Source organism: Macaca nemestrina, chromosome 8, assembly GCF_043159975.1.
Source record: "Macaca nemestrina isolate mMacNem1 chromosome 8, mMacNem.hap1, whole genome shotgun sequence".
Lineage (NCBI taxonomy): Eukaryota > Metazoa > Chordata > Mammalia > Primates > Cercopithecidae > Macaca > Macaca nemestrina.
Window position 1 is genome coordinate 134,400,313 of NC_092132.1, and position 71,755 is coordinate 134,472,067.

At 44.7% G+C, this 71,755-nt stretch overlaps 1 protein-coding gene across 2 annotated transcripts; it reads left to right on the forward strand.

The window, feature by feature from the left end:
- Window positions 1-876: 876 nt before the first annotated feature.
- LOC105482119 (solute carrier family 18 member A1) lies at window positions 877-40,688 on the forward strand. Of its 2 annotated transcripts, XM_011742063.2 has the most exons (17): window positions 877-927; window positions 5,536-5,769; window positions 7,726-7,973; window positions 9,667-10,030; window positions 10,663-10,721; window positions 13,982-14,065; window positions 15,309-15,401; window positions 16,917-17,006; window positions 17,269-17,312; window positions 23,504-23,564; window positions 23,647-23,742; window positions 35,144-35,222; window positions 36,143-36,194; window positions 37,763-37,826; window positions 38,111-38,230; window positions 38,429-38,562; window positions 39,669-40,688. In XM_011742063.2, exons 3-17 carry the CDS (start codon window positions 7,850-7,852, stop codon window positions 39,780-39,782), a joined length of 1,578 nt encoding a protein of 525 aa, XP_011740365.2. In that variant the 5' UTR covers window positions 877-927; window positions 5,536-5,769; window positions 7,726-7,849; the 3' UTR covers window positions 39,783-40,688. The 2 variants fall into 2 exon arrangements, with proteins under 2 accessions (XP_011740365.2, XP_070924637.1); XM_071068536.1 differs by lacking the exon at window positions 877-927 and having other exon boundaries at window positions 5,187-5,769.
- Window positions 40,689-71,755: the final 31,067 nt, after the last annotated feature.

A 71,755-nucleotide genomic window follows, 5' to 3' on the forward strand; every position in this document is an offset into this window, starting at 1 on the left:
GCTCCATTGAAATTATGGATATTTCCACAGACTCCCTGGTCACCCACAATGATTTTGGGGATGGTAGAATTTTCTATATCTTTCATATAAATTAAAGTTAACAAGGAGCCATTGCCAAGGCTAAGATCTCAAGAATCTATGGTGGGTTTTAAACCCATCAGCTCTGCCTGTGGAATTCTGCTCACACAATCAAGAATGGGTGGGTCTGAGAGCTGAATTCCAAGTAAAAGCTGGAATGTCCTTATTCCCATTCTGAAGCGCCGGGGGCTCTGGGAGGTGCATGTCTACTTCAAAGCTTCCAATACTTTGCCAGTCTTATGCGATACTCAGAGAGGTGAGAATGACTCCACCTCATCATTACCGACAAAAACCATTAATAGCTATTGATCACCTCTATTGGTCCAGATGCCTGGTGCTGGGTGGAATACCGAGACGGGTAGGATAAAACCCCTGCCCTTAAAGTTTAGGCTCCAGAGACAGATAACCGTAATCCAGGGCAACGTCTCCCACGTGTCATAGAACTTGGTATTTCTGATTCTGGATCTGGCCAGTCTGCTTCTTAACCATCTCCTGCATAGTTCTAAGATGAAACAAAGGGAAGGAGGCAGAAGTTCTGGCCAGTCGATGTAACTGTGGCTGCATTTTCCATGCAAAGCAGGTTTGAGTCAAACTAGGCAGAGTTAATCCACCCTGACAATCGGGGAAAATGGGCAGGCTGACACTGGATAGTTAGAGAGGGTTTTTGAAATGGTATATAATCATCTCTCCGTATCCATGGGGGATTGGTTCCAGGACCTCCTGCAGAAACCAAAGTCCGTGAAAGCTCAAGTCTCTGATATAAAATGGTGTGGTCTTTGCACATAACCTATGCACATCCTCCTGTATACTTTCAATCATCTCTGGATTACTGTTAATACCTGACACAAGGTAAATGCTATGGAAGTAGTTATTGTACTTTACTGGTTTTTTACTTGTGTTATTTTTTATGGTTGTATTGTTTTTTGTTTTATTTTGTTTTGTTTTGTTGGGTGGTTGATTGGATTTTGTTGTTGTTGTTGTTTTGAGACACAGGTCTCGCTCTGTCACCCAGGAGTGCAGTGGCGCAGTCGTGGCTCACTGCAGCCTCAACCTCCTGAGCTCAAGCAGTCCTGCTGCTTTGGCTTCCCAAAGCACTAGGATTACAGATGTCAGCCACCACACCCAGTCTGTATTGTTATTTTTTATTGTTTTATTTTCCAAATATTTTTGATGTTGTGAAGGGATGCCAGTTTTGGTGGTGGGTTGGGGGTAGGTCCTGAATTTTCCTAACTGAATTTCCCTATCACTTATTTATTACTGAGTTTGCTACCACTGTCCCTACAATAGAACTGTTCAATGGGGTTCCAGTTGTTGTTGATTTTACTTTTTTAGAACCTCCTTTTCCCTTGGATCTGAAACCAGCACTTCCCTTGCTTTACAGACATAGCAATTCCCGGTCTTTATGGACACATATCCACTCCTACAGGGTCCAGAGTGCCCTGTATATCATGGCGGTAAAGTATCCGCCCTGACTCCTCTTAGGCTTTGTTTTCAGAAGCCTGTGACTTCTGAACCAAAGTCAGCCTCCAATCCGAGGCTGGGGCTGGGACAATGACATGTGCTGAATGGAAGAAGTTGCAACTGATTGTTAAATATTTGAACAGCACAAGAAACAGGAAGCAATGAGAAACAAAAGCGCCCTCCAGCTCTGAGTCACAGGACCGTCTCCTCCGGCAGGCCATGTCAACCACAGCCCAGGGTACATGTAATTGGGTTATAGATATTATTTGGCCCAGAGAAAAAGCCGTCTGTCTGAGGATGTTGTATGCCAACCACTTTAGGAAGATAACAGAGCAGCTATCAAAGACCCTCGAACTTCAATTTCAGTCTCAGAGGGTTCTTAACAGGATGCTCTGGTTAGAAATTATTATTTATTTGCAAGGGCTCAGAGTCCACCAGTATAGACTGAAGTGTTACTTTTTACTGGCAATGCTTCATTTTTAAGTTTTGTTCACTATTATTTAAATAATAAATTAAAAATCTTCCATAATTTTGCCATTGGGCCTAACCACTTACATAATCATAATGTACATAAAGTATTGCTTTTACGTTTTTAATTGTGGCAAAATATACATGACATAAAATTTGCCGTTTTAACCATTTTTAAGTGTATGGTTCAGTAGTGTTGAGTATACCCGCATTATTGTGCAACTGACCAATCTCCCGAAGTTTTCGTCTTGCAAAACTGAAACTGTATACCCATTAAACAATCACTTCCCATTTTCCTCTTCCCTCAGACCCTGGAAACCACCATCGTATTTTTATTTCTTTGAAATTGACTATAACACTTACCTAATATAAATGAAATTACATAGTATTTGTCCTGTGGTGACTGACTTCTTTCACTTAGCATAATATCCTCAAGATTCATCCATGTTATAGCAAGGATCAGAATTTCCTTTATTCATCCATTGAGGGACATGTGGGTTGCTTTCATCTTTTAGCTGTTGTGCATCATGCTACTGTGAATTTACATAAAGTTTCCTTTTTTTTTTTGAGACAGAGTCTCACTCTATCGCCCAAGCTGGAGTGCAGTGGCGTGATCTTGGTTTACCGCAACCTCTGCCTCCCGGGTTCAAGTGATTCTTGTGCCTCAGCCCCTCAAGTAGTTGGGACTACAGGTGTGCGCCACCACGCCTGGCTAACTTTTGTATTTTTAGTAGAGACAAGGTTTTGTCATGTTGGCCAGGCTGGTCTTGAACTCCTTACCTCAAGTAATCCATCTGCCTCAGCCTCCCAAAGTGGTGGGATTACAGGCATGAGCCACCACACCCAGCTCCAATTTACATAAGGTTTTATATTCTACTTTTTTACTTTCTGTTGCAATATCTGTGTGTATATACATATAATATAAATGACATATATTATGTATAACATATTATAGAATATAAATTACATATTATATATGTAATCTATAAATATAAATTATGTATATATATATAATTTTTTCCAACTTGATATGTAGTCTTCATTATAACCTTTTTAAAATCTGTTTTAAGGGCAACATGACAGTCCTTCAAGCTCATGCACTGAAATAATTTCTACAGTTGGACATTTGAGATGTTTCTAGTTTTTCTCTAAATCCTATGATAAAAATTTTGTACCTATGATTTCCCTCCCTTCCCCCATATTTTAGCATGCCTTTTTAGATAGATTCCTAAGAAGTGAAATTACTGGGTCAAAAGCAACATACATTTTATAACTTCAAAGACAAAAGATAGAAAACCACACTGCTTTCTAAAAGAACGGTAGTTGCCTAGGTACTAACAGTGTATGTGAATTTCCACTCCACCGTACTCACAGCTTATTTATTTATTTTTTACGTTATATGATTAATGGGAGGAAGATGAGTGCTTATTCATTTTTAATAGACAACACATTGATTATTAATAGTGATGGGCATTTGTGAGGAGACCCCAGACTTGGCCAGCCTGTGAATACTAGCATGGTTACAATAAACTGAAAAAATATATCTATTTGAACTAATATGTATTATCCATATAATGTATGAGTATGTGTTAGAAACATGGCCAAGTGTAGGTAATCTATAAATGATAGCTACTGTTATTGTTGCTCTTATTCTTATGATTGCCCAACATATAATGATTGTTAGTCTATACCTGCTTTCCCAGGACCTCAGTTTGCCAAAACCTTGATTTCCCAATTTTTGGGAGGCATCCCCACTTAGGTGGCATCTCGGAACATCCCTGTGAGGCTGTTCTACCCAAGTCCTCTGCCTCTAGCGCCCTCTATTGGACACAGCTGTACTATGCTGGAGGCTGTCAACCCTCAGAGTTCCAACACCGTACTTAGGGTGGAGGGCATGGTGGCAGAATTGTCACCTGGACTCCATAAAGGATGCTGCCTTATGCCCAGAGTCTTGCAAATATCTTTATTAATACAGCTCCTCCATCTTTTGGCCCTAACCCCCTCATTCCCTAGAGGCTCAGGCCACAGGCCCTGCATGTAAGTAGGGGACTGTATGCCATGCTCCCTGTAGGGAGTGGGACAGTGGCACCCCAGAGATGACCATCTCCTAGTCCTGGAAGCTGTGAGTATGTTGCCTTACATGGTAAAAGGGACTTTGCAGACATGATTAAGGATCTTGAGATGGGGAGGTGATCTTGGAATATCTGTCTGGGTGGGCCCCTGGTCATCCCGTGAGTCCTCAGAATGAAAGAGGGAGGCAGAAGGTTCAGAGTCAGAGGCAGAGTTGAACATGCATTGCTACTAGCTTTGAAGGTAAACATGGCCAGGAGCCAAGAAATGCAGGAGGCCTCTGGAAGCTGGAAAAGGCAAGGAAACAACCCTCCCCCAGAATCTCCAGAAGGAATGCAGCCCTGCTGACACCTTCATTTTAACCCAGTGTGATGTATTTTGGACTTCTGACCTCCAGAACTGCAATATACTAAATACAGGCTGTTTAAAGCCACCAGTTTGTAGTAATTTGTTATAGCAGAAAACTATAGGAATGAATACTCTCTGCTGATGTCTTCGTTTCTGCTTCCTATTTCTCTCTCTAGGTTTATATTTTAAAACTCGTTCCATCTAGGCCGGGCACTGTGGCTCATGTCTGTAATCCTAGCACTTTGAGAGGCCAAGGCAGGAGGATCACTTGAGATCAGGAGTTCGAGACCACCCTGGCCAACATGATGAAACCCTGTCTGTACTAAAAATACAAAAATTTGCTGAGCGTGTTGGCACGCACTTGTAATCCCAGCTACTCAGGAGGCTGAGATTAGAGGCTTGCTTGAACCCAGGTGGTAGAGGTTGCAGTGAGCCAAGACCATGCCACTGCATTCCAGTCTGGGTGACAGAGCGAGACTCTGTCTCAAAAATATAAAATAAAATAAAATAAAATACCCTGTCCTTTTTTTTTTAGCATTAAATCGAAAGTTCCCTAGTTAATTAGGAGGGGCCCACCAGTTCCACAAATAGGAAACCTCTGCACTGCTCTTGCTCATAAATTGTATTTGCTTTTTCATAAATTTTTTATGTTCTTTGAGCCACCCATGGTTTAATGTCAGAATAAGATAGATCAATAGAGCCTCTCAAGATCCCACAATGAGCGGCACTTTCTCCTGTAGTTAGCTGTCTAGTCATTTATGCAAGAAATATTTATTGGATGCTACCATGTATCAGGCACTGAGGCAGTATTGCGATGTGAAGACACAGTGCGCAATCTAAGTCTTTACCGAGGCCATAGATGTTGGGTTTCTATGACTTGAGAACAACATGCATTGTTTCTTTTCAGGAAGCTAACTCTGGTACATGGAGCCTCTTTGACTAAGTAGCAAGGAATGGGAACTGCGCACTGGTTCCATCTTGGCTTCCAGTTTGTATTCAGACCCAGGCAAGAGTTAAAGAGTTCGATGATAGATAAGCACAGATGCAAAGCAGTGCAGTCCAGTGCCTCTTTGCTTAGGATAATATCTCCCCTCTCTTTATCCTCTCCAGCCCTGCCTTCCTGCCTTTGACGCAGGGAGCTAAGGGTCTGAATGAACCCTGTTGGAGGTTGCAATTAAATCTTTGTGGACAAAGGGCACACACACGCACACATACACAGCATCCTCAGATAACAGGAGGCAATAAATCCATCAGCACATCCACGTTCAGAGAACAGTGTCCCTGCTGTCTTGCTAACAGCTGCCAATACCTCACTGAGCGCCTCACACCAAGATGGGCTCCAAGGTAAGATTTTTCTCTCTCCAGACAAATTTAATCTTTCCTTGTGATTCATGTCTCTCTCAGAGGGTTTTGACTGTTAAGTAAAGTTTACTATTGACTTGTTGGCAAATTCCTGGTTTTGTTTGTTTTTGTTTTGGGATTTTGGTGTGTGTGTTTCTCTCTCTTTTTAGTACTCCTTCATTCGCTATGTCTTTTAGTTTTCTCTGGCTTGTCTTTTATTCTTATCCATACATATGGTAAGTCAATTTGTATTCAGAAATATCTCATTTATACAGAGAAATGAAGGATCTTAAGTAATTGCATGCATTTACTGGTTAAAACTTAACTGAGAGTTTGGTTCACTTAGAACCTTGGTCACATTAATCTGTAGTAGTGAGAGGGTTCTTCCAGCCCTGGGCTTAGAACAGAGTAGCTCAGTGCTTGGGATACTCCCAACATCTGAGGCTGACTATTGAACTCCAGTGATAATCATTTAAAATTATTTACTTCCTTAATTATGAAAGTAGCTCATTATTGAATATTTAGAAATACATAGAAGATGACTGAAGTCATTGATTATAAATAACTGGCATTTGAGTATCCTTCCACTCTCTCAAAAACGTGCCCATATATTTATTTTTAGACATTAGAGATCAAGCTGAAAATACTGTTTAATTTCCCTTTTTTACCTAACATTATAGTAATAGTATTTTCTACGTCACTAAAATTATTTGAAAATATAATTTTTAAGAGCTGCTTAATAATCCATCATTAACATGTTTGACTTTTCTTCAGTAATAAAAATCATTCTGCAATGGGTCATTTTGAGTATAAGTCTTTGGCTACATCTCTGATCTCTCTGATCTTTTTTTTAGGATGGCTTCCTTAGAGTTACTAAGTCAAAGAGTATACAACTTTTAGGGCCCGATAGATTTCATGATGGTAATCTATTTTAAAATTTCAATGACTGGTATTGTTGATACCACAACAGAAGCCACATCAAAGAAAACGAAATTCTTCCCAGAAATTCTTTTTACTTGAAGTTTGACAAGGTACTGTGACTTAATGCTGACTAATTGTATGAAATCCTAAATAGAAAACTAATCAGGAAAGTCAGTGTTTTACTTTCACAGATGAAGGCATCTTTCTGAGCAGGGGTTTCTGCTCAAACAAAAGCATGAGAGTGCTTCTAGAACCACAGAGCAAGGGAAAATGGGAGAGGATAAGCCTGCGAGTTGAAAAGCCTGGGGTTTCATCTCAGTTTGACACTAATTGTGCAACCCCAAACAAGTCTCCTAACCTCCAGAGGCTCAGGTTTCTTGTCTATGAGATGAAGGTTGGTCTACACCAGTGTTTCTCAGGGGGCAGCCCAAGTGACACTGTGCCGCGTGAAATATTTTAGGGTAGCACCTAGAACATAGACCATACTTTTTTTTTTTTTGCATGCCACATAAAATTACTTTTTGAAATATGATATCAATATCTATGTTGGTTTTAAAATTTTTTTGAGAGATAGGGGTCTTGCTATGTTGTCCAGGCTGGACTCAAACTCCTGGGCTCAAGATATCCTCCTACCTCAGCCTCCCAAGTAACAGAGACTTCAGGCACATGCCACCATACCTGGCAGTATCTCAGTATTTTAAAAGAGTGGATTTAGAGGAAAAGATGAAGTAAATGATAGTACAGGTAGTCCTCAGATATGACATAAACCATCAATGTGATAGGCAAATAAGTGTTGGATGTTTGAAAAACACAGGGTTAAGTGATCTGTAGAGCATCTATTTTTATCTGGATTTATATCTAGGCATTAATTTCCCTTGAATTTAGTAAGCAATTTAGTAAGCTATGCTTACTTGGAAGGCATTCTGGGAACCCGGTGAGTTATTGAGTTGTATGAGAAGTGAACAGTGATACAGACACGGAGATGTTTCCAAATATCATCCTACTACTTACAACCTTTTGCACTTTTCGTTTCAATAGTGAGTTTCATTCACCCGGGCAGACTCCCTCCCCTCTTCTGTAAAGGCTGCAGGAGACCTGTAGCTGTCACAGGACCTTCCCTAAGAGCCTGCAGGGGAAGACTGCCCCAGCCCTGGCCCTCGCCATGCTCCGGACTGTTCTGGTCGCTCCCCAGCGGTTGCTGAAGGAAGGGAGAGCGTCCCGGCAGCTGGTACTGGTGGTGGTATTCGTCGCTCTGCTCCTGGACAACATGCTGCTTACTGTGGTGGGTACGTTTGGGGGTCTTTGTGCTGAGGGTTAATTTGCTTTGGGCCCCAGCAGGCAGCATACACCCTGCTTGAGTTCAACAGCGAATCCATCTGAGAATTTTCCTTTTTATGCTCAAAAACACACAGAGGTTGTTGGGTATGAGGAAAAAAAAAACCTACAGAAAATGGAGTCTGAAACTTGTCAAACATAGCTAAAAGACTCAGGAGGTTCAAAAAGAAGGAGGTCCAGAGAGGGTCTGACTGGAGAAGAGGATGGCCTGGAGCCAGAACTGGCTGTGCTTTTCTTCCTCCCCAGACTGTCTCCCCAAGATGCTAATGACTCCAAGTGCCTCTGGGGCAGTGAGCATCTTCTCACAGCGGTGCCCTTCCGGCCTCTGCTCTATAAAAATAGCATATTTTATTTGGATATCCGATTTCTTATCAAGACCTTACCTTCCATGTGCTTCTTTCCTTTGGAATCCTGCTTTTTTTTAGTTGTTACTCTCCTAATCATTACATTAAGTTATACCCATATATAAATGGGTACTAAAAGGTTTCTCCTCTCGGGTAAAATATTTGGTTGGTTTTTTTTTTTTTTTTTTTTTGAGATGGTGTCTCGCTCTGTCACCCAGGCTGGAGTGCAATGGTGCGATCTTGGCTCTCTGCAAGCTCCGCCTCCTGGTTTCACGCCATTCTCCTGGCTCAGCCTCCCGAGTAGCTGGACTACCGGCGCCCGCCACCACGCCCAGTTCATTTTTTGTTTTGTATTTTTAGTAGAGACGGGGTTTCACCGTGTTAGCCAGGATGGTCTCGATCTCCTGACCTCGTGATCCGCCCTCCTCGGCCTCCTAAAGTGCTGGGATTACAGGCGTGAGCCACTGCGCCCGGCCAAAATATATGTTTTTAAATAAGGATCTTTCTGAGACAAGTTGTTAATCTAATACAATCACTTCTCATTATTCATAGTTCTGTAGTTATAGTTATGCTCTGTAAAGTCACTGCAAACACTGAATTAGTGAATACTGAATCATTGCTCCCAGGGGAAACACACACACACACACACACACACACACACACACACACACACACAATTATAATCTTAAATCTTAAACATCACGGTAAATCCTATTTTCTTTGTAAAAGAGAAAAAGAAGTTCAGAAGTGTTAAGTGACTTGCTCAAGGCCTCTCCACTAACAGGTGCCAGAGTTGGGATTCAAGCCCTGTCCAGGGGTCCCAGAGCTGAGGCTCCTCTGACCAGCCTGCCCTGCCTCCTACCATCCCCTCCTCTGGCCAGGTCTGTGTAAGAGCTGGACATGTCTGCGAAATGTTGTGGTAGCTCAGTGCGTGTTGGTTTGGAGGGTTCCATGTCAATCTAAGTGAGTAGGAGAGTTAGCCAATGTGGAAACCATGAAGAATGAGAACTAATTATATAAGGTCAGAATTTAGCTACTTTAGCTAACAGGATAACTTGGGTAGGCACAGTCTTTTAGTAGGTTTTAAACCATGCCACTCCAGACACCAGCCTTGGGCATAAGGCTGAACCTCATCATAGTGCCCCTGAACCTAGTAGTGGCAAGATGACATTTGCCGTTAGTTTCCATCACCTGTCTTCCTTGACTTTCAGTAGAATTGACATCTGTCCTTAGCCCCTTGGCTTTCAGTGGTAAGATGACATCTGTCCTTAGCTCCCATAACCTGTCCTCTGACTTTCAGTACCAATTGTGCCCACCTTCCTATATGACATGGAGTTCGAAGAAGTCAACTCTTCTCTGCACCTCGGCCCTGCCGGAAGTTCCTCACATGCCCTCGCCTCTCCTCCCTTTTCCACCATCTTCTCCTTCTTCGACAACAACACCATGGCTGTTGAAGAAAGCGTGCCCAGTGGCATAGCATGGATGAATGACACCGCCAGCACCATCCCACCTCCAGCCACTGAAGCCATCTCAGCTCCTAAAAACAACTGCTTGCAAGGCACAGAATTCTTGGAGGAAGAGAATACCCGGGTTGGGATTCTGTTTGCTTCAAAGGCTGTGATGCAACTTCTGGTCAACCCTTTCGTGGGCCCTCTCACCAACAGGTATCTCACTGGGTGTAGGGCCCTGCACGGTACACAGGAGTAGGAGGACTAGAAAAGTATACAAAGGGGGTTGGAAGGGAAAAAGAAGAAATACTCACTTGTCTGGTTCCCCAGGGGAGTCAGCTATTTGGAAAGCTCGTTATGCAAAGAATAACTTGTTACTGATGAAACGTCATGGGATCAGATTTTCTTAGCGATATATTGAGTATTGAGTACCGAGAAGAGAACCATGAACAGCAGTGTGCTGTGATGTTATATCAGTGACCTGGAGCGTGGCTTGAATGGGAAAAGGGTATGAACGGGACAGTCCTGTTGTAATCTAGAGCACTGGCTTCCTAGGAGTTGTATTTAGGATTATTCTGATATTTTCAAGAGATATACACTCTACCTATATACTCTACCTAGGCTATCCTTTCTGGAAATGAGAATTTTGGCCCTAACATATGGTCATATTTGCATGTTTGTTTATTTGCTCGTACTCATCCACTATTTCATCTCCACGCTACATTCAGAGGCATGTTTTACCATACTCCCAAATAGCTGCATTTCTGCTCCCACTTACATTTAAAAATGTAGTCCAAGTATATGAGTGCCTGTTGGAATTGTATCTTTTTTTTTCAATTCCCTTTTAGGATTGGATATCATATCCCCATGTTTGCTGGCTTTGTTATCATGTTTCTCTCCACAGTTAGTAAGTAATTTGCTTCCTCTTTTCTTCCCTTCAGTGATTACCTTTGATTTTATCAAGTGAATGTGATGTAGATAGCAGGGTAGCTTTGAAAGTAATTAGGCATCTGACTAAGCAGAGTGGGATACTGATTTAAATGCTCTGCTCTTTTTGGTATGCGGACTATAACAGTAGTGACAATTCAGTCTAGTTGGAATTGGTCTACTCTGCTATACAAGAACAGATATTTTATTCCCTTCAGCCGGACGTAATGAAAGCTGTTTGAATATGTATGCTATGGTGTGTGTGTGTGTGTGTGTGTGTGTGTGTGTGTGTGTGTGTGTATGTGTTATGTATGTATCAGTAATCTCTTGAGCAAGTTTAATACAAACTTTCCATCTACAAGAAGCAATGATATTATTTCGATATGCCATGGTAAAGGGCAACTAACAAAAAAAGTGGAAATTGGACAATAACATCTGGAAAATTCCAAAAAGCCTACTCCTTTTCAGTTAAGGACTTTAAAGGTTAAGCTTAGAAAAGTAAATTTTCTAAAGAAATAAGAAAGAGAAAGACAAATTGTCTATCCAGGATCAGCTAAATGTTTCTAATAAAATGGAGATGGAATAAACACAGTACATGAGAAAAGCAAGTCTGGAAATTGATGCTGAGAGGTAAAGGAAGAAGGAATGAAAAGGGGTTAGCGTTTGCAGGTTAAGGCAGCCTGTGGATCCAGCCTTGGTTCCCGATGGCCCTGCTGATCCTCTGCTCTCCAACAACATACCTCCTTCTCCCTCGAGTTTTTCTTATTACCTTTCCGTTTCTTATCTACTTTCTCTCTTCCTCTTCCTCAGCTTCTCTTCTTTCCCAGCACAGGACTTGATTCCTATCAACCCAATTTTAACAAGAATTTGTTGCATTCTGGGCTGGAAGGCTGCAAAGTGCAAGAACTTGAGGTGTGAGGTTCTCTCTGAGAACTGCATCTTGTTGGTGAAATTTTAGCGGACTTGAAGAAAATGCAGAAATTCAAGTTAGCACTGTTCATGGAACTTCTAGAAGCTCAGCCTATGCTAGGCAGCAAATTTAAAAATAAGATGCCCTATTTCATCAAATGAGGCTTAAGATTTATTCCATACAATTTCATGCAGTGCATGTATAATGCCCAGAGGGCCATAGTCACATAAAGAATGAAAAGACATGATTCCAGGTATCAGAAGTGTATGATGGTTGCCTGGGGAGACATGAGACACACACTGAGAAGTAAGACAATGCGGTGTGCTAGTGGATCTGGGACGTTTTAGCAGGATATCTTTGCCTGATTCTCTGCCAAGAACTCATGTTTTAAAAGCTTTACTTTTAAAGTAAACTATATATGTTAAATAATTATTATTTAACTTATACCAAACTGTATATGTTAAATAATTATTATTTCCATAGGATAGCTGTGTGACTACATGGAGTTGGCCTAATTCTAACCAATTCTAACCAAAAGAAAATACTTTTGATGTTTAGGGTATCCTTGTAGCATTATCCAATGTTTCAAAAAAATACTTAAAAGAGAATGTTGATGCCCATTACTACCCTTAACCTCTCCATCCGCCATGCCTAATGTAATCAAGAGTGAAATGGTGGCCCATGTAAAGGGTCCAAAGTGAAGAAAAAAACTGCTTTGGTTTTCCTAAATAGAATGACCGACTGTCCTGGTTTGCCTGGAATTGAGGGGTGTCTTAGTCCATTTAGCATTGCTGTAAAGGAATACCTGAGGCTGGGTCATTTATATTAGAAAGAGGTCTGTGGGCTCATGGTTCTGCAGGCTCTACAAGAAGCATGGCGCCAGCATCTGCTTCTGGTGTGGGCCTCAGGAAGCTTCCACTCATGGTGGAAGGTGAAGGGGAGCTGGCTGTGCAGAGATGAGAGAGGAAGCAAAAGAGAGGAGAGGGAGGTGCCTGCCTTTTTTAAACCACAAGCTCTTGAGAGAACTGTAGAGTGAGAACTCACTCACCACCCAATGAAGGACATTAAACTATTCATGAGGGATCTGCCCCCATGACCCAAACACCTTCCACTGGGCCCCATCTCCAACACTGGGGATCAAATTTCAGCATGAGATTTGGTGAGGACAAACAACCCATATCCACACTATAGCGAGGGGCTTCCCAGGATGTCAAACTTTCTGTTTTTGTGGCGGTATTTTGAGTTTCAGTTTTAAAAACAAGGAAGTTCTGGGCAGACCAAGATGAGTGGGCCACTCTGTTCTCAAAGGACATTGGAAGAGTAGACAGAAAAGATTGGAGATAACAAAGCCCGAGAAAAGATGCTGGTGGCCAGGAAAGGAGAGACCAAGAATGTACATCTTTGGGACACAAGGAGAAGTTCAGTGTGATCATGTCTGTCGGGAAGTAATGGGAGAAGATTAAAAACACAACCAAAGACATCTGTAATGAATGGGCAAAGGGATTACAATTTTTCTGATTCAGACACTTTGAGGAGATTATTCTTACTCTAGGAGACATTATTCTGGAATTGGAGGTGAGACATGTCTGGACTTAACTACCCTGACCAGCAGCACCCTCTGATTTAGTTTTGGTAACATATTCCTGTTGGTTCTCAGTTTCATGGGTGTTCATCCTCAACAGACTGACCCTCTGCAAGGGCAATAACTAGATGCTATTTTTATTTTGCATTTGCTACAGAGTCTAGGAGAGCTGCGTATTCAGTATAATTCAATAAATGCTGATTTTGTCTGGTTAAAAGATCATTCAATATAAGATATAAAGAAGGATCTGATTGTATCACAATATATTATTTTCTACCCAATTCCCATAATCCTCGAAGCACCCCGTTACTGTCACTGTACTCCAGATGACCCTATAGGACCCAGCAATGGTAAAGACTGGATCTGGGTGTCGCACATGGAGAATCCAGGAGTATGGTCTAAGAACCAGTTTCCAGCCCAGGACACTGAGCTTCATGGACATCCCTCATTTCAGTGGACAGAATGTTGGGTTCTTGGCAAGAGATGTAGAGACTCAGCCTTCCATCTGCTGTGTGGTGACTTGGTTTATACTTCTGTGGTTTCTCAGTTTTCTTGCATTTAAAAAGTGGTTCTGATGGAGGAGTAGGAGATTGAAAAGACAACTCAAAAAACAGGGAACAGTCATCATGCTTTATTAAAAACATATGCGTCATGACTCATATCTGCAGTATCATGGGCATGTTCTCTGGCAGCCAGGGAAGCAAAGGCAATTTGCTAATGCAGTTATCTTGCTATTCTCTTTGCCCAGTGTTTGCTTTCTCTGGGACCTATACTCTACTCTTTGTGGCCCGAACCCTTCAAGGCATTGGATCTTCATTTTCATCTGTTGCAGGTAACCCTGGCAACGTCATCAGGCACACACACATGCACGCATGCACACACACACACACACACACATCTCTTACTACCTCAGATCCTATATTTATATGGAGAAATTAAGGAAAATATCATCTGGATAGGTAGAAATTGTGATTCAGAAATAAGGGAATTGGGCTGGGCACAGTGGCTCACACCTGTAACCCCTGCACTTTGGGAGGCCAAGGCAGGAGGATAGCTTGATTCTAGGAGTTTGAGACCAACCTGGGCAACCTGGGCAACATAGTAAGAGCCCTATCTCTATTAAAAAAAGAGAATAAGTTAGCCAGGCATGGTGGAATGCACCTGTGGTCCCAGCTACTTGGGAGGCTAAAGTGGGAGGATGGCTTGAGCCTGGGTGGTCAAGGCTGTGGTGAGCCGTGATTGTGCCTTTGCACTTCAGCCTGGGTGACAGAGCTAGACCCTTACTCAAAAATAAAAATAAAAATAAAAATAAAGGAATTATAGAATTTCTGACAGGGTCCATAGATCCCTGAGCCTGACCTAACTTCCTCTGTTAATATTCAGGTGCAGCTAGCTCAGGTCAGAACAAGCCTCCAGTAAAACCATGAAGAAGGGCAGGCTTTTATTTAGTGCCACTCAATGGTCCTTTGTCTGTACCCCTCTTAGTACTTTATAGGAATAATCATGTTAATACTATCAGTAATACCAGTACAGTTTTCACAGTACTGGTGAATACAATATCTAATGCAATCCTATGAAGTTGGTATTTTATGCCATTTTACCCATGACTATGAAAGCCTGAGAGTCCAGCTGCCGTACAGCACTAGCCCACACTCTCTTCCAGGTCCCCAGTGCTTTTCTGTTCTTCCCTGGGCATCCCTGTTAAATAGAATGGTCTCTGTGTGCCTAGGTTTTCCTTTCCCTGACCTGCTCTGTAACCCCTCGTTTAGGGAAACATGCTCAGAAACAAGAAAATGCTATGAAATATGGTATAATCAGACAATGGATTTTCTGTGTTATCCTTCCCAGAGGCCTTGTACTTTCAACAATATTCTGAACAGGAGTGGACAATGTGGGGGTTTGTGGGACTAGGGAGGGCAGTACTTGAAAAATACTATGGGTTAAGTTTTATAAAACCCCTCAAACTGAAACTCTAGCTAAGATTGTCACTGAAGAGATAACAGGGTGGGACCAAGGGCTCTGAGAGGTGGATAGAAGCCCCTGGGGGCCAGTTGCATCTGTCACTCTCTGCACAGGTCTTGGGATGCTGGCCAGTGTCTACACCGATGACCATGAGAGAGGACGAGCCATGGGAATTGCTCTGGGGGGCCTGGCCCTGGGGCTGCTGGGTAAGTGGCACCAGCTGGAGCTCTGGGTTCGGGAGGGTGGGATTCCAGGAAGCAGGTGTTCCTGAGGTGTGGAAGATGAGTATTTTCCTTCCCTCGTTGGCCTCATCCTATTTCAACTCCTTCAGAAATATCACTGAGAAAATGTAAAAGTTCCTTCTCCTTAAGAAGCTGGGAAACACATAAGGGTCAGGGAAAGGTCTGGAAGCCCAGCCTGTTGGAGGAAGTGAGCCTCCCCGCATTACAGGCCACTGCCTCGTCTCAGTTCCCATGCACACACCACCAGAGCATGGCTGTTGCCAGATGCTCTGCTAAATCCGTTACAGGCATAATCTCTTTTATTCCTCACCACCAGGAATGAAAGGAGGATTGATTTTCCCCATTATAGAGATGAAAATAAGAATGGCAAAATAGCCATCCAAGATCACACAGCCAGGAAACGCCGGAGCCAGGATACAGACTCCAATTTTCTGGCCTTGGAAACCCAAGCTCCAAATGATAAAATTACCCTTTCTTTGAGGCTCATCCTTCATACTACTTTACTGACAACTGACATAATTTCACTTATTACATGCCAAGCACAGTGCCAGTACTGTAGGGTGGGAAGCCCCAGGCATAGTTCCTGCCTTCTAGGAGCTCACAAGCACATCGAAAAGAAAACACCTGAAATCTCTTCCCTGGCCTACGCCCCACCCTCTAGCCCCATGGGAAGCACAGGAAACAGAATCCCTGTTATTTGTTAGTATCTGTCAAACCAAATGCCCAATCTAAAACCTGTGCATCTTGAAGTCCTTTATCATGTCCCAAGTGAACTCCCAAATGAACAAGCTTGTTAGATCCTCAACAGCCACTCCTGGCTCCTTGTCACTTCTGGGTTAGAATTTGGCAGCAGCCCCCTTCTTGTGTACTCCCTCCTTCCACCACGATGCCACCTGAAGAATCTTCCTGAGCCCAGAGTAGGTGGTGTTTCTCCCCTGATGTCTCTCCATAGGCTGCAAAGCCAAGTAGATGACTCATCTGTGTATACAAGGTTCCTGCATATGCAAGGCTCTACTTTTCTCCTCTCAAATATTCATACTCTGCTAACACCCACTTTCTCCTTTCTTTCTCTAACTACACACTCTTTTCTGACACCTCTGTGTTCTTCACACAAGCTTCTTCCCCTCCAGATACTCTGCACTTGGCAAAGCCCTAGTGGCTGCCTGGACTTCCTGAGACATCAACTGTGCGTTCATTGTATGCAACATTTTCTGTCAAACTTTCACCATGCTTTAATTATTTGGGTCCCTCCCTGCACACACACACCCCCACACACCCCCACACACATACATTTCCTCCACTAGAAAGTGGGCTTGTTGGGGACAGGGATCATGTCTCCATCTCTGAATTCCCAGAGCCTCTGGTGGAGCTTAGCCCCTAGCAGCCCTTCTGCAAATGCTCACGGGGTAAATGTGGACAGTTCTCACTGGATAGGACTCACCTTCACCTCTGGAATCTGTGTGTGCTTTGCCTCTCCAGTGGGAGCTCCCTTCGGAAGTGTAATGTATGAGTTTGTTGGGAAGTCTGCACCTTTCCTCATCCTGGCCTTCCTGGCACTACTGGATGGAGGTAAGTCACCATCAGAGCCTCCAGCAGGACACAGCCCAGGTCAGGTTGGGAATGTGTTATGTTGTGGTGTCTGTCTTGACTAAGAATGGGTGGTTTGGACATGTTTTGATGAATCAAGGACAGCCCCATTGTAGAAAAGAGAGAAGAAACTCAGGGAGTTAAATTTGTACATAATAGGGTGGGTGGTAGCACTACCGCTGCTATTGGAATCCCCAGCTATTCAGTAGACACGCTGAACTGTCTCGCCTTCTTTCTTTCTTAGCACTCCAGCTTTGCATCCTACAGCCTTCCAAAGTCTCTCCTGAGGTAAGCAGACACAAAGCTCTGTTGCTAACAGATATACAGGATGGCTGAATGCAGAAACCCAGGCATGCCTGTCAAGTCATCAGAAGAAAAGAAAAGAGGAATAGAGTCAGGGAAAGTGAGAACTGTGTTTGGATTCTAGGATAGGGCTACATTTCGCGTAGTGTGGGGGATAGTGAGGTATTTGGCTTGATGTTGGACAAAGATGGTTGAAAAGCCTTGTGAAGAATCAAAGTAGCCATACAGAATATATATATATATTCTGTATGGCTTATATATATATTCTGTATGGCTTCTTTGATTCTTCACAAGGCTTTTATAACATATACATATAATATATAATATATATGGGTATATTGTATATGTTATATATATTATATATGGAGATATATATGGAGATCTTCAGATATATATGAATATAGATATGGAGTATATTTATATGTATACACACTCCACATATATATGGAGTGTATATACACTCCGCACATATATGGAGTATGTATACATATATATTCATGTATATCTGGAGATTTCCATATATATATACACACACACACACACACACACATATAATTATAGCTAGGAGATAATGACATTGGGGACTGAGTGTCTGGAGCTGTAACATCATCTCAGAGATGAAGGCTGTGGGGGCCACCTAGACAGCTTCTTCTCCAGTAAAAGATATCCTCTGTGAACATCCCTAACTGTCATTCTGTCACAGTTAATAAGTATCAAAGTTGGTACTTGTTTGACTCTAAGCCAAAAATGGCTCTGGAACATCCATATCCCACCACGAAGGAAAAAAAGTAAGAAAGTGCATCAAGTGTAAAAAAGTTTGATCTAAAGGCCTTGACTTTGCATTCCACAATTCGTCAAGGTACTCCAGAAGTCGTGAGGCACCTCATCATTCTTCAGGGCTTTTCATGCACCAGCAGCTCTGCTTAGTGCGCCATCTATGCTGCATCTTATACATTCCATGAAATAAGTACAACTTTTAGCCTCACTCTACAGATAATGAAATCGAGGGTAAACAGAGAAACATCTGAAAGAATTAGAAACTATGACATAATCAATACTTTTAGAGTGCCAATTCCCCCAGAGCGACTAGGAGCCTCCCGCAGTCTGCTGAGATGCTGCTGCTCTTTACAAACTGGCTTTAGGAGTAGGGTGTCTGGGTCCGTGGGAGGGAGGTCATAACCACCACCCATCCAGGACTCCTCAGGGCAAGGAGCACCAAATACCCTCTGTACAGGCTCCCAGGCCTGGAATATGCTTGGGCCCGGCACCCCTCCAGCCCTGGCCAAGGCATAGGGACACTCATCCAGGTGATTCAGCCATTGTTTATTATTAGCTGTGCAGCCATGGTGAATTATTCAGCAAGTAAATCCAGCTTGAGATTCCAGGAAAGTGAGGCACCCACAAATATCTACTTTTCTGAGACAGAGTCTTGCTGTGTCACCCAGGCTGTAGTGCAGTGGCACAATCTGGGCCCACTGCAACCTCCTCCTCCTGGGTTCAAGTGATTCTCCTGCCTCAGCCTCCCAAGTAGCTGGGATTACAAGCATGCGCCACCACGCCCAGCTAATTTTTGTATTTTTAGTAGAGGCAGGGTTTCACCATGTTGGCTAGGCTGGTCTTGAATTCCTGACCTCAAGTGATCCACCCGCCTCGGCCTCCCAAAGGGCTGAGATTATAGGCATGAGCCACTGCACCTGGCCCATTCTCTCTCTTTCTAACAAATATACATTATTATTATTACTAATTTTTTGAACCAGTTGACAGTAGATTGATTGTATCATTCCGTTACCCCTGGATACTTTAGAGCATTTTCCCTAAGAACAGGATTATTTCCTTACGTAATGACAATAGAGCTCTCAAATTCAGGAAATTTAACATTGATATAACACTTTAGTCTGATTTGCAATGCCTACTCTGATTGTGTCAATTATCCCGATAATGTCTTCCATGGAAGTTTTTTTTTCTCTAGTTCACGGTCCAGTCCAGGACTGCATAAGACATTTGTGCATCACACCTCTCTAGCCTCTTTTAATCTGGAAAAGTTCTCAGCCTTTATCTTTCATGACACTGACGTTTGTGAAGACTACAATTATGTATAGAGCATTCCTAAATTTGGTTTGTCTGATGTTTCTTCATGATACCGTGGCCTTCTGAGGGTCATGTCTGGAGGTACTTAATGCCCATCACTTCTCAGTGATGATGTCCATTTTGATCACTGGGTCAAGGTGTCGTCTGGGTGTCTTGTGTAGTTATTACTTCTTCACCTTGTAACTAATAAATAACTTGTGGGAGACATTGTTAAGTCATATAAATCTCCTACTCCTCCTTAAATTTCCTTTCTGCCTATGTTTTTATGCATTGATGATTCTTGACTGACCCAGCCTTTACTATAATGTTTACAAAATACTGGTTTTTCTAGTTTACCAATTCGTCCAAATCATCGGTTGGCACTTTGCTGTAAGTGCCATTCCTCCAAGGCAGGCAGATCACTTGAGACCAGGAGTTTGAGACCAGCCTGGCCAACATGGCAAAACTCTATCTCTACTAAAAGTACAAAAAAAAAAATTAGCTGGGCATGGTGGTGCGCACCTGTAATCCCAGCTACTCAGGAGGCTAAGGCAGGAGAATCCCTTGAACCTGGGAGGCGGAGGTTGCAGTAAGCCACTGCACTCCAGCCTGGGTGACAAAGTAAGACTCTGTCTCAAAAAAATCCCTAAAAAACGTAAAAAGAATAGACATTCCTTTCTTATTGCCTTTATACATATATATTTATAAATATTAATACCTAAATAGGTATATGATAATTTTATATACATGTGATTATGTTCAGAAAAACCTTCAAAAAATAATTTATCTGATTATTATCAGTGTAGAATCATGGAGTCTTATTTTTGTAGCTCATCGCTCTCCTTATTTATTTACTTATTTAATTTTTTTTTGGAGACAGGGCCTCTTTCTGTGACTGAGGCTGGAGTGTAGAGGTGAGATCATGGCTCACTATAGCCTCCAACTCTTGGGTTCAAGTGACCCTCTTGCCTCAGCCTCTTGAGTAGCTGAGACTACATAGGCATGCTACCACACTCAAAAGTTATTTTTAACTTTTTATAGAGACGGAGTCTCCCTGTGTTGCCCAGACTGGCCTTGAACTCCTGGCCTCCAGTCCTTAATTGTTTTGATGCTCAAATTGTCTTAGATTTGACAAGTCAAAGCCCATTAACTGGTTGCTGTGTCATTTTAACGTACCTTCATTGTTTTTTGAGTAATGTTTTACTTTTTGATACAAAAATATGTCCTACGTTCATCCTGTACTTTCCCTGCCTCAGCCCTGAAATCATTTTGCCAAGGAGCCCAGGTTCTTATTAGTATGGATGGTGTTTAGAAACCAAACTATGGGGCCAGGCACAGTGGCTCACGCCTGTAATCCCAGCACTTTGGGAGGCCGAGGCAGGCAGATCATGAGGTCGGGAGATCGAGACCATCCTGGCTAACACAGTGAAACACCATCTCTACTAAAAATATTTTAAAAATGAGCCAGGCGTGGTGGCGGGTGCCTGTAGTCCCTGCTACTCGGGAGGCTGAGGCAGGAGAATGGTGAGAACCCGGGAGGAGGAGCTTGCAGTGAGCCAAGATCACGCCACTGCACTCCAGCCTGGGTGACAAAGCAAGACTCTGTCTCAAAAAAAAAAAAAGAAAAAAAAGAAAAAGAAGAAACCAAACTGTGGGCACTCGATGTGCTCTTTGCCATTGGGGTCACTTTGTTTCCCTGCCATCTTAATGACAGAGCTAATACACACACACGAGTTTGTACTGAGACCTCCCCTTCCAGCCCAACTCCGCGGGATTTTTCCCTGCTTGCCCCACTCCATACAAGTATTCTCCTTCTTTCAAAGTAAGAAATTTGTCTCCTCCTATTATACAAATAGGTAAATACCTATTATACAAATAGATAAAAACAATTACCTATTTGTATAATTGTGTACTTACCCACGCTATTACAAAAAACAAACCTACCAAGAAATATTCAAGATTTTTTCAGATCTTTCTCTCTTAGACTTAGTGAATATAGCCAAATACTACATCTAGAAATTACCATACTTGCATTGGTTCTTTTTTCCACCTTTAGTGTGATTATATAATGCATAATGCATTTGAAATTCATTTGCATCCATTTGTGGGTGGTTTTTTTTTTTTTTTTTTGGCATTTAGTTTTAGTTTTTTTTTTCTCCATTCTGGCTAATTATATTAACTTGTTCAAGCTGCCAGAACAAAATACTACAGATTGGGTAACTTAAACAACACGTATTTATTTTCTCATGACTCTGGAGGCTGAACGTCCGTGGTCAAGGTACTGTTGAGCATTGGTTTCTGGTGAGGCCTCTCTTCCTGGCTTGCAGACAGCCACCTTCTCAGGTGTCTTCACATGACCTTTACTCAGTGTGTGTGCACAGAGAAAGAGAACCCTGATGTCCCTTCCTCTTTTTATAAGGACAACAGTTTTTCAGGTTGGAGCTCCCACTCTTATGACCTCATTGAACCTTAATTACCTCCCTAAAGATGCTGTCTCCAAACACAGTCATATTAGGGGTTAGGACTTCAACATACTAATTTGACCAAGGTGGGGCTCAATTCATCCCAAAACACTAAAATAGTTTTATTTTTTGAATATATAAAACATTACCACCTAAAAGTCAAAATTATTCAAAAAGGTAGTCAGAAAGTGTCAGTCCTTCCAGTCTTTCTAACCCTTCCCCTCCCCCACCCCTACCACGCGTAGGTAACCAATCTTAATGCCTTCCGGTTTGTCTTTCCTGTGTCTTTGTATTTTTTCCTCAAAATAAATAGCTTATGTGTTTTCTTATTTTTCTCTTTTCTCTTGTGTGAAAGGCAGCACACTGTGTATTCTTTTTTGCATTCTCCTTTTCTTCTCAATAATATGTCCTGAAAATTACTCTACTAATTCATAGAATCTTTCCTCATTATTTTACACCTGTGTGATACACACACACACACAATTGTGTATGTGTACACAATGGTACACAATTGTATGTGCACCATATTTTATTCCATCTCCTGTGTTTAGATAGTTTTCAGTATTTTGTAGTTACAAATAGTGCTGTAATTTACATGTGTGCATTTTTATAATGTCAGCATTCATCTTTAGAGTCAATTCCTAGAAGTGGGACTGTTGGGTCAAAGGGTTTATTGGACTTTTAAATATATATTTTAATGATTTACATCAGTTTCTTTAGTTTGAATAATAATGGGGTGAGAGAGTGATCCTTTTAGTTTTAGAATCTCTAAATTTCTCAATCCACTATTGTGTGTGTGCAGAGAGGATTATCGTACCAAAATGATCAAATCGATTACAAGACAGAATGTAGTAAACACCATGAAGAATTAGGACATAGTGTTCAGGATGTTTGAAAGAGAGAGAAGCCCCAGCTGCTGAGTCAGGGAGCACTCTGGAAAAGAAGGAGCCATTTAAGCTTGACTTTAAAGAGTGGGTAGAACTTGGAACTATGGAGAAGCAAAGGATGTGTAGTTCAGGCAAAGGCAATAACGATGGTTGAGGGACTGCTGGGATGCATGGAAGGAGGGTGGGGTGACCAAGTTTAGATGAGAGTGTGTCGTGATGAGAGTGGGTACTGCGAGTTTAGGCTGCATTTTAACTCTGCTTCTTCTACCTTAGTCCAGTGTGGCTCAAAATGATCAGAATGAATTCAGAAAGCTTGAGAGGCTTTCTGAGTTATGGCTTCTGTGCTTGCTTTTGGGATTCGGTGCTCTGCCTGTGGTTCTCCCAGGACAAACATTAGTACCAGGGAGATCTACCGGAAACCAGGAGTCCAGACACCTATATCCAACCCTGACCTTGCTACCAATTCACTCTGACCTTGTTGATGGTCATGTGAAGGCAGGAATCACAGCTGGAATATATTGCTTCTCTATCTGTGACTACCACAGTGCCTACCTTGGGCACAGGAGGAGCCCTGCCTCCAGCTCCTCTGTGGCATCAGACAAGTCACTTTCTCTCCCTGCACTGGGATTCCTGGTCTCTGCAGTAAGGGAGCTGCTGTAGATGGTCTCTAAGCCCCTAATTGCATCTTCTCAGATTCTGTGAAAATAGGAGAGATGTATGCACTGTACAAATGGACATTTTTTGTCATCCATGTTCTCAGAGTGCCAAGGGGACTCCACTCTTTATGCTTCTCAAAGACCCTTACATCCTGGTGGCTGCGGGTAAGCTGGCAATGACCTCCCATTGGGCAGGGAGTGTCTGGGCTTCAGGCAGCCACGGCTGCTCACAAAACGGTCTCCCCAGGGTCCATCTGCTTTGCCAACATGGGAGTGGCCATCCTGGAGCCCACACTGCCCATCTGGATGATGCAGACCATGTGCTCCCCCAAGTGGCAGCTGGGTAAGTGCCCTCAGCCCCGCTCAGGGCCTGGCAGGAGGAGGTGGGTGCCATGAGTCCTTTTGCTCAGTGTTACACGGGGACAATGTGCTTCCTTTATAGAATGACCTCCCATGTCCACACCCATGAATCAAGCCCAAGCGGGTGTGCAGTCCCTCAAAGAAGCAGTCTGAGAAAGGGGAGGGTGGGAGAGGATGAAAGGGGCTATGGAGAGGTCACATACCTAGCTGTGCAGTAGAATGATTAATGATTTCCAGTCCAAAGATTCAGGTTTTGGTTTCAGCTCCTTTGATTTTCTATGAAAATTTGTGCAAAGACTTTAAACTCTCTGAGCATCACTTTTCTCATTGCTAAAATGAGCATCAAAATACTATCTAGTTCAAGGGAAATAGGATGAATAAATGACATATGAGGTGAAAATGCTTTGTTCCATGTACAATATTCGTGTGCACCATTACCATCCATATTTTTCTCCCTTCAGCTCCTCATCCTCAAGACTATCGTTTGGTTATCTTTTTTTTTTTTTCACCTGTATAAAGGTGCTTATGTAGCACTCACTTAGGAAAAGCAATGGGCGCAGGAGAGAGGGTTCCAGCTTCCTTCGTTCATGCAGAGACTTAGAGAGGAGCTTGGGGAGGAGGCTCTAGCCCTTCCCAGGAACCCTGAGGAAAGAGGATGGGGAAGGCTACGTGCAAATTGCTCCATCACTGTCAGGAGGAGAGGCTTACGGGGCCAGAAGGGAAGCTGATAAGAACCTGATATAGTTCAGCATGCAATAAAAAGCACTAAATCTAATTTTGGGGTGGACAATTCTAAGCAAGACTCCCAGCTGCACTCCTAGTGACAAATTGAATTTTTATGGGTTGCAAGTGCTTTTGACCATGACGATTAATTGAGTTAGTTGTTGTTCAGTGCAGATAATGCATCCCCTGCCCTAAGGCTCTGGCCTGTCAGGCTCTCGTTACTGGTGAGCAGCTGCAACACAGACTAGCTCCTCCCCAGCAGCCTAGGCACCAGCCTCAGTTGCCAGTTACCAATTACTCATTTACCAGTGACTCAGTTACCACCATCTTTTATAGCTTCCTCAATGCTACGTGGTCTGTAAAGTCTGACATCAAAGATTATCCAACAACTACATCAGAATCACCTAGAGAGCTTGTTAAAACTCTGATTGCTGGGAGACAGTGAGCAATTCAGTCAAAAGACAGTGAGCAATTCAGTCAAAACAAGTTTTCATTCCTAGTAAGTTTCCAGGTGATGCTGATGTAGCTGGTCAGTGATCACACCTAGAAAATTGCTGCTGTACATGAAGAGCACCCCTCGAGGGTGTTGGGAGGAACAAAGGAGTCCGTGCTTTTGAAAGTAATGTGTAGTCTGCCTCTGAGTGCTTGCTGTGTGGCCCACGGTATGCTAGGTAGCTTCACCAAGGGGAGGAAATAGCCCAGATCCACCCAGGTTTGAATCCTGACCACGCCACTTCCTGACTGTGACCTTGGATAAGTTATTTAACCTCTTTGACCTCTGATGTGGTCTGAATGTGTCCCCCAAAATTTATATGTTGGAAACTGAATCCCCGATGCAACAGTCTTGAGGGGTGGGACCTTTGAGAGATGATGAGGTCATGGGAGCACCCTCATGAATGGGTGAAGACCATTATCATGGGATTGAGTTTGTTATAATAAAAGGGAAGTTCAGTACCCTTCACCTCTCTCTTGTGGGTGCTGTCTCTACATGTGATCCCCTTTGGCCATGTTGTGATCCAGCAACCAGGCACTCCCCAGATGGCCAAACAGATGCTGGAGGCTTGCCCTTGAATGTCTCAGCCTCCAGAACCCTGAGCCACATAAATCTCTTTTCTTTATAAATCACACACTGCGGTATTCTGTTATATTATAGAGGAAGAAAATGGGCTAAGACAGAAAATGCGTACTGAGAAACAGGGCTGCTGCTATAACAAATACTGGAAAATTTGGAAGCAGCTTTGGAACTGGGAAATTGGTAGAGGCTGGAATAATTTGGAAGAGCAGGCTAGAAAGAGCCTGTATTGCTGTGATTAAGGCATTAAGGGTGATTCTGGTGAGGGCTCAGAAGAAGAAGAGAGCTATAGAGAAAGACTGAATCTTTTTAGACATTGGTTAAGAGGTTGTGACCAGAACGTTGATAGAAATATGGACAGTAAAGGTCATTCTGACAAGGTCTCAGATAGAAATGAGGAACAAGGTATTGGACACTAGAGTAAAGGCCATCCTTGTTATACAGTTATACAGTTACAAAAAACTTGGGGGACTTGTATCCATAGCTTAGGACTTTATGGAATGAAGAACTTAGAGGCAATAAACTAGGATAACTGGCAGAAGAAATATCTAAGCAGCAAAGCTTCAGGCTGCATGTGGCTGTTTTAACTGCATATATAGTGACATGTGAGAGCAAATAAATGATTTAAAGGTGAAATTTATGATTAAAAGAGAAGCAAAACAGAAAGACTTGGAAAATTTGCTGCCTGGCCTTGGAAAGAAGGAAAAGGCATGTTTAGGAGAGCACACCAAGAGTGTGGCCAAGCAACCTAAAGCAATTAGTATGGATAAAAGGGAGCCAGGTACCGTTTATTAAGATTGTGGGAGAAAGACCCTAAAAGGCATTTTAGAGATCTTTGGAACTGTGCCTCCCATTACTGGCCCAGAGATCTAGGAGGGCAGAATGGTTTGGGAATAAGCCTGGGGCATCCTCCATGGGCTCACGGCCCAGGACCACCTTGGGACTCTGCTCTCTGCGTTTCAGTGCAGTGCCCCTCAACTGTGCCAGCCATGGCTCAAGTGGGCCCAGAAGTGGCCTGGCCTCCCACTCTGGAGGGTGGAAGTGGTAAGCCTCGGTGGTGTCTATGTGGTGCAAATTTTGCACTTGTACAGAATGCAAGAGCTATGGGTGCATGACATCTTCCACCTAAATTTCAAAAGATGTCATGGACAGCCACTTCCAAGATCACAGAACTGTAGGGGCACCAGCATGGTGGCCTGCAAGCATAAGACTCCAACCCATGATTGCTGCTGGGTGGACTGAGTCCAAAAAGACCATGGGGGTGGGGCTGCCTGATGCCTTGGGGGGTCCAATCTCCACTCCAGTGTGCCCAGGATTTTGGACATGGAGTCAAAGGTGATTATTCTCCAGCTTTAAGACTTAATATTGTTTTCCATTTTGGGTTTTGGACTTTCATGGGACCTGTTACCCCTTTCTTCTTCCCTGTTGCTTGCTTTTGAAATGGGAATGTCTGTTCTATCCTTGTCCCACCACTGTTTTTGAAAGTAGATAAATTATCCCTTGGTATCCATAAGAGATTGGTTCCAGGACTCCCAATGGCTACCAAACTCCAAGAATGTTCAAGTCCCTTACATAAAATGGCACCGTATTTGCATTTAATCTACACACGTCCTTCCATGTACTATAATCATCTCTATCATGCCATGTAAATAGTTGGTATACTGTATTTTTTCTGGTTTGTTTTATTCTTATCGTTGTATTGTTATTTTTATTTTTTTTCCTCAACATTTTTGATCTGAGGTTGGTTAAATCCAAGGATGTGAAACCTGCAAATACAAAGGGCCAAGTATAATTTGTTTTGATTTCACAGACTCACAGCTGGAGGGAATTTGCCTCAGGATTAATCATACCTTGAATCTCACCCATATCTAATTTAGACAAGACTCTGGATTTTGGACTTTTGAGTTTATACTGGAACCACTTAAGACTTCTTGAACTATTGGGATGGAATGAATGCATTTTGCATTGTGAGGAGGACACGAATTTTGGAGGTCAGGGGTAGAATGCTATGTCTTCCAAAATTTGTGTGTTGGAAACTTAATCCCCAATGCAACAGTGTTGAGAGGTGGAACCTTTAGTAGGCGATGAAGCCCTAGGGGCATCATCTTTATGAGTAGATAAAAAGAATTATCACAGGAGTGGGTTAGTTACAAAAGGGGGGAGTTTGGCCCCTTTTTCCTTTCTCTCTCAAATGCCCTTTCTCCATGTGATACCCTTCGGCCGTATGATGACCCAACAAGAGGTCCCTCACCAGATGGCCAAGCAGATGCTGGTGCCATGCCCTGGCACTTCCCAGCTTCCAGCACTGTGATCCAAATACATCTTTTTTCTTTACGAATTACCCAATCTGTGGTAATATGTTACAGCAGCAAAAATAAAACAGACTAAGATAAACTCCAGTTTTTTAATTTATAAAAATGTAGATATTTTTTAGGGTCATTTTGATCTGGGATCCTAAATGGATTAGCCCAGTGTGTGGAATACAGGATACTGTCAGTAAATAAAAAAATTCTTTGTACAATTTTAATAATTATTTTAGTTTAAACCATTTTGGTAGTCACAAAATGTGTAATCCCTCATCCCTTAAAGATTCACTGTTAAAAACAGATGTGGATCCATAGATACATATTCCGGAGCATCTATTTTGCACAAAGTACTGCTAAAATGTAAGCTATAATCAGATCCTAAAGAACAAGCAACATGGATTGAGAAAAATCTGATTCAGGAAATTTCACACCATTTAAAATGATGTCAAGGAGCTGTATCCAGGAGGCTGTAGGCTTCCTAGAGGTGCTTACTTCCACATACTAGATAAACAATTGAGTAGTTTTAATTTTTTTAAGCAATTAAATATAAACGAATGGGTACAGTTTGCAACAGATTGCCACCTGTCCAGATAGCCTACACAAATACACTAAGGTGTGTTTACTTCTACTCCATAGAAGAGAATATTAAAAGCAAACAAGTTGTCAGCCAATAACTGGTCGATTGTTGACTTTTAATTTAATTGTAATTGCCATGGTATTTTTTGTTAGGCTGCATTGTTTTCTCTAGGTGCAGAGAGGGATTAAAAGGGCTGGAGAGATCCAGAGAAACTCACTCTGCTGATCTCAAGCAGTCCCTTATACCGGAGCCATCTGTGCTACCACACTGGGGATGTGGTGTAGTGGAAACGCCTGGAGTTAGAGTGCGAAGGCCTGGACTCCAGTCCTGACACTGTCACTCACCAGTTATGATGATAATAATCAAGACCAGCGCTTGTAGGGCCCTTACTCTGTGACAGGCACTATGCAAAATGCTTGATATGCACTATTTCGTTTAAACCTCACAACTGGCCTGTCTGTTATGGCCAGTAGAAATTATGATTATCCCCGTATTTCAGAGATTTCTTTTTATTTTATTTTCTTTCTTTCTCTTTTTTCTTTTTCTTTTCTTTTTTTTTTCTTTTTCTTTTTTTTTTTTGCAGTTGTAAGATTTCATAGAGTGAAAACAGAGCTCCCGTATAATGGGAGGGGACCCAAAGGCGGTTGCCACTGATAGCGGAATGCCTGGGTTTATATCCCAATCATTGTCCCTCCCCCTGTACTCTCAGGTGATAGATGATTTGATTATTTCTTTATCTCCTGCTTTTAGCTTAATCGATATTTTAGTGAGCTCTCTTTACTATCTGATTGGTCAGGTGTGAGCTGAGTTACAAGCCCCGTGTTTAAAGGTGAATGCAGTCACCTTCCCCAGCTAGGCTTAGAACTTCTTAGCCAGCCTAGGAAATCTAGCAAGTCCTGTCTCTCAGTCTCCCCTCTGAACGGAAAAACCGAGGTGCTATTGGGGAGGTTGACCAACGACCGCTCTAACTGCTTCCTGCTGAATTGGGGCGTACTGGGATCATGCAGTTGAGATTTCCTCAGGAGGGATGCTTTTGATTCATCAGCATCGGAGCATGGGCTAGCAGGCCGGTCCAGGGGTCCGCGGTAGATCTTAGTCACGGACTGCGTCTGGGGCTCCATTTGAAGAACGATTTGTAGTTTTACAGCTTCGATTCTGGAAGAGACAAATTTAACAAGGAGGTTAAAGATACAGGAATTGAAATGTATGGCCTAAAGTGCAGGGGGAGGCATATCCAACAGTTAGTAGGATTTTGACCAAGGTTTCATCAAGCCCAGTGAGGGTGGTATTAAACGGGCTTACCAGGCAAGTATGGGTACGGAGGGTCTTCAAAGGCAAACAAGAATTGAGAGTCAGGATGTACAGGGATGTGGAAAAAAGCTTAAGGTCCGGGACTGTTAACCACTCTGCTTCCTCTGGCATTTGGGAAAGCAGAGTATAAGGGTTAGGTACAGCTGGGTATAGAGGGACAACAGCCTAATTGATAATCCTGAGATCTTGTACTAACCTCCACTGTCCGTTGGGTTTCTGTACTCCTAAAATTGGAGTATTGCAGGGGCTATTGCATGCTTTTACTAGGCCTGGGACTTTTAGGTCCTTAACAATCTTTTGGAGTCCTTGTTGGGCCTTGGGTCTAAGGGGGTACTGCATTTGGTAGGGAAAGGAGGCAGAATCCTTTAGTTTAACTTTAGCATTCTTCACTCGTCCATATTGTCCTGTTGCCCAGACTTCAGGATTAATTCCTTCCTCAAGTAGGGGACAACAAACAGGTGTTCCTTCTCTTATGTTCAGGTATATAATGGCCCCTGCTTGTGCTAGAATGTCTCTCCCTAACAAAGGAGTGGGGCTTTCAGGCATAATTAGAAAAGTATGTGAAAAGAGTAAAGTTCCCCAGTCACAACTCAGTGGCTGAGACAAGTAGCTAGTGACTGCCTGTCCTAGGACCTCTTGGATACTGACAGAGCTGAAGGACAGTTGTCTGGGACAGGAAAGTAAGACTAAGAAGGCTTCACCAGTGTCCAGCAGACAGTTAACCTCCTGGCCCTCAATGGTCAAGCATACCCGGGGCTCTGTGAGGGAGATGGCATGGGCTGGCGCTTGCCCCGGGCACCCTCAGTCCTGCTGCTGGATCACCTGGTTAGTGGCTTCTGACTCAGAGGACCTTTGTCCCCTGGGGCAGTGGGCCTTCCCAGTGATTACCTTGACATAAGGGACATGGACGAGGGTGTGGCTTCGGACAATCTTTTTTAAAGTGTCCTTGTAGACGGCACTGGAAGCAAGCCCTATTAGGCATTCGATTTGCCCAGCTTTTCCCTTTTCCAGAACCTCCAAAGTCCGCTTGCCTGAGGGCCATGACTAAAGCGGTGGCCTTCTTTTTATCCCGTTTGTCCCGTTCCGCGTGCTCCTCCTGATCTCTCTTATAAAAAACCGAGGTTGCCAAGTTCAGTAGGGTTTCTAAGTTTTGCTCCAGGCCTAAGGTGGACTTTTGAAGTTTGTTTCTAATGTCTGCAGCTGACTGAGTGATAAACTCATTCTTTAAGATTAGTTGGCCTTCAACAGAGTCAGGTGACAGAGGGGTGTGCTTCCTCAATGCCTCCCTTAGTCTCTCCAGAAAGGCAGTAGGATTTTCTTCCTTTCCCTGTGTTATAGTGGACATTATTGAATAATTTATAGACTTCTTCCTAGTTTTACTTAGTCCTTCTAGCCTGCAAGTTAGCAAATGTCTGCGGCACCAATCTTCGTGTTCTGATTCTGCATCCCAGTAAGGGTCTACACTGGAACTGCCTGCTGGCCTGTGGGGAATGGTTCTCATTCCTCTGTTGTCATCCTATCGTTGACCTGACTGAGATACTAGAGATTGCCAAACTCTTGGGCTGCAATTATGGTGGCACTTCTCTCATTTGGGGTTAGTGTCTGATCTAGCAGTAACATTATACCTCTCCAGAATACATCTTAGGGGCGTTTTTGCCTTGGGGAGAAACGTTTCCCATCTGAGAAAAGAACACAGGGATGCCAGCACCCGTAGTCATTTTCCAGTGAGCATTAGTCCTAGAGCATCCTCTATGGGCCTAATGCTTATTCCTTTCCAGGATGCGTAACCACCCGTGGACCTCTGCTTATCGGATTAGTTACTCTCACCCATGTAGCAGTCCTGCACCTGTTTTCAAACCTTTCTTGAACACAAAGAAAGGGGTCCAGGTTGCCAGATTCTAGTGGTCCTTTACCAGCGTGCCCAACACTGGCTTTGCGCTCAGTGATGAGTTCTAGCGCTGGGCTGGGCAACCCAGTTCCCCATCAAGATGCATTCCCATAAACAACAGGTCTTATATAAATTCATTTCAGAGAGGGTGTAGGTAACCTTCTGAGTCAGGATTAAGATAGTTTTTGCCCACTAGGGCCTTTGTCCTTCTTTTCCTTTGTAGGAATATGCCCTAATTATCGATCTTAAACTTTTGGTTGCCCTGGATTAAGTCCTTTTGGGTATGAAATATGAGAGATGGATCCTGTTTATCCTATGTGCCTTTTTCCTACAAGAAGGAGAGCGAGGAGAAAAAGATAGGCTTGCTGGTTTTTTAAGTACTTTGAGGCGTGGCTGAGTGCAAACAGCTAGAACCTTTGAGCAGACCAATTATTAGGCAATTTTCGTAGCTACTTCTATAAGAGTTTCCTTATCAATTACTGAATACCCATTATGGTTTTTTTCTCTCAATCACCCAAGAGTTTCCTTATCAATTACTGAATACCTGTTATGGTTTTTTCCCTCAATCGCCCGGGAGGAACCATCTATCCTCCTATCCTGAAGGGAGTTCCTCCTAGGTCTGGTCAGACCTTTGTATGGTAATTAAGATTTAAATCCCCTGTTAGGAAATCTGCTGGGTTAAGGAAATTTTCAGTGGTTAATGTTAAATCATCTTTTTTAAAACAGAATAGCCCCATACTTTAAGATTTTTGAGTTAGTAAGCTACCTTTTTTTTTTTTTTGGACTTAGGATAGTTATGAACTGGTGAGGTGTGCTCACAATGAGGTTTCCTCCAAAAGTTATTTTTCTACTTTCTTCTGTTAGCAAAGCAGTTGACGCTACAGATTGAATGCATTTGGGCCATCCCTTTATATTTACTCAATTCGCTTTCATGTTGTTGCAGTTCCAATTGTTAAAGTACTGGGTCATCAGTTCTAAGGCCCTGGTCAAGGAGCCAAGGCTTGGAGATTGTATTGCACAGGGTGGGTAAGCTGGGTAGAAATTTGGGGAGGAGAGCATCTTACACAATGGCAGAGCAATTCTCCTAGCCATTTACAAACTTGAGGCCCTGGCAAGGGTGGTGGGGAACGGGTCCCACGTAACTGCCCATGTTGAGAGCTGTATACCTAAATTAGGAGGGAAACCAGGGGCAAGACTCCCTGGGTTCATAGCCTTGGTGCCTAAGGATGCAGTGTAGAGCTTCCTTAGATCCCCTTTGGAGATACAACTTGCTCTAATACTTGGGAGAGGAAGTGAAAGTCGGCAGCATTAGTATCTAGGAGTTACTTCACGCCTTCACAGCCTTCTCTCTAATTATGGTTGGAGCATCCCAGCCCTGATCAAAGGCCAGACTCCTCTTATCCATTCCATCTCCCCTCACCTACTTCATTGGCTACTCCTCATCACCTGTGCTATCTCTGCCTTCTGTGCTAACGTTTAAAGATAGGAGTCCCCCAAGGCTCAGTCCTTGGATCTCTATTCTTTATTTATTCTTTCATAGGCAATCCCATCCATTCGCTTGACTTTAAGAACCATGTGTAAACCAATGTCTCAAATTTCTCTCTCCTTGGAGCTCTGGATTTGTATGTCTTACTGCCTACAGCTCTGCTTGGATATCTAACAGTCACTTCAAACCTCTCGTGTTCCCCCCATGCTCTTGCTTTTCCACCAGTCTTCCCTATCTCCAGCTACCCAATTGATTAACATGAAAACCTAGGTTATCCCTGATTTCTCACTTCCCCTCATCAGTCCTGCTACATCTGTACCCAATCCAACAGAAAGTGTCACCGACTCTACCTCCAAAACCTCCCATTTTATTCACTTCTCTCCTCCATGACTTCTAATCTGAGGCACGATCACTTTTCTCTTAGATTCAGCAAATAGTCTGCCTTCCACTCTTGTCCCATGAACCCATTCTTCTAAGGGACTTTAGAAAATATAAATCCAATTATGTCATTTCCTTCCAAAGCTTCCATTGCTCTTGGAATAAATTCCAGATTCATTTCTAGGACCTTCATTTTGTCACCCTCCACTTTCCTCTTATGTTTCAGCCACAGGGATATCCTTTCTACTTATAGAGCAAACTAAATGATTTCTTTAAGACCTTTCAATTTGCATTAGGTGCTTTTTATCTTCTGCTTGAAATGCTCTCTTTTGGTTATTAAGGTCTCAGCTTGAATGTCACTTCCCCGGGGAAGCCTTCCCCAACCCTGAAAACCCAGGTAGCCCTTCTGAGTTGCTCTGCCATATCACCACATTCAATTTCCTGCACATAACACTTTTCAAAATTCTCTTTCATGTATATTTGTTTACTTGTTTATTGTATGTCTCCCTCCCCTGGAGTATAAGCTAGCTGAGAGCTAGAATTTTGTTTGTCTTATTCACCGCTGTATTCTCAGACCCCAGAGTACCTGATACATGGTAAAAGTTTGTTAAAATGAACGAATGAATGGATGGATGAGACTCAGAGAGGGTGAGTAAATTGTCCAAGGTCACAGAGCTAACAAGTCGTCAAGCCATGATCTGAATGCAAAATTTGGAGCTTTGTGTGTCTCCAAAGCCCACGTTTCCAGAACACTTGCCTCTACTGTCACAAAAAGCCGTGTGGTCAGGACTTCAATTTATAAAACATTTTTACACGCGTTACGTAATTTGCTCCACACTGTAACCTGGTATGATATAATCGTAGCTTTGCTTTTTCCGGATGTGGAAACTAAGGCTCAGAAAGGTTTAGTAATTAATCCAAGATCCCTCTCAGAGCAATAGAAGGGCAGGTGAATAGCAAAGCAGAAATTAACTTCCCAGGAATTATGTATGGGTATGTGGCACCCAAACATGCCACCTCTGAAGCTCACACTCTCATGCTGATAATCAAGGGTATTTTATACATGAGAATGGCTCATCAGGGCCATTCATGAGGAATCTAAGAGGGGAGCTGGAAGCACATTAAGTGTACTGAGGCTAGGCCAGGTGCGGTGGCTCACATCTCTAATCCCAGCACTTTGGGAGGCCGAGGCAGGCAGGAGTTCATGACCAGCCTGGCAAACATGATGAGACTCCATCTGTACAAAAAAAAAAAGTGTGCTGTTGTTCACCTGTAGTCCCAGCCACTTGGGAGGCTGAGCTGGGAGGATCACTTGAGCCCAGGAGGTCGAGGCTACAGTGGGCTGAGATTATACCACTGCACTCCAGCCTGGGTGACAGAGTGAGATCCTGTCTCAAAAAAAAAAAAAAAAAAAAAAAAAAAAAAGGATTGAGGCTACACAAAACTCTGCTCCTGAAGAAAGGAGAGGTGTGGGGGTCCTATGGCAACTACTGTGGGTTTGCACAAAGATCCCCAAATCATAAAACAAAGTGGTTTGGGGATCTTGGAAGCTTACAGGGTTGGACTTCACTGTCTCATAGGAGACAAGGCATTTTAGAATAAACTGGGCATGTCCTAAGGTAAGGATCTGTGTCCTTCCACAGGTCTAGCTTTCTTGCCTGCCAGCGTGTCCTACCTCATTGGCACCAACCTCTTTGGTGTGTTGGCCAACAAGATGGGTCGGTATGTAGCCTGGGGATCTGGGACAAACAATAGAAATATGAGATGGGAGAGCGCCTGTCCCTGATCTTGGAATGATGAACAGCTTCCCCACAGTTGAAAGTTTAGGACAAGTACACACTGATAAAAACTTCCCACCGGGAGGGTGGTGAGGGTGGTATGGAGAATGGATAGTCCTGAGCTCTAAGCTGATTGGTATGGAAGAGGCAGTGGATACATGAGGGGCACCCCTTACTTTCCGTCCATTTGCTGTCCAGTTGAAGAGATAAAATAACCACATCGGAGAACAGCTATTAAAAACGCAGTACTTTGGGAAAGTGGTTTTCAAATTATGTTCCATGGAACCCTATGGAGTTCGACAGAGGCACCCCAGAGGCCACTGAGGAGGAAGGGTTGGGGGCCAAGAGGTATAAGTCTAGATTCTGTCCCTCCACCACAATAAGGACAGCTTTAATTTTATCTTTGGAGTTCAGCACCAAGATTTTAGAAGCACTGCCATAGGACATCAGAGAAGGAAAGAAGTTTGGTACTTTCTGTGGTTTTTGAGACGGACCTCAAGGACCAAATAAAATATGGACAGGTAGGAGGCAGTCTGAGCTGGGCAACAGCAAGAGTTAAGTTTGAGGGTTCTTTCCAAGGACCAAGTGCCTTCTGAGTCAGCTGATTCCTCCTGTAAGGGAAGGAAGACTGTGTCCCATGGCACCTCCTCTGCCTATAGAAAAAGGTGTAGAGCCAGCACGGGACAAGGAAAGGGCAGGGAGAGAGCTCACTTGGGTACAAACTGGTCATGTGGGGTGCTGTCCTCAGGTCCTAAGGGGTTGCTGGGATTAGGGCTGGTGGAACAGGTCAGCATGGTGGTGATGGGGTACAGGTGGAGGGGAGCTCTCCCCTGTCGGTGTTTTATGATGGCCCTTTTCTTCCAGGTGGCTGTGTTCCCTAATTGGGATGCTGGCAGTAGGTACCAGCTTGCTCTGTGTAAGTATAAGAAGACCTGGGAGAGGGGAAGGAGAGAGAGAGAGAGAGAGAGAGAGAGAGAGAGAGAGAGAGACCGATCCAGACATTTAAAGACTACTTTCCTTTAAAATGAGCAGAGTTGGCTTGGCAAGGACTGTCAGAAAGAGTGTTTCTGAGTAGGCAGGAATTTAGCACTGGGGAGATGCCACCAGCTGCAGTGGCTTTCCATTGAGAGGAAGTGGGAAAGGAGAGGGAAAGGGCTGTAGGGCAGCTGGAGCCAGAGGTCTGAGGCTGTATGTGTGGGCACATGAAGTGATACATGTTGGTGTCCATTTCTGGGGATGGCAAAATGGTGCATTGTGTGACTTCATTTACTCATCCCACCCTGAGACAGCCTCATAAGTCCCCAGGGAACCATCACCAATGCTCCAGTCTCTGGCACCAGAGGCTTGATAGAAGAAGAAAGAAAGAAGGATTTTTCCATTTCCAAGAGTCCCCCTCAAGCTCTTTAAGCCTTCATTTCCTCCTCTCCGCAGTGGGGATGAGAAACACACAAATCTCCTAGGCTTGAGGGAGAGAAGAACAGGGCTACAAGGCACTATACACTGTGCTCAAGACCAGCTGCAGGTCCTGAGCAGGAGCATGGGATCCGGGTTCCATGGCAGGTTTGCCACTTTCTATGCATGTCACTTTGAGCAGGTTGCCTCATCTCTGTGTGCTCAGCATCCTCATCTGTGTAGAGAGGGTTCTGATAGTGTCCACAGAGTTGTCGAGGTAATCCACATAAACCACAGTGTCTGGCATGTGGTGAGCCCGTAGTGAATCTCAGCCAGTACTATCGATAAATTATAAACATTTCTTGAGGCATGAACCCGAAAAATTGTTATCAGAGAGTAACATCTAAATAGTATGCTAAACCCTTGAGGGGTGAGTGTCCTGGGGTAACAGGTTTGAATGACAGGTGCCCAGAAAGGGAGGGGAGGAACCTGCAAAAGGGTGAAGAAAGGGTTTTTGTTGGGGGATTGGGAGGACAACAGGAATGAGTCTCACAAGCTTTCTGACACGGCACTCAAGCCACACCATCTGCCCTCTCTAGCTTACAGCTAACTGGTTTTTGGGGTCTCTTCTCTGTCTTCTTTCTCCAACAGTTACCAAGTTAGAAGTATAAATAAAACGTTTCAGTGATGTCCATAATGGAAAACAGAGGCAACTTTATTCCATGAAGAATGAGGCCAGGAGTGTATGTTTAGGTGGAGGGGGTAGAGGAAGGGGAGAAGGTATCCATGCGACAGAGGAAGACCCTCATTAGAGCACAATGGAGTCAAGTCTGGGGTCCAAACTTGATCTTGCCGTTCATTAGATCTGTAACTTTGGATAGAGCAATAAACACAATGGCGCTGGTCAAGTTTTCACATCCTTAAAATGGAGGTATGGATTCTTTTCAGTGAGGAAGTATGAGAGGGCAGGAGGATGATGTCTGTGGCCAATAATGCATTCTGAATAAATGCATTTCATGTGAAAACTCTTGGAACCTTGCTCCCACCTGACCCATCTGGAGTCCTGATGACTCTTCCTCCTTCCTCTTGCAGGTTCCTCTGGCTCACAATATTTTTGGTCTCATTGGCCCCAATGCAGGGCTTGGCCTTGCCATAGGTAAGAAGTACCCTCGAAGAAAACGAGAAGCCCCTGAATGTTGGCTTTGGGTCTGTTGCCTTTCCTCCCCCTTTTCTTATCAGAGGAGGTAGGTGGAGAGGCAGAAGGAGGAGGAGGGCAGCTGGCAGGGGTGTGGAGAGATGAGCTCGTAATTCCCACCTGGAACAGGTGTTGGTCCGAGGGAGAAGACCACAGGCAAAGCGAGTGGACTAAATGGAGGAACAGAGGAGGGATGGTACTGACTATGGGTGGTGCTGACTGTGTCCTGTTTGCTCTGGCCACAGGCATGGTGGATTCCTCTATGATGCCCATCATGGGGCACCTGGTGGATATACGCCACACCTCGGTGTATGGGAGTGTCTACGCCATCGCTGATGTGGCTTTTTGCATGGGCTTTGCTATAGGTATGTTGGCAGGACCTGGTGTCTCACTTTCCCCTATCTACTGTTTTCCAGCTGGAAGTGCAGCCAGGAAGCTATCCTCCTAGGGTTCTGGAGATCTGTGACCCTGAGACGTCCTCTGGGTCACCCACCGCCCCTAGCATAGCGTCTTACGTGGAGGACGCTCCATAGACACTTGTGACTTTGATGTATCCCTCCCAGGTCCATCCACCGGGGGTGCCATTGTACAGGCCATCGGTTTCCCCTGGCTCATGGTCATCATTGGGGTCGTCAACATCGTCTATGCTCCACTCTGCTACTACCTGCGGAGTCCCCCAGCCAAGGAGGAGAAGCTTGTAAGGAGCGCCGATTGCTTAAAAAAAAAAAAAAAATTCACTTCTGTTTCTTTCCATCATCTCTCTCATTCCCTTTCATCCTGGGCTGTTATTTCCTCCCTCTGTTGCTCTATTAATATTCTGTCTGCTTTGCCATGTTTCCCAATCCCCTTTCATCTTCATATTTCTTTTGTGCACTTCCTTAATTTCCCTTCTCTAAGTTACCACTTCCTCTCTTTCTGGGGCTATCAGGAAGGGTCTTCAGTAGAGAAGGGAAATGGGGGCAGAAGACCATCAAAGACATCCTGTAGTTACTGTTCCAAACTTGCTAGTTACTAGCAAGATGTGAATTACCAAGTTATCTCCCTCATAAGTGGGCAGAATTCCATTGGCACATCCATTCATCCTCTCACTCACTCTAGCGCACCATTATCCTTATCAGGTCTTTTTTTTTTTTTTTTTTTTTTGAGATGGAGTTTCACTCTTGTTGCCCAGGCTGGAGTGTAATGGCGTGATCTCGGCTCACCACAAGCGCCGCCTCCCAGGTTCAAGCAATTCTCCTGCCTCGGCCTCCCAAGTAGCTGGGATTACAGGCATGCACCACCATGTCTGGCTAATTTTTTGTATTTTTAGTAGAGATGGAGTTTCTCCATGTTGGTCAGCAGGTCACCTTTTTAAAAGTACAAAAATCCCAGGGAAGAGATCCATACCATAGGATTTTCTTTAATAAAGCACTTCCCTCTTACTGCAGCACAGACATCCTGAGAGCCTGATGGGTTTGGGATGGCGACAGAGGCTGCTCAAGGGAACAAAAGAAGACAGGAAGGTGTGATAGGGAATGATGTTGATTCCATTTGTCTTCCTGCTGTAACTTCCACTACCACCGTTAGATTCAGTTAAAAGCGTATGAGATATTTGTCCTGACAAGGGTTGATATATTGGGTACCTTGGGAGGCTGGTGCATGCACAGGCAGGGGGTCCTGTGCATGTTTCCTGAGTACTTAGCAATGCCAGACTTGGATGAACTAGTGGGAGAACAGAATGGGGAGACTGGTGGGAAAACAACAACAACAACAACAACAAAAAAAAACATGTGCAGTGGCTTCTCCTCTTGCCTCTCTCTGCAGGCTATTCTGAGTCAGGACTGCCCCATGGAGACCCGAATGTACGCAACCCAGAAGCCCACGAAGGAATTTCCCCTGGGCGAGGACAGTGATGACGAGCCTGACCATGAGGAGTAGCTGCAGAAAGTGCTCCCTGAATTCATGACGCCTCAGTGACCACCTCTTTCCCTGGGACCAGATCACCATGGCTGAGCGCACGGCTCAGTGGGCTTCACATACCTCTTCCTGGAAATCTTCTTTCCTCCCCTCCCATGGACACTGTCCCTGATACTCTTCTCACCTGTGTAACCTGTAGCTCTCCCTCTACGCCTTGCTGCTGCAGTGGCCCAACTTTTATGGCAAGACAGAGTGACGCACCTTCCCCCTGCTGTGAGGTTGATTAAACTTGAGCTGCGACGGGTTCTGCAAGGGGTGACTCATTGCGTGGAGGCGGTAGTGAGCAATGTGCCCCTGAAACCAGTGGAGCGACTGACAAGCCTCGTTTATCTGTTGCCTGATTTTCTCTGGCGTAGTCCCAACAGATTGGAAGAGTGTTACCCTCTGTTCCTCAACATGTTCCTTCCTGGGGTATCCCAGCTGAGTTGAGAAAATGTTCTCAGCATTGTCCTGCTGCCAAGTGCCAGCTTGAAGAGTTTTTTTTTTTTTTTTTTTTGCATTTTTCTTTAATAAAGTGAGCGATTTTTCTGTGGCTAAATCTACAGCTGCTAAAAGGGCTTTATCCTCAGTGAAAAGCATCTTCTATTTTCATTATCATTGGGAAAGAGGAGGAGCCCATTTCTCTTCTGTGGAGTTATCGACATTCTCCTGACCTCCCTGTGTGTTCCTACATTTTCTGAACTTCTTAGACTCTTAGAAACAAAAGTAGAAGACAGACAGAAAAAATAATTGATTAGACCCATGATTTCATGGGAAGAAGTGAAAAGAAACTGCCTTGGAATCCCTCCCAGTTGTACATTTCCTAATAGGAGGAGTGTAATGAGACATTGTTCATACTTGCTAATAAATACATTATTGCCTAATTCAGACCTGATAAACTAGATGTCGTTTTATAGCACGAGAGTATTGGGCAAATAGAGCAAATACTATAAATATTATCATACTTTGCTACCTTTTTGAAACACTGATTGGGTGATGGGATTTCAAAGAGGTGGGAGACGTGGCACCCACCTAAGTAGCTCCCCATCTATTTGGACAAACAGGGTATGACAGTATAAAAAATGATTGATGCTGCAAGTTAGTATACATTCTGTGTTCAAGTACAACGAGGTGGGATGTTCACAGGCTGGGTGGGAAATCATGGCAGAGATAGAGATAGAAGCAGGATGGAGAGACCCACAGAGACAGGCTTTGGGATGCCTGGATATCAGATTGGGGTTTTCAGACTTTATCTGGAATGACACCTGGCTCTGATTTTTGCACTGCTCTGTAGGAGTCTGCTGGCTCCAACACAAACCCTGAATCACCAGAGCGCATTCAAGCTGAACCTTTCAATGAATCTTTATCATGCACACGGTAGATACCTGACTTACAGACATGTTTTTAGGGGGCTGGCATTAACTAGACTCACCTGATTTCCAAAACCAGATGCATTATATTCATCTTCGGTCAGGATGACATCTTTCTCAGATTTTGAAGGAGCCCAAAGGTGAAATTAGAAAAGTGTTTGTCGAAATATATAAGTACACATGCAGAGTGAGTGAAGGACCACTGGGATGCCTTACACAGGTGGGAGTGGGGTGGGGCGGGATGCGGAGCTCTGGCAATGACAGTCTGCTGACTCTGACATTCACCTGGGGCAGGGTTTATAACCAAGACTGGGCTTGTTACAGAAATGAACGCATTTAAACAATGGGAACAATTTTTTTTTTCGGAGAAACTGATTCCTGGCTTGCCAGCTAACGTTGTTTGAACAATATGCAAAGATGTGGATAAAGGGAAGCTAATGGATACAATTCGAGACTTTGTTTTTTTTTTTTGAGACGGAGTCTCGCTCTGTCGCTCAGGCTGGAGTGCAGTGGTCCGATCTGGGCTCACTGCAAGCTCCGCCTCCCGGGTTCCCGCCATTCTCCTGGCTCAGCCTCCCGAGTAGCTGGGACTACAGGCGCCCACAACCGCGCCCGGCTAATTTTTTGTATTTTTAGTAGAGACGCGGTTTCACCGTGGTCTCGATCTCCTGACCTTGTGATCCGCCCGCCTCGGCCTCCCAAAGTGGTGGGACTTTTAAAACAATTCTCGACAAGGGTAAACACCAGGCCAGGCACAGTGGCTCACGCCCATAATCCCAGCACTTTGGGAGGCCGAGGCAAGAGGATCACTTGAGCCCAGGAGTTCGAGACCAGCCTGGGCAGCATGGTGAAACTCCTTCTCTACAAAAAATTGAAAAATTAGCCAGGCATAATGGTGTGTTCCTGTAGTCTTAGCTTCTCAAAGGGCTGAGGCAGGAGAATCACTTGAGCCTGGGAAGTGGAGGCTGCACTGGGCCATGATCGTGTGACTGCATTCCAGCCTGGGCAACAGAGGGGGATCCTGTCTCAAAAAAAATCAAAAAAACAAACAAAACAAAACAAAACAAAAAAACAGTCAACACCTAACACTACAAAGTAAGTCACAACACTTTTTAAAATTATAGACCAGAGGTAGGTTAAAGATCATAAATGTAGCCTATATGTGGAAGAGTATGAAAAGGAGAATTCCACAAAAATAGGAAATGGAATTAGCCTTTATTAGTGGCCTTATAAAGAAGGCCACTATTGTAAAGAAGAGAATGCATGGTCAATTTCCCATATTCACAGGTCAGATGAATTTCTTCTAACAATGAAAATGCCACCCAGCAAGGATGAGCCACAAGAAATTTTCTATGAAAGTGTCATAGAATGGCACTCCACTCCACTGTGGGACAGCTGAAGAGATGCATTTTTCCCTGGTGAAAGGGAGGAGGTGCAGAGACTATAAAACTCTTTCCAGAAAGATGGGCTTTCTACCACCAATTACCATGGAGCAAAGAAGACAGCGCAACTAATGAGCCATGGTGCTCAATAAGCTAGGAAAATGTTGGAGTTTATCAGAGCATTAGAAACAAATCAGAAGACACATCCTTTCCCAAGCGCAAAAGCAGGAGAAGTATGGCAATTCCACACTAGAGTGGCAGCTACAGCACCTTAAATTAAGCAGAAATGCAGAGAGCGCATGGGATGATGAATGGGTGGCAGAAACAGCAGTGTGGCAAGTGACAGGAAAGTTCTTATGGGGAGAGAACCAAACTCAAGGGGATTAAGGTATTAATCCTATTAAGGTAGCCTACACCTTTAAGAAGGCCTGTTGTGATGGCCACAGTCTCAGAACACCACTGGAGGAAGCCTGAAATCACTAGAGGGCTAACTCTAGGGTGAATATTAGGAAATAGTTTCCCCCACTGTGTTGTCTTACATATGGAATTAATTTTTCCAAGGTAAAGCCTAAACTACCTAAAATCATTTTTAAAAAAAATTTTAGAGACAGGGTCTCACTCTGTCACCCAGACTGGGGTGCAATGGTGCAGTCATGGCTCACTGCAGCCTCCACCTCCTGGGCTCAACCCACCTCAGCCTTCTGAGACTAGCTGGGACTACAGGCGCATGCCATCACACCCAGTTTATTTATTTATTTTTTAAATTGTTATTACTTTTTGTAGAGACAGGGTTTTGCTTTGTTGCCCAGCCTTAAACAAATTTACTAGTAACTTAGCTCCCTATTCCTGGAGGCAGCTCTGTAATGGTTGTAGGAGTCAGTCCTCTGAGGCTTATTTGAAGAAAGGGCGGTGCAGCCCTTCCACACACCTTCCCTGGATGTGTGGCCGATTCTCTGCAGGCTTTGACACCCCATGGCTGCTGCAGTACACAATTCAGTTCTGCTGAGCTCACCACTACAATTTCGTGTATGGGACAGGATAACGTTCTCTGCAGCTAGGCAGGATTGGAGCATGGTGGCTTTGGTACACAGCGCTCTCTGCTGTTGCTGGGAGGGGCTGAAGAGAGAAATGGTCAAGTCACAAGGTGGTTGAGGGAGGACCAGATCAGGAATAAACAGACCTAATCCTGACGTCCTAGCCTAGTTATGACATTAACTAGCTGTGTGACCTGGGACAAGTCATTTCACGTCTCTGGGCTTTGGCATCCACTTCTGTAGCTCTGGCTTTCTGGGGCTCCATCTGCCACTGGCCCATTTTGGGATGGCCTTCTGTGAGCCCAGGAGCAGGACCTGAGCGAGGAACCAAAGACAAATCTGAGCAGTCACACAAAGCTGAGAGCCAGCATCACCCCAGAAACACAAACGTCATGTCAGGTTTTCATTTGTTGCTATCAAGAAATTATTAGAAGTAAAGTGTGTTGTGTTCCCCTCCACTCCTCCTTGCCCTCCTTGTTGTCTTCCTCTCCTTGTCTTCTTCCTCCTCCTCCCCTCCCTTCCCCCTCCCTGTCCCTCCTCCTCCCCTCTCCTCTCCTCCCCCTCTCTGTCCCTCCTCTTCCTCTCCCTTCCCCCTCCCCGTCCCTTTCTCTCCTCTTCCTCTCCCTCCCACTCACTCTCCCCCTCCCTTTCCCTCCTCTTCCTCTCCCTCCTACTCCCTCTCCTCCTCCCCCCACGTCTCCTCCTCCCCTTTGTCCTCCTCTCCTCCTCCCTGCTTCTTCTTCCCCTTTTTTCTTCTGGAGAATGAAGAGTACAGTGTTAGAGGCATGAGCATGGTCAAGGTCTTTTAGGATTTGTCATTGAAATTGAGTCATTATGTAGTCTCTGGAAATCATAAGGGAGAAGAGTGCATTTTGGGGATCATACTCTGCTTGTTTTGACTACCGACCCTAGGTCAGTAATTGACAATTTTTCTTCTATTCTTTCTTTCTTTTTTTTTTTTTTTTGAGACAGGGTCTTGCTCTGTCGCCCAGGCTGGGGTGCAGTGGCACGATCTTGGCTCACTGCAACATCTGCCTCTCACGTTCAAGCAATTCTCCTGCATCAGTGTCCCAAGGGGTAGTTGGATTACAAGGCATGTGCCACCATGCCTGGCTGATTTTTTGTATTTTTAATAGAGACAGGGTTTCACCATGCTGGCCAGGCTGGTCTCAAATGCCTGAGCTCAGGCAATCCACCCGCCTTGGTCCCCCAAAGTGCTGGGATTACAAGCGTGAGCCACCGCACCCAGCCAGCAATTACACCTATTAGGTAGAATTAGGGTGTGCTGAGGGGCAGCTGATTAGGGTGCAGGTCACAACAGGTTGCTGAACAAATCATCACAGGAAAGCAGGAAGTTTTTTGTGTTCAGGTGTGACTCAATGTGCAGGTGGCCTGGTGCTCAAAGTAGATCTGCCATGATATTCATGGAATGACAGGGAGCAGGTGGGGGAGCAGTGTTACAGTGTTGCAAAGCAAAGCCCTCTGGGGCATCTCCACCACATAGAAACATGTGACAGTGAAAACTTTCTTATTTGTAACATGAGAATAACAATGACCCGGTTGTAACAGGAGTGTAATTAAGATAAATGAGGTAATAAGAAATAGAGAAAGAACATACTTTATCAACCATAAAACCCTATTTAAGGCAGGTGCGGTGGCTCACACCTGTAATCCCAACACTTTGGGAGGCTGGGGAGGGCAGATCACCTGAGGTCAGGAGTTTAAAACCAGCATGGCCAACATGAAGAAACCCCATCTCTACTAAAAAGACAAAAAAATCAGCTGAGTGTGGTGGCACACACCAGTAACTCAGGAGGCTGAGGCAGGAGAATCACTTGAACCTGGGAGGTGGAGGTGGCTGGGAGCCAGGATCACACCACTGAACTCCAGCCTTGGCAACAGAGCGAGACTCTGCCTAAAAAAAAAAAAAAATCCTGTTTAAGTGCTACTTTCTTTTAGCAGTGAATTCAATTATCTTATCCCACAGAAGAGGAAACTGATGAGATGGGTCTCACTATGTTGCCCAGGCTGGTCTTGAACTCCTGGCTCAAGAGATTCTTCCATCTTGGCCTCCCAAAGTAATGGGATTATAGGAATGAACCACTGCCACCAGCCAAAAGCCATTTTTTGATAACAACTTTATTGAGATACAGTTCACATGCCATACAATTCATCCATTTAAAGTGTACTATTCAGTGGCTGTAAGTATAGTCACAGGACTGTGCAACCATCACCGCTATAAATTTTATATTTTCATCAGCCCAGAAAGAAATTCTGTGCCCATTAACTATCCCTGAGTTTTCTTTCATCACCCTCCAGTCCCAGGTAACCATTAATCTTTCTCTCTCTATAGATCTGCCTATTCTGGATGCTTGATATAAATGGAATCATACAATATGTGGTCTTTTGAGACTGGCTTGTTTCACTAAGCATGTTTTCAAGGTTTATCTGTATTAAGTAATCCCACACCTGGGATTAAGTAAACATAAAAAAAACTTAAAAGTTCATCTGTGTTGTGGTATGTATCAGTACCTCGTTTCTTTTAATTACTAAATAATGTCCCATTATATGAATATATTACATCTCATTTGTTCATCTTATTTCATTCATCAGCTCATGGACGTTTGGGTTGTGTTCACCTTTGGGCTATTATGAATAATGGTGCTCTAAATATTTATGTACAAGTTTTTGTGTGGGCACAGGTTCTCATTTCTCCTGGGTATATACCTAGGAGTAAAAAACTGTTGGGTGCTATGACAACTTGATGTTAAAACTCTGAGGAGCTGCCAGACTGTTTTCCAAAGTAGCTGCACCATTTTATATTTCCACAGGCGGTGGATGAAGGTTCCAATTTCTCCACATCCTTGCCAACATTTGTTATTGTCTGTCTTTTTAATTATACCCATCCTGGGGGGTGCGAAATGGTCGCTTGTGGTTTTGATTTGAATTTTTCTGATGATCAATAATGTTGAGCATCTTTTCATGTACTTATTGACCATGTATATATTTTCTTTATGGAAATGTCTATTCAGAGCCTTTGTCCATTTTTTAAAAAGTGGTTGTCTTGGCCGGGCTTGGTGGCTCGCGCCTGTAATCCCAGCACTTTGGAAGGCCGAGGAGGATGGATCACAAGGTCAGGAATTCAAGACCAGCCTGGCCAACATGGTGAAACTCCATCTCTACTAATAATAGAAATATTAGCCAGGGGTGGTGGCGTGTGCCTGTCGTCCCAGCTACCCAGGAGGCTGAGGCAGGAGAATTGCTTGAACCCGGGAGGCAGAGGTTGCCGTGAGCTGAGATTGTGCCACTGCACTCCAGCCTGGGTGACAGAAAGAGACTCCATCTAAAAAAAAAAAAAAAAAAAATTTGTCTTTTTATTATTGAATTGTAAGAATTTTAAAATATATATTCTCCATACAAATTCTTTATCAGATATGTGGTCTGCAAATATTTTCTCCCATTTTGTGTGTTGTCTTTTTGCTTTCTTGATGGTGTCCTTTGGAGCACACATGGCGTTAATTTTGATGAAGTCCTCCATGTGTCTATTTTTTCTTACTGCTTATGCTTCTGGCATGACATCTAACAACCCGTTGCCTACCCCATGGTCATGAAGATGTACACTTATGCTTTCCTCTAAGAGTTTTTAGGTTTAGCTCTTACATTTTCATATTTGATCCATTTGTATTGGTTTTTGTATATGGTGGGAGGTAGAGACCCAATTTCATTCTTTTACGCGTAGATATCCAGTTGCCCCAGCACTACTTATTGAAAAGACGATTCTTTCCCCATTGCATTTACTTGCATCGTTTCTGAAAGTCAATTGACTATAAATGTAAACATTTATTTCTGGATTCTCAATTCGGTTCTAGTCATCTATCTGTCAGCCTTTCTCTTTCTGCTACTATCTCATGTCTTAACGTAACTGTCTAGTAAGTTTTAAAATCACATCGTTAAAAAGTAATAATACCTCAAGTATATGACAGAAAACAGCAGGCTTTTCTGTCATCTTTTCCCACTCCCGAATCCTGTCCTCCACTTTCACACTTTTATCTATTTTATTATTTTTACTTTTTTACATCTACAAAGTCTGCTTACTCAGTTCTTTCTTGATTTGCCTTTTTTTTTTTTTTTTTTTTTTTTTTGGTCATGCCTATTGTCTTTCTTTAATGATAGGTGGAGATTGAGTATCTTTACTGGCTTCTTCCCGTCCTTCAACCTTCAAACTTAATTATTTCATTATTTAGTCACTTAAGTATTTGCATTATAATGACCTTATTAGCAATGCTTTCTGCAGAACCAGGGATGGTGTCTGATTTCACCACCTTGCTCTACATTTTGTTGTTGGTGAAGCTGATGATGTCTACTTTGCTGTTTCTGGAGTTGCTTTGTTTACTTCATTTTCCAGATTGCTCTCACCCATTCTTCTCAAGTCCACTAACTGTTTTATGAAGCCTCTTGACTATTTGTTTCTGAGCATAGCAGGTCATCTATTGGCTTGATTTGTTTCCAGCCCTGTGTCCTTTGGATTCATTCTCAAAGCCACCTGCATGGGCTTTGGGCTGGTTTTTCTTGTGTGGTTCTCCTAAACTGGACTCTAGTTTCCTGAAATTGGTTTCTTGTTCTTGGTGCATTTTCATCTTCTGGTGGAGTATGTCCTCCAATAATTCCTCCGATGGGTGCAAGGGCGGCATATAATCTGAGACATCAGATGTGTGTGAAAATGTCCTACTTGACTGATAATTGCCTGGGTGCAGAATTCTGAAATGAATATTATTTTCCCTCATATTTCCAATGCTTGTTCTTTGGACACGGTCTCAGCATTGCTGTTAAGAAGCCCTGTGCCATTTGATTCTCCATGTTTTGAATGAGGTCTGTGGTTGCTTTTAGTTACTGGAATCTTATTCCAGGTCTTTAGAAATTTCACAATAATAAGTATTTGTTGGGGTCTTTTTTATTCATCGTGCTGCACACCCAGTGGGCCCTCTCAATCTGGAAATTCATGTTGTCTGTTCTGGCAATTTTATTGTACTATTATCTTTGATTGTGCTACATCTTTGCTTTCTTTCAGAAATCCTATTGGTTGGATGTTGGATTGATTGATTAATCTTTCCTTTTCCTACTATTCAATCATTTTAACTTATTTTATTCCACTCTCTAAGAGACTTTCTCAATTCTATATTTAGCTGTTCCTCAGATTTTTTTTTCAGCTATCGTAATTTAATTTATAAGAGCTCTCGGAATTTCCTCATGGCCTCCTAATCTCATTTTATGGTTGAGATATTTTTTCTCTCTCTGAGGGTGGGTCAAGCTATTTTTTCTCCATACATTTATGTTTCTTCAGTTCCAATCTTTTTTTTTTTTTTTTTTTTTTTTTGAGATGAAGTCTGCCTCTGTCACCCAGGCTGGAGTGCAGTGGTGCAATCTTGGCTCACTGCAACCTCTGCCTCTGGATTCAAGCAATTCTCTGCCTCAGCCTTCTGAGTAGCTGGGATTACAAGTGCCCGCCACCACGCCTGGCTAATTTTTGTATTTTTTTAGTACAGATGGGGTTTCACCACGTTGGCCAGGCTGGTCTTGAACTCTTGACCTCATGACCCACCTGCCTCAGCCTCTCAAAGAGCTGGGATTACAGGCGTGAGCCACCGCGCTCAGCCCTCAGTTCCAATCTTTGCTTGTTTTGAGCTCTTTCACTCGGAGACTGTCTTCAAATATCTTGCATGCATTGTAAAGCTTCTGGAAGTCTACATGCAAGACTGGGGTTGTGAGCTCTTAGGGTGACTGGTAGGCATTGGCTCTTGTGTTGGAGAACTCCCCAATATCAGTGTCTGTAGGACTTTTCTTGTAATTCCTCCAGTGGAGACTCTTCCTCCTGGTGGTGAGGATGGGTAGAGTCAAACTTCTTGGAACAAAGTGGCTAATGGGGGCTCAGGGTGGGGAGCAGACTCTCAGCCAGGTCACTCTCACTGTGTGAAGTGTGGTGCCGCTCCCCTGCCTCCATGGCGAGTCCTCACTTTGTACCCTCTCTGCTTCAAGTTTTCCACATAATAAACCCTTCCCCCTGCATGGTGACAGGGCTATTGGCTGACTTCAGGGCATGGTGGATGGGACTGAGGTGTCCTTCCCTACACTTTTTCTTTTTTCCCATGAATCTGCCTTCTTTCCCCCCAGCCCCATACCTTACATCACCTTCAATTCCTCTGTCTTGCGTTCTGTGGTAAAAGCTGACTATTTTTATTGGCATGTCCTTGTGTGTAATTTGGTATTCAGACAGCTTACTTTTGCTAATGTTCTTATCAGTTTTCACCCAACATTTTCATTCCAACAATGTCTAAAAAGCATTTCTATCTTTCATGGGCTATTGTTTACTTCCCCAAGTTATTTCCTTTTAAATCTTTTCATACAGTAGCTACCAGAGCTTACAAGAGTCTTTCTTCAAATCTTTCCAGCACATTTGAAGGAAAATGGGGGGAAATTCCTCAGAGTTTTAATTTGCTCATAAGGACATTGGAATGATCCGGTTTTGAGCTCCTTCACTGTGGAAGAGAGTTTGGCCTATGGGCCTGTGGGCCTGTTTGTTTGTCATGCTTGTAGGAAGAGGCTGAAGTGAAGGGTTCTCCTTCTCTATCTGGCATGACAACTCTTCTTAGCAAGTAGCTGGGGCAGAGCCCTAGCTGAACTGCTTGTGGCATGTGTAGTACTCTTGGTATGCAAAGGTGTGGGAGCTGATGTGGGAATTTCCACTCTTGTCGACGCCCCACACCTGAAACATTTTCCAGAAATTATAGTAGCAAAACCTACGCATCCCTCAACTCGACTCTGGCTGCCTCTGAGTCCATCCTGGCCTCCAGCCCCTGCCACTTAGTCCATCCTGGCCTCCAGCCCCTGCCACCCTGAGCCAAAGGGTTTCTTCTGGAAATCACGTCCACTCATTCACGTCTCACAGGCTTTGCCTTCATCTGGGTTGAATCACAGGTGAGTTCGCCTTCACGCCATCTGCTCATAGCTGTGGCAGCAGAAATTCTTCATAGTCTGCACGCAGATGTCTCCTCCCATAATTTTCAGAACGAATACAGATCGTGTCATGAACAGGTAGAAGAGATGGGACAGACTTTAAAGAGCTGAGATAACTATCCTGACTCAAGTTCTAGAATCTCCCCTGCCCCAACACTGTTTTCAGCCTTTTTCTTGGGCCGAGCACGGTGGCTCACGTCTATAATCCCAGCGCTTTGGGAGGCTGAGGTGGGTGGATCACCTGAGATCAGGAGTTGGAGATAGGCCTGGCCAACATGGTGAAACCCCGTCTCCACTAAAAATACAAAAATTAGCTGAGCATGGTGGCTCATGCCTGTAGTCCCAGCTACTCAGGAGGCTGAGGCAGAAGAATCCATTGAACTCAGGAGGTGGAGGTTGAAATGAGCCGAGATTGTGTCACTGCACTCCAGCATCTCAAAAAAAAAAAAAAAAGGCTTTTTGTTTTTTTTTCTTCTCCTCTTCCTCCTCCTCCTTCTTCTTTCTCCTCCTCTCCCCTCTTTTTAAAGGGGGAGTACATACATACTTTATGTATGTAAAGTGCACAAATTTTAAGTGTGTGCTTGGCAAATGTATGTGTTTGTGTAACTACCACTCAGAACCAAATAGAGAGCACACCCAGCACTCCAGAAAGCTCCTTCCATCCCTCCTGTGTCAACACCCACCCACCTCCAGAGGTAACCACTGTTCTGACTTCTCTCCCCATCAATTACTTTTGCCTATTCTTGACCGTAACAAGTGCTTCTCCACTTACGCGGGTCTCTCCTCATTTTTCTCATCAGGATTGTATACTTTTCTCTACCTGAATTTCTTGAAAGGGAGTCTATGACATGTTGGTTCTCTTAAATGCATCATTTCACTTCCTCCCCCTGGGGTGGGCATTGTGGTCCCCATTTTACAGCTGAGAACAGCCTGAGAGGTTAAATAATCAGCTTGAGGTCACATAGTCACTTATGCAACAAGCAGCAGAGCCCAGATTTGAACTCAGGTGGGTCTGACTCCAAAGTCTGAGGCCTTTCCTTAAGTAATCAGTCTTTCAACACCTTTTGCTTACGAACAAAACTCAATACAAGGCTTTTTTCCTTTTTTTTTTTTTTTTTGCAACAGTGAATTTTATTATTAATGTTTAAATGGGCTGTAGAAACTTTTCTGCATATTTTAAGAAATGTGCTATGTTACCTTCACCTTGCTTCTCCTTCCTTCTGAGCCACCTGCCGAATTCTGTCTCAACTTTGACAATGAAATTGGTCTCAGATTTCTAGTATTTGTGACTGACAGCCAGAAGACCAATTCCCAGAATTTCCAGAAGAGGGCAGTAGAGCCCATACTAAATTGCTCAGACACCAAACTGGTAGATTGGATCTGCCTGGACCAAATTCTGAGACTTGAGACTTGATGCACTTTACTTTCTATTAAAGAAAGTAATAGGGCCTTACACACACTGGCTTGCACATTTTAAGTAACACCTTTACACATTTTAAGTAAAGTTTATGATATGGTTAGGCTCTGTGTCCCCACCCAAATTTTATGTTGAATGGGAATCCCCAAGTTTTGAGGGAGGAAACTGGTGGGAGGTGATTGGATCAGGGGGCCGTTTCCCCCATGCTGGTCTCATGATTTGAGGGAATTCTCGTGAGACCTGATGGTTTTACAAGTGTTTGGCAAGTTCCTTTTTCGCTCACTCTTCTCTCTCCTGCCGCCGTGTGAAGAGGATCCTTGCCTCGCTTTCATCTTCAGCCCTGACTGTAAGTTTCCTGAGGCCCTCCCAGCCATGCAGAACTCTAAGTCAACTAAACCTCTTTTCTTTATGAATCACCCGATCTTTGGTATGTCTTTACAACAGTGTGAAAACGGACTCATACAGTTTATTTTCTGCCTTCTCTTCTCCCTTCCCTGCTTTTCCTTTGTCTACATTCTTGTCTTCCTTTCCAACTCCAGCCTTCCTGAGCCAAGGGTGGTTGCCTCTCGCTCTGTCTTGCCTCTGAACTTCTCCCAGCTCTCAAAATAAGTGGGTGAAAATTCTGTTTTCTTCAGGCTGTGTTCCCCGCCCCACCCCCAGGATAATCCTAAAAAGTAGCTTACTGGATGTGTCAATGATTTACCTCAAAGTGACAACATTGTAATGACTGACTTCAGTGCAACAAGCATTGCCTACCATCTGGCTGGTACTAATCAAATCTATATGGGATTCTGTAAAGAAAAAAACCAAAAATAATAACAAACACTTACTGTGTGGTATCATGTGCCTGTACTTCTGGCTCCTCGGGAGGCTGAGGCAGGAGGATCACTTAAGCCCAGGAGTTAGAGGCTACAGTGAACTATGATGGTACTATTGCACTCCAACCTGGCCAACAGAGTGAGACCCTACCTCCTAAAAGAAAAAAAACAAAAAAAGACCCCAGAGTCACTTACCCAGATAGCCATAGCCACTGCCAGTGTTATTGTTACTATTCAGGGTGTAAGAATGGTATCTCCCCAGGCCAGACTGTGTGGTCAAGGGTACCTCTGTGCCACACACTTCTCTTGCCCTCCTCAGAACTTTCCACAGTACACGAGCTTGGAAAATCTTGGTTGATTGGAACTTGGAGAGGGAATCCCACTGAGAGTACTCACTAGCTGTCATTTCCCTAATCTGGGTGTAGCATCCTCATCTATGAAACAGGTAGGTTGGTCTTTACCAGCCCAACTATTCTAGGATTCTGCATATCCTGCTTTTACCTTTTATTAGGACCTGAGAGCGAAACACTAAACTGGAATCAGCCAGAGTTCCTTAGGTGGACCAGTGGAATGTTTTACGCACCTCTGACTGGCAAATCTGTTTACTTTCTGTTTTCTAAGCCTTTTGAATATTGACATTTTCTCATGGGACTCCTCAGATCCGTGCTCAGTAGTGAAAGAGAGACAGAGTTTGGGCTGCGGAGATCCCTGGGAAGTTTCCACCACGTCAGATAAAACTTCAGTTCCCTGATGGCACCAGGCTTGGGCCTCTGTCTGCCTCTTCAGAAACAAAAGAAGCATTGCAAATAGCATCACTGAAAGGCTGCAGAGAAAGAGAGAACGTGCCTTCTATGTTCTTTGAGAATCAGAAACTGGCAGGGCTTTCCTTGGCATAGGACTGCATTAAAGAAAAAATTCTGCGTTCAAATGAATGACTTGAGTAACTCTGTTGATGAAATACAGTTATGCCCTGTAAATCCTGTGTGAAATGTTATCTTACAGTTGATTCAATTCCTCTGCATCACTTTCATTCCATTACAAAACCTAACTTTTCCTCGTTGATCAGACCTGAAATGAGGTTTAATGTTGGGCATGGAAGACCATTAAAAGGCATGAGAGTCAGAGATTAGGCATTACAAGCACTGGACACACGTCGTGGGTACTAAACACCTGAAAAATAATTAGTTCTGGCGTGTTCATTTTCTAAAATAACCATGTCATACTGGATGGAGGTCTGGCTTCAAAATCAAAGACGTGGTTTGGATTTTGCCCGCCCTGGGAGGCCCTGGGAAGATGTCTTCTCCTCTCTGAATCTTATTTCATGGAGTGTGGTAAGACTTGGTGACTATATTTACCCTGCCTTCCCCAGGAATGCTGCCAGCACCAGAGGAGGGGAAGTGTGTGCTCGTAACTGCGAAAACCAGACAATACGCCAGTTATGACTGCTAGTCTGCAGGTCACTGCACCTGTGGATTGAGTGGCAAGACAACTATTTTGCTGGTTTTCTGCCTATCCTGGTGCAGAATTCAGACGGAGCCTGAGATGATAGAACAGAGAACATTGGTGTCTGCTGTGGGTCTTAGGCGCTCCCTGTGGTGCTTCTTTCTCCTACAAAGGCTACTATAGTTGCAGCTCGAATCCATCAATCAAATGGACCACAGATATTTACCGCTAAGCTATTAAACCCAGCTTACATGGGAGGTGTAGACAAGGCATGGCCAGCCCATCCTCTAGAGGCTGGGACAGCCTAGGCAGGCAGTGCAGGAGAAGCACAGTATGTGGTGGGGCCAGGCAAGCCCTGGAGGGATTAGAGAGAGTGATGCTCAGAGTGAGGGGCCAGGGAGGTCTTTATAGACAACTGCGGTCCCAAAAAGTGGGTCCTCAAGGATGGGAGGGAATCAAATGACCGGATGACAGGTGGAGTCATTTGGAGCCAGGGGCCACAGTGATCAAAGGCCAGGAGGTGGGGCAGTGAGTGAGGAGCTGGTGTGGGAGGAGGCAGCGAGGCTGGGAGGATGGGGTGGGCTGGATTCTAAAAGCAGGTGGTCTTCGGGCCAGGGTCTGTGAACTGTCTCCTAAGGCACTGAAACCAAAGGAAGACAGACAGGCCTGCAAGACTGGTGTGGCTGTCACACAGGATGAACGGGAAGCAGGGAGGCCCATATGGGACTCAATGGTAATCCCGGCAGGCCTCCTCCCCTTTCAGAGCCCCGGGTGTGGGTTCTCAGTGTCTGTTTGCTACAAGACACCATCTGTTTTTGGGGTTGTAAGCTCTCGTTCGTTCCCTTGGTTTTGGCCTCCTACTGTGCCTCACCAGCAAGCCACTCATTGTCCCTGTAGCTGCCCTGTGGCCCTTTCTGTCTTCCCGACAGCCTCACAGAGGGTGGCCCCGGGGCCACAGCTCAGCCCTGGTGGCCTCTGAGCTGTGTCTGCCGGGCAGATGCACAGACACCAGATCAAGGGCAGAGCAGGCCAGTTAGTGCCTGGTCCTCCTGCCTGGATGGGACCTGGCCTGCATTGAACAGTGATCTCCAGCACTCACAACCACAAGCCACCACCTCAGCCCAGCACCCACGTGTGGCCCCAGCGAGCTCTAAAGACTGATTTCTGTGCCTGTGCCCTGCTCACATTCCGGCTAGAGTTGCGAGCCCTGGAAAATCCTCAACCCACTTCAACTCATCCTGGATCCCAGCCCTGCTCACCCTTTGTCAAGGAATACCCAAGCCTTGCTCAACAGGCCATCTGGTGTGTGCAGAGGAGAACCCAGGCTTCAGGGTTAGAAAAGTGAGCTGCAATTTCTTGCTGCTCCACTTATTCTCTCCATGACTTCAAGAGGCCGTCACCCCTGGGCCTCGCTTTGCTGCGTGTGTGCAGGAGAAGGTTTGGATGACACCTGTACCAGAGCCCTGGGTCCGAATGGAGTGACCTGTGTGAAGCCATGTTGCATACTCTAGAGTTCTGTACAAATGGCATGTCCCAGGCTCTCAAGAACTTTGGGAAGATTGCCTTCCTTTCCAGAACATCTTTGTGAATTCAGCTGGGACTTCTGGAGGCAGGATTGTAGCCCAGAGGCATGATGGATGCTGGGAAGGAGAACAGAGTGAAGAGAATATCTGCTTCTCAGTATCACTGGTGTTGATAGATCCAAGGTTTGCTTTAGGATGCCAGGACCTGCAGGAGGCAAAGGGACATGTTCACTGCAAACCCCTCAATTAGTCACAACAAGTGCCGCTTGCAGAGGGAAGCCTCCTGCTTGCAGTTGTGAAGTCAGGACTCAACTCACAGTGTCTTGCTCAAGGTCCACATAAACATATTATTCTCACATTTGGGCATGGCCCTGCTTGGCAGAACTGAAGCTGCATACATGAGGCATATCTATGTGTGGTCCAGCTGCTGTCTGATGCTTGCAAAGTTGGTAAAGAGGATGCAGAGAGACAAGAGCCAGCATCTGTTCTCAGCTGTCTAAAGGTCCACTTGAGATCAGATCGTAGAAAGTGAAATGTTTGGGCCAGGTGCGGTGGCTCGTGCCTGTAATCCCAGCACTTTGGGAGGCTGAGCGGGGGGTGGATCACAAGGTCAGGAGATCGAGGCCATCCTGGCTAACACGGTGAAACCCCGTCTTTACTAAAAATACAAAAAAAATTAGCTGGGCGTGGTGGTGGGCATCTGTAGTCCCAGTTACTTAGGAGGCTGAGGCAGGAGAATGGCGTGAACCCAGGAGGCGGAGCTTGCAGTGAGCTGAGATCGCACCACTGCCCTCCAGCCTGTGCGACAGAGCAAGACTCCATCTCAAAAAAAAAAAAAAAAAAAAAAAAAAGAAAGAAATGTTTGGAGAATGATTCAGATAACTTTCTGTGTACCCTGGGGTAAGTCACTTAACCTCTCTGGACATGTTTTTCATTCCCCATAGGAGAGCAGGAACTTCTACTTTCAAAGGGAATCATGGCCTCTTAGCTCTGGAAGAAACCTGAGGGGGGGTCTGTTAGGCCAATCTTCTCTAGTCCCAAACCTCCCTTCTACTACAGCCTGGAAAAAAAGGCCTATCCTATCACTTTTGCTTACATACCTCCTCTCACAGGGACCTCAGTACCACTCCTGAAGCCCATTCTTTTGTGAGAAAGCTCTGATAGTTAACAAGTTACTTCTCATTTTCAGAAGAAGGTTTGGTAGCCAGGTTGATGAGGGAATATTCAGCACTGGTTCAGGGAGTTGAGATGCCCCTGAGCTGGCCTGCCCCTCCGCAGTCAGGGCCAAGCTGCTGCCAAGGAGGGTGATGCAGTAGCAGTGCCCGCTGTTCTCCCTGGTTCTGTCGTTTGCCTGGACCAGCTGCCATCCCTCCTCATCCTCCACACCCCAGCTCACACTGTTTCTGTAGTCTGAAATGAGTTTCCCTTACAGTAGACAGAAAGCTTGCGGTCTTCCTTCAAGATCTCGCTCAAATACAACTGCTGCATTATGTTCTCCTGCTATAAGAGAGGGAAGAGCTCAGTGTTCTGGGGATGCAGATGGGGAGCCGTGTGGCATAAATCTAGGAAGACTTCATGGAAGATGGCAACTGTTTTGCTGGTTTTCTGCTTATCCTGGTGCAGAATTCAGACAGAGCCTGAGATGATAGAACGGAGAACATCAGTGTCTGCTGTGGGTCTTAGGCGCTCCCTATGGTGCTTCTTTCTCCTACAAAGGCTACTATAGTTGTAGCTCGAATCCATCAATCAAATGGACCACAGATATTTACCGCTAAGCTATTAAACCCAGCTTAGATGGGAGGCGTAGAGCATCCCCAGAACACTGGGCTCTTCCCTCTGCTATAGCAAGAGAACATAACATAGCAGTTGTATTGTAACAAACCATCTCCCTCAGTATACATGTGCTCTTCCAGGCTAATTACTGTTCCCATATCCATGTTGGCATCCTCAGTATCTGTTGCAGGTCACATATAGTGTGTATTCAATATATGTGCTGACCCGTTTAGACATAGACATAGATAAAAATATACACATGCATATCTTCCTTCCTCTCTTCCCTCCCTCTCTCCCTCCTTCCCTCCCTCACTCCCTCCTTCCCTCCCTCTTTTCTCTCCCTCCTTTCCTCTCTTCCCTCCCTCTCTCCCTCCCTCGCTCCCTCCCTCGCTCCCTCTCTTCCCATCCCATCCCCTCTCCTCCCCTCCCCTCCCCTCTCCTACCCTCCCCTCCCCTCCTCTCCCTCCCTCCATCCCTTCCCATCCTATCCCCTCCCCTCCTCTCCCTCCCTCCCTTCCTTCTCTCTCTTTTCTTTTTTCTTTCTCTCTTTCTCATTTGTCTCTTTTTTTTTTTCCTGCTACAAGCTCTTGCATGTGGAAGACAGAGTGAAATGCCCTTGGAATAACTGTGGTTTGTAGGAGAAGGGTCGTTGTATATTGGAGGTTCAGAATTTCTCATAAAACACTTTAAAATTATGTGTGTTGGATGCGTTTAAACGTAGCACAGTTAGTGCATTTATACTTAGAATATCAAAGTAATTTTATTTTTACAAAGTAAAAGCAAATTGGAAAATTTAATTTGCTAAAAAGAACATCTGGATATCTAAGTGAAGAGGTAAGGCTGTTATTTGAGTCTGACCTGCATTCTTACTTCCATCATCCTGCCCCAGCCAATAAACTCTTTTGGCGGAGCGTGGTGGCTCATGCCTGAAATCCCAACACTCTGGGAGGCCGAGGCAGGTGAATCACCTGAGGTCAGGAGTTCAAGACCAGCCTGACCGACATGGTGAAACCCCTTCTTTACTAAAAATACTCAAAAATTAGCCAGTCATGGTGGCAGGCACCTGTACTCCCAGCTGCTTGGGGGGCTGAGGCAGGAGAATGGCTTGAGCCCGGGAGGCAGAGGTTGCAGTGAGCTGAAATTGCACCATTGCACTCCAGCCTGGGCGACAAGAGCAAAAATCCACCTCACAAAAATTAAAAATTAAAAATAAATAAAAACGCTTTTGATTTCTAGCATCTGCATGACTCTCCACTGAGAATGAATGATACATGCCCCAAACTGTAGAAAACCCAGAGGTGCCTGCCCAGGTAGGATTTTTGAGGTGGGCAAGAGAAAGACTGCCTTAGAAACCCTTCAACCACAGCCCCGCCTTAGCACCTCTGGACCCAGAGGCACGTGAGGCTTGGTCTTTGAGGAATAGCTTGTAGTTTCGAGGCCCTAAAGGCCCCTAAACTTCATCATCTTTAGCTCCCTGCCTGTTCCTGGAAACCCAGGGTGTGCTGAGGTGAAACAGTCAGCGGGGCACCCTGTCTTCTCCACAGCCCTGGGCCCCGAGGGCTGAGGGCTCCTCCTGCTCCTAACAGGACTCCAGTGCAGCTTTCACCCTTCCGGGATGGTGGGGATCTTGAACTTCTCTAGAGTTTCGGGTTGGGGAATTTCATTAGTCTCTACGTACAGGAATCTGATGGGCAGAAACTGCCACCATGGTTTGTTTAACAGTGACGTCTGGAATACGTTCTCTGCATCTCTTTTGTTTCAGGATAGCATGCCTCTCGTGGCTCTCTCATGCGTGCCGGAGCCTTAGTGTGGGGAAGCATGCAGGTGACAGGTTGTCCTCTCTGTCACCCTTCCCATACTAGCTTTGGCTGCTCTCTGGGTCTGGTTAAGATCTTTGGTTGGTCTAGGTCGGGGATGCTCACCCAGGCCCCCAGAGCTCTAGACTGTCCCTGGAGATGGGTGGCCAGAGTTTGGGGTTACCCTGCTTCACATGTTCACCTAAAATCTTGTTTAAAGGAATGTTTATGCTGCTTGAAAAGCAAAGACAAAACACTGGGAACCACTGCCCCAGACGGTCTCTGGGATCCTCCACACTTCCAGCAGCCAAAGCTTCCTTCACACCCAGTCAGTGAAGCCCCAGGGTAATCATTATTTTCATTTGTTTGACTTGTTGCACATCCAGGTAAGATTGCATTTGAACCAAGTTTTCTGAGGATAAAAGTCATTTAGAAACATTTAAAGCTACACTTGACACAGCTCCCAGGCCCCTTGGGAACCATTTCTTTCTTTTTTTTTTTTTTGAGACGGAGTCTTGCTCAGTCGCCCAGGCTGGAGTGCAGTGGCCGGATCTCAGCTCACTGCAAGCTCCGCCTCCCAGGTTTACGCCATTCTCCTGCCTCAGCCTCCCGAGTAGCTGGGACTACAGGCGCCTGCCACCTCACCCGGCTAGTTTTTTGTATTTTTAGTAGAGACGGGGTTTCACCATGTTAGCCAGGGTGGTCTCGATCTCCTGACCTCGTGATCCACCCATCTCGGCCTCCCAAAGTGCTGGGATTACAGGCTTGAGCCACCGTGCCCGGCCGAGAACCATTTCTATATGTAGTTATGCATCTGTGTTCTTTTCATACTGTTCCCTCCCTCCTGGAAGCCAAGTAGTAAACCAGTCTATACAGAGTGGGTGGAGTAGGCTCTAGTTGTAGATAAGGCATGCGTATTAGTTTGTTTTCTGCTGCTTATAGCAGAATGCCTGCAAGTGGGTGATTTATAAGAATTTATTTCTTACCGCTCTGGAGGTTGAGAAATCCAAGGGGCCTCATTTGGTGAGAGGCTTCTTGCTGGTGGGGACTAGACAGTGTCCTGAGGTGGTGTAGGGTGTCACACGGGGAAGGACTGAGTGTGCTAATATGCTCGCTCAGGTCTTAGTTTCTCTTTATACCCCACTGATCCATTAACCCATTAGTCTATGAATGGATTAATCTACTCCTGATGGCACAGCTTTTGTGATCCCATCACCTCTTCAAGGACCCTACTTTTCAATACTGCCACATTGGGGATGAGGTTTCAACGTGAGTTTGGCGGGGGACATTGAAGCCACAGCAGCATCCCGTCAATGTTGTTCTTAATTCATCTCCGGGCTGAGGAAGCCTCCCCACTGGGAACCTGTCTCTGAGGTCTGCAGGCAGAGCTAGTGATATGGTTTGGCTCTGTGTTCCCACCCAAATCTCATGTTCATTTGTAATCCCCCATGTTGGAGGTGGGTCCTGGAGGGAGGTGGTTGGATCATGGGAGTGGTTAGCATCATCGTCCTTCATCACCATAGTGAGTGGGTTCTCGCGAGACCTTTCACCCTGCTCTGGATATGTGAGATGTGCCTGCTTCCCCTTTGCCTTCTGCCGTGACTGTGTTTCCTGAGGTCTCCTTAAAGGCAGAAGCCACTATGCTTTCTGTCCAGCCTGCAGAACCATGAGCCAATTAAACCTCTTTTCTTATAAATTACCCAGTCTCGGATATTTCTTTTTCCTTTTTCTTTTTTTTCTTTTTGAGACAGAGTGTCACTCTGTTGCTCAGGCTGGAGTGCAGTGACGTGATCTCGGCTCACTGCAACCTCTGCCTCCCAGGTTCAAGCGATTCTCCTGCCTCAGCCTCCTGAGTAGCTGGGATTACAGAGGTGTGCCACCACATCCGGATAATTTTTGTATTTTAAGTAGAGATGGGGTTTCACCATGTTGGCTAGGCTGGTCTCGAACTCCCGACCTCAAGTGATCCACCTGCCTCAACCTCCCAAAGTGCTGGGATTACAGGTGTGAGCCACTGGGCCCAGCCTCAGATATTTCTTTATAGCAGTGAGAGAACTAATATAGATAGCGTTTCCCCCTCAGTGTTCCCACGGTGTCTCTGCCTTATATAAGGTGCATGATGCCAAGGCTGTTTCCAAGTCCATTTCCCTTGATAGAGTGAGAGCTCCATGAGGGAGGGAACATACTATTCATTATTTACTCTGGCACTTGGAATGTGGCAATCAGTGATAGTGGAATGATGGTTCAACAAAAATGTCCCCAACCCAATCCTCAGAACCTGTGAATGTGATCCCTATATGGCAAAAGGGGTTTGCAGTTGTGATTCAGGTTAAGGATCTTGAGATAAGAAGATGATCTTGAGGTGTTCCTGCAAGTCCAATCTAATCAAACGAATCCTTCAAAGAAGAGAAGCTTCCCCAGCTGAGGTCGCGGTCAGGGGACAACACGACAGCTGGAGAAGGGCCAGGAAGATTCGCCGTTTTGCTGGCTTTGCAGGTGAAGGGAGGAGCCATGAGCCAAGGCATGCAGTGGCCTCTGGGAGCTGGAAAGGCAAGGAAAAGAGCTCTCCCCAGAGCCCTCGCTTTCAGAAGGAACACCTGCCAGCCCCGCGATTTCAGTCCAGTAAGACTGGTTTTGGACTTCTAATCTACAGAACAGTAAGATCATAATTGTGTGTTGCCTTCGGCTACTGTGTTTGTCATAATTTGTTACGGTAGTGAGAGAAAACTAACACAGCCACAAAAATAGAGAAAATTCAATAACTGGATAAGAGGAAGAGAAACAGGAAAGATTCTTAGGCCAGGCACGGTGGCTCATGTCTGTAGTCTGAGCACTTTGAGAGACCAAGACTGGAGGATTGCTTTAGCCTAGGAGTTTGAGACCACCCTGGGCAATGTAGTGAGACCCTGTCTCTACAAAATATTTTAAAAATTAGCCAGGTGTGGTGGTATGTGCCTGTAGTTCCATCTACTTGGGAGGCTGAGGTGGGAGGATCGCTTGAGCCTGGGAGGTTGAGGCTGATTGCACCACCGTACTCCAGTCTGGATGATAGAGTGAGATCCTGTCTCAAAATAATAATAATAATAATAATAATAATAATAATAATAATAATAATAAAAGATTCTTTTCTCATTTTATGTAGATCCACCAGGCGGAGCCCTTATCACACTACTGAAATCTGACTCCTCAGAGGCATCTAGCTTTCTAAGTATAGGGAGTTTTCTACAAGCGTGGAAAACTGTTACTCTACAAAAAGGCTCAAGGAAAAATTGTGAAGTGGTGTATTCTGGTCAATGTTCTGCCCCCTTTCAGTTTGGAATGCACAGGCCACCCAGAGCCCGATGCACCCCTCGCTCTGTCTCATCTGTGTTCTGTTCACCAGGGCTTCTCCCCTCTCCTGGGGTTCTCAAGGCAGCTCTCTGGTTCTAAGCCACCAGCCTGCTTCTGTCCAATGAAACTGACTTGGTCCTTCATTGAACTCTGGCTGGTGACCCAGTAAACTATCTTCTATCCGCATCCCTGTCTCTCTCCCTCCCTCCTTCCTGAAAGTCCTTGAAAGAATGATTGTAACTCAGTAGCTCACTCACTCATTCATTTATTTCCATGGTCATCATGATCATTCATTATGCACCTACGATGTTTCAGTTACTCTACCAGAAAAACAAAGTCGGATAAAACCTGGCTCTGCCTGCCCAGCACCTCCATATAATAGAGGGGCTTTGGGAAGTGGGAGGACTCAAGTGAGGTGGGGGCACAAAGCGACCTACCCAGCCTTCTGCCATTCTTGGGGGAAGGGAGTAAGGGTAGAAGAGAGAAACTTGGTCAGAGGAGGTGACATTTGAGCTAGACCTTGAAGCATAGACAAGAGTAGCTTCTACTAAATGGGAGTTGAGCAGTAAAGACAGGGAGGAGTGGCGGGTGTACTCAGGGCAGATAATGGCAGTGGCAGCTGTAGGCAGGTCTGGCAAAGCACAGTCGGATTCCTGTAAAAAGAGGCTTACACACCAGCCAGGGGGCATTCAGACCTGAACTTACAGTAAGGAGAAGTCAGACAGACCTGCATTTATGTCTTAACGTGGCTGTATTTGCTGTATTTGTTTTTCTAAAAGATCTCTTTGACAGCCATGTGGAGGTTGGGGAAATATTGTCAGCACGAAAACCAGCTAGGAGCCTTCTCCTTAAAAGTGACCTAAAAGCGGGTATGAGCAGAGATAATGCGGGCGGCAGGATGAATTTAAAAACGCAGAATTTGTAAGACTTCGTGGCTGAGCTTAGTGGCTCACGCCAACAGTTTGGGAGGCTGAGATGGGTGAATCACTTGAGGTCAGGAGTGTGAGACCAGCCTGACTCACATGGGGAAACCCCGTCTCTACTAAAAACACAAAAATTAGCCAAGCATAGTGGCGGGTTCCTATAGTCCCAGCTACTTGGGAGGCTGAGGCATGAGAATCGCTTGAACCCTGGAGGTGGAGGTTGCAGTGAGCGGAGATCATGCCACTGTACTCCAGCGTGGGTGACAGAGTGAGACTCCGTCTCAAAAAAAAAAAAAAAAAAAAAAAACAACTTTGTAAAAATGAATGTGGAGAGTGAGGAGCAGAAGGAGTCACCTACTAGTCACCTTAGGAATACATTGTTTTAGCAACTCCAGAACTTGTTATAGGGGGATAAGAAAATGCAGTGGTGCTGTGATCCCACTTTTTCAAAGAGCTGGAACATCAAAGATAAGGTTATAAATAGAGGGGCAGGCAGAGGTGTGAAACGTTTTCAGTTTTATTATTGTTATTATTATTTAAGAGACAAGGTCTTGCTCTGTTGCCCAGGTTGGAGAGCAGTGGTGCAACCATAGCTCACGGCTGCCTCGAACTCCTGGACTCAGGCGATCTTTCCACCTCAGCCTCCCCAGTAGCTGGGACTATAGTAAAACCACGCCCAGCTAATTTATTTATTTATTTATTTACTTTCTGTAGAGATGGGATCTTGCTATGTTGTTCAGGCTGGTCTTGAACTCCTGGGCTCAAGCAATCCTCCTGCCTCAGCCTCCCAAAGTTCTGAGATTACAGGCATAAGCCATCATGCCTAGCCAGTATTATTATTATGATTTTTATTATTTATTTATTTATTTATTTATTTTGAAACAAAGTTTCACTCTTGTTGTCCAGGCTGGAATGCAATGGTGCCACCTTGACTCACCGCAACCTCTGCCTTCCGGGTTCAAGCAATTATCTTGCCTCAGCCTCCTGAGTAGCTGGGATTACAGGCATGCGCCACCATGCCCTGCTAATTTTGTATTTTTAGTGAGACAGGGTTTCTTTATGTTGGACAGGCTGGTCTCGAACTCCGGACCTTAGGGGATCCACCTGCCTCGGCCTCCCAAAGTCCTGGGATTACAGGCGTGAGCCACCGCACCCAGCCCAGTTTTATTATTTTTAGAATGGTGAGTGTTGAATGCTTTGTGGACTGAGGAGAAGCAAACAATAAACAGGATGAGACTGAATACAGGTAAACATATTTACAATTTAAACACCCAAGAGAGTGATTTTGGTCTGAGTTCCAGGCACTGCTGGTGAGCTCTTGAGGGACACTTTCCAGGTGGCAGCACCCCTGAAATCCACCAGGTGGGCCACCCTCTCCTTCCCGTTGCCTGAACAGACAGCTGGGTTCTGCCATGCCTTAGAGGAGGGGGTCACGTGAGGCTTTGATTTCTGGGAAAACCTACAAGGAGGAGTCAGACCGACCTGGGTACCAACCTCAGTCCTGCTAATAGTCACTGTAGGCAAGACGACCTCTGAGCCTCAGTTTTCCCCTGGAGAAAATGAGGGTAACACAATCTATCATCAAGGGGCTGCCCTGAGGCTGGATGACATACACATGTAAAAGCCCCCCTATAATGCTGCCTCTGATGTGGCGAGCAAATTCAAGAGTCCTTATTTTCACGTTCATGCCCAAGAGGAGATTACTGACCACGAGAGTTCTTTCTTTCCAGAGGTTATGGGCAGCCCTGCTTTTGTTTGCTTGTTTTTCTTTTTGTTGTTGTTGTTGTTGTTTATTTGTTTTTTTGAGACAGAGTTTTGCTGTTGTCGCCCAGGCTGGAGTGCAATGGTGCGATCTCAGCTCACTGCAACCTCTGCCTCCCAGGCTCAAGAGATTCTCCTGCCTCAGCCTCTCGAGTAGCCGGGATTACAGGCTCCCGCCACCACGCCCGGCTAGTTTTTATAGTTTTAGTAAAGTTGGGGTTTCACCATGTTGGTCAGGCTGGTTTCGAACTCCTGACCTCAGGTGATTCGCCCACCTTGGCCCTCTAAAGTGCTGGGATTACAGGCATGAGCCACTGCACCCGGTGCTTATTTTTGTTTTTCTATGTGTCTGTGGCTCTTCAATATCTGGTCTCCTCCCAGCTGGGACAGGGAGGCTCTGTTTACTGCTATTTGCCTGATGTTTACTACAATGCTGGACAACTTGAGCTCTCAAACACCATGCGGATGAACTCCCTCATTCAACAGGTATAGGAAGGAGTCAGGGAGACCAGGCACAAGAAAAACAGCATATTTCCCACTAGAAGATTCCTGGCCAGACTTCTTTCTTAGAAAGCCCTCCCTGGTGAGTCAGTGCATTGGCCCGCCCTGACCTCCCAGAAGATTGGACAGAAGATTATCTTGGCACAGGCCCGACAGACAATTTCTCTGCCTGCGCAGATTTCCTGGTACCCAGCAATATTTGACTAACCTGAACTTTGATTTCAGGAACATTGCTTTTACCTTTTCTATGAGGACAAGATCTCTAAATCTTTCCCTATTGAAGAATTTGATTTTGGTTCTTCCGGGTAATGGTGGCTAGAGCTAAGGGTATGGGGAGGTCTGAGCTTCCAAAATGCTGGTAATGCAGGAAGCAGATGGGGAGGGAGATGAGTTAGCAGGGCTCTCTGCTGCTCTGAGAGTCATCTCTGAGCATCCCCAGCCCCCATAGCACCTGGCCAGTGGCTTGGACACAGAAGGTGCTCAGAAAATGTTGGATAAGCAAGTGAATACATGGGGATATGAATGGATAGATTTGACTTGTTTACTCAAAAGGCAAAGAAGAACATGAAGGAGCAGTGGAAATGGGCTTGGAAAGAGTGATACTGGTAGGTCACCATGTCGAGAACAGGACAGGGCAAATACTGGCTGGCACTATGTTTCAGGGTTGTTGTATTAGTCCATTCTTGCACTGTTATAAAGAAATGCCTGAGACTGGGTAATTTATAAAGAAAAGAGGTTGAATTGGCTCACTCTATTGTAGGCTATACAGGAAGCATGGCTGGGGAGGCCTCAGGAAACTTACAATCATGGTGGAAGGTGAAGGTGACGCAGGCATGTCTTACACGGCAGAGAAGGAGGAAAAGAGAGAAGGGGGAGGTGCTACACACTTTTAAACAACCAGATCTCATGAGAACTCACTCACTATCATGAGAACAGGAAAGGGGAAATCTGCCCCCATGATCCAATCATCTCCCACCAGACCCCTCTTCCAACTTTGGGGATTACAATTCTACATGAGATTTAGGTGGGGACACAAATCCAAACCATAGCAAGTGTATACCTAAAGCTCAGTAGCCTTGAAGCTGGCACATCCTGCCTTGTGAAATTCCACATGCCAGTATCACTCTCACTCCATGCCCACTGATAGGATATAGGAAAAGTGGATTTGCGAATATTGAGAAAACAATTCCTAGAGAGACTTCTTGCCGGGCCTATCTCTGCTTGAAGAGGCCAAGCGAGGAATGAGCCCAACAAAATCACCGATCGGGCTTGCTCAGCTGGGGCGTGTAAACCCAGCTTTCCAAACTTGGTGTTGAGAACCAAGGCATCCTGGCGATATTTTCTGTGAATCTATTGAATTGGCCACGGCGGAGGTTGACTAGAGCAAGTGTGGTGTTCAGGGAAAATGCTGTTGTGTTTCAGTTCTGGGTTGTGGCTTGTTTTTCTTGAGCCACTTCTGGGCTCAGCTCCATAGGTTGGGCTGCATACTTGGTGGCTGGATCGGCGGTGGTCACTGGGAAGCTGTGTCACTCAGACAAGGACATTGGCTGTGGGTGGTCTGTAGCAGGCAGCAGCAACCTGGTTTCAGAACTTAAGAGGATCCTTCAAACTGTCCCCAGCAAGTTCGTGGGCTCCCAGCACCCTTAGATAAGGCGGTGTCCTTGATTTCAGGGAACTCATCTCCGATTTTATTCTTCTATAGCCTGGAGTAATTGAGACTTCTCAAAGTAGCCTGGAAAAACCTTACATCCTGGAGGAGAGAACAGGGCCCACGTTCTCTCCTCTTTCCTCCTAGAGTCTTAGGAATATTTAACCTTCAAGGAGGTAGAGATATTACTGAGGCCTCTTCACGTTGACTTTCTCAGCTGCTGATTCATTCTCTTCGTGCAGAAATTCGTTTTTACTGTTATGAGTTGCTTTAATACTAACACATAGCAACTTGCTTTGAGTATGGAAAAGTATGCCAGGAAATGCATGCAGACATGTCTTTGATTACTTAGGAAAAATGTCGGTAGACCCAAAGGCTTTTATCATCAGAGGCCATTGGGTCTTGAGGATCCTGAATTCTCTTCTCCAGAGCCATTTCTGAAGTATAGTGAATCTCCAGACCAGAAGTTCAGCGAGCCTATAAGAAAGATCAGGAACTCCCTTTCTTCCCCAGCAATCTGGGGGAGCAACAGCCTCCCCCATTCGAGAAGCTTTGCCTGGAGAGTGAGAGGTAGATTGATGGAAAACAGTCAAGTATACACATAAATACGAAAAACATTCAGAGCATTTGACCCAATGTCTAGTTCTAGTCCTACAGCAGGGAGAGTAAAGAATTTAGGCAGCCCTCACTGTGGGAGAAACCCACATTGATCTAATCAGGGAAAATGCGAGGAGGCCCATTTGTAAGAGACACTGAAGGAGATTAGGAAATCATCAGGGAGGTTTCAGTGGACTATGCCTTGGCCTCTGTATGATGAAACTCGTATCCTTAGAGCTTCAGGAGTGAAGTTCTCCACAGTCGCAATAGAATAACTTATATTAAGTCCTGCTTTACAGTAAATAACATCTGAGTGAGATTCCAGGAAAGGGGCTTAGAGTTGTCATTTAATCAAGCCAAGATTTGTCATTGAAAAATTACATGTGCAGAGCACTGTGTTAAATACAGCAAGGAATATAGAAATGAAAAATGTGGGGCTGGGCGCGGTGGCTCATTCCTGTAATCCCAGCACATTGGGAGGTCGAGACAGGCGGGTCACATGAGGCCAGGAGTTTGAGACCAGCCTGGACAACATGGTGAATCCCTGTCTCTACTAAAAATTCAAAAATTAGCTGGGCGTGGTGATACTCACCTGAAATCCCATCTACTTGGGAGGCTGAGGCATGAGAATCATTTGAACCCGGGAGGTGGAGGTTGCAGTGAGCTGAGATTGTGTCACTGCACTCCAGCCTGGGTGACAGAGCAAGACTCTATCTCAAAAAAAGAGAAGAGAAGAAAAGAAAAGGTGTGAATTCTGCTTTACAGGAGCTTCAGGCTGGTAAGAGAGTAAGACCTACATAAATTACCTGTTAAAGGGCAGAGTAGTTAAGACCAAGACTGAGACCCAAGCAGTGTGCTGTGAAAGTAGAAGATAGGGAGAGATCTAGTTCATTTGAGGAGCTCTGGTAAAGCTCATTCGAGGAAATGGAATTGAAATGGGGATCTCACAGACTTTTACCAGATTGAAGGTGGGGATTAGGGTAAAATGAATGGGACACTTGAGCGGGTTACCGCATGTCCAGGAGTGCTAAAAAATCCTCAGTAATCAAGATTAATAACATGTTAATGAAATATTTTAAAATCAAAATAAATGCAAAATACCCCATGAGTAAATAGAACATCCATTATTTCAATAAGTCCAGGATGTTTTGAAACAATTCTCGTACAAGGGAATTGTTCTTTTTAATCAGCCCTTGGTTCCTAGTTCCCTACCAGGAGCCTTTATAAGGGTTGTCAGCACCTGTGAGCAGATTGGGCAACCTAGAGCTTTATATATAGTCATTTTTAAAAACTGTAGAGCTTTTATTAGCTTTTACACTTGATATGGTTTGGCTGTGTCCCCACCCAAATTTCACTTTGAATCGTAATAATCCCCACATGTCAAGGGTAAGGCCAGGTGGAGATAATTGAAACATCAGGGTGGTTTCTCCCATACTGTTCTCATGGTAGTGAATAAGTCTCGTGAGATCTGGTAGTTTTATAAATGAGAGTTCTCCTGCATAAGTTCTCACTTGCCTGCCACCGTGTAAGATGTGGCTTTGCTCCTCATTTGCCTTCTGCCATAATTTGTGAGGCCTCCCAAACTGTGTGGAACTATGAGTCCGTTAATCCTCTTTCCTTTATAAATTACCCAGTCTCAGGTATGTCTTTATTAGTGGTGTGAGAACAGATGAATACACTTGATTCCAAATATAAGAAGTGCATGTGGGGATGTGCATCCTTCCTTTTTCCTGGACTCCAACATGGCTCAACACAGCACTGGCCAAATTGGTAAAAAAATGAGGCTGTGTGGAAGGAAAATAGCTTGAGCAAAGGTAGGAGACACTAGGGTCGATCCAGACCCACGGTGGTTATGAATCACATAACTTGGGAAGTTGTAATGAGAGAGTAGGCTGGAACATTTAGAAGCAGTGAAATTGTGAAGGGCTTTGAATACCATTTTGAAGATGTTTGGAATTAATAGTATGGATGCTTCAGGTACCGTGGAATGTTTTTGAACGAGGATTGTGGGCATAAACACACGTGGGGCCAGTCTGTGGCGCAAACACACCTGAGACCAGTCTGTGGGTAGTAGGGAGCCTCTGTTGGAGAGGGTGAGGCAGGAAAGAATTGCTGGAGGGAGCAGCCACTGTCATCAAGCAGGAGAAATGGAAGAGTCCTCCCAACCAGGCAGAAGGCCTCCGGCTTAATAGACTGTGCTGTTCAGAGTATAGTTATGAGACTTCTTCAGCTGCTGCTTCAATAATCTAAGAAGCTTTGCTGAGTGCTTCCTGTAGATAACGAACTAACATCCACTAGAGGACAGGAAATGCATTGTGATTCTTTTTCCCAATGAGGACACAGCAGCCCCACTGAGTTAGGTATCCTGTCTAACAATCTCACACCCTTATTTTCATCACTGCTGTGATCTCTGGGCCACCTACATTTCTAAGTGGAGATACAGTGAGTTCCTAAGAAGCCAGGTCTTTCCTTATCTGCTATTAGAGCTGCGTTGCTATAAATTTCAGAGACAGAGTCAACATCCCATCTCAGATGGAGGGGAGGAATGGGAAACCAGCCCTCAACTTTTTTGGGGTGTTTTTCTTTCCCACGTTGTAGTAAGCGTGCTAAGAAAAGATAAAGCTTTTGCAGATGTGAACTGATTGGAGAAGAACACTTGTTTTGTAAAATACTCATATTGTTAAACCTCACTAATTCTGTTTTAGTTTCCTGAGAAGGCCGGGCGCGGTGGCTCAAGCCTGTAATCCCAGCACTTTGGGAGGCCGAGTCGGGCGGATCACGAGGTCAGGAGATCGAGAACATCCTGGCTAACACGGTGAAACCCCGTCTCTACTAAAAATACAAAAAACTAGCCGGGCGAGGTGGCGGGTGCCTGTAGTCCCAGCTACTCGGGAGGCTGAGGCAGGAGAATGGCGTAAACCCGGGAGGCGGAGCTTGCAGTGAGCTGAGATCCGGCCACTGCACTCCAGCCTGGGCGACAGAGCGAGACTCCGTCTCAAAAAAAAAAAAATAAAATAAAAAATAGTTTCCTGAGAAATCACAGTGGATCACATGAAGGATGAATTGATTTGTGATTGATTATAAAGGAAGGGTGGTTCTTGCTGTTGTTAAAAGAAAAACAGCCGTATTAAATTTAAAAGAGTTTTAATTGAGCAAAGAACGATTCGCGAATCGGGCAGCCTCCGGAACCAGAATAGACTCAGTGACTCCGGCGCAGCCACCTGGTGGAGGAAGATTTTTGGAGAGAAAAAGGAAAGTGACTTACCGAGAACAGAAGTGAGGAACAAGCAGGTGGATTGGTTACAGCTTGGAGTTTGCCCTATTTGAACACTTTGAATAGATGGCCACGTTTGATTGGCCAAAACTCAGTGATTGGCACAAAGTAGGCTACAGTCTGTTTATACCTCCATTTAGGTTATAATTCACGATGTGCAGAGACACCTTTAGGCTGATCATAAAATATGTAAGGAGGTAGCTTTAGGCTAAACTTGATTCAACACTAGGAAGAAGTAATGTAAACACGCTGGCAGGTTGGAGATTCAGAATACTTCAGAGGCATGAAAAGCCCTCGTAAGTATTGTCAAGAGTAATAAAAACCCATTAAAATCCAACTAAGTCAACAATTTCT

Bases quoted from the DNA above. Each gene is read 5' to 3' on its own strand.
- LOC105482119 (XM_011742063.2), top strand. From the start codon at position 7,850: ATGCTCCGGACTGTTCTGGTCGCTCCCCAGCGGTTGCTGAAGGAAGGG. The intron at 10,031-10,662 runs GTATCTCACTGG...ATTCCCTTTTAG, and splicing joins GTGGGCCCTCTCACCAACAG to GATTGGATATCATATCCCCA. The intron at 15,402-16,916 runs GTAAGTGGCACC...TTGCCTCTCCAG, and splicing joins CCTGGCCCTGGGGCTGCTGG to TGGGAGCTCCCTTCGGAAGT.